This window comes from Pelobates fuscus, chromosome 1 (assembly GCF_036172605.1).
Source record: "Pelobates fuscus isolate aPelFus1 chromosome 1, aPelFus1.pri, whole genome shotgun sequence".
Classification (NCBI taxonomy): Eukaryota; Metazoa; Chordata; class Amphibia; order Anura; family Pelobatidae; genus Pelobates; species Pelobates fuscus.
The window spans coordinates 89,671,228-89,723,231 of NC_086317.1; the positions used below are offsets into that span (position 1 = coordinate 89,671,228).

Sequence of the window (52,004 nt, forward strand, 5' to 3'; positions counted from 1 at the left end):
CCACCCACCGCGCAGGGGTGGGGGCCAGGGGGGGAGGACAGTAGGTCCCCCCTCCTTTTTGTTGTATTAGGGCCCCCACCCACCGTGCAGGGGTGGGGGCCAGGGGGGAGGACAGTAGGTCCCCCCTTATTGTTTTATTAGGGCCTCCACCCACCGCTCAGGGGAGGGGGCCGGGGGGGAGGACAGTAGGTCCCCCCCCTATCTTTATTTAGGGCCCCCAACCACCGCTCAGGGGTGGGGGCCGGAGGGGAGGACAGTAGATTCCCCCTATCTTTATTTAGGGCCCCCACCCACCCCTCAGGGGTGGGGGCCAGGGGGGAGGACAGTAGGTCCCCCCCTTTTTGTTTTATTAGGGCCCCCACCCACCGCGCAGGGGTGGGGGCCAGGGGGGGAGGACAGTAGGTCCCCCCTCCTTTTTGTTGTATTAGGGCCCCCACCCACCGCGCAGGGGTGGGGGCCAGGGGGGAGGACAGTAGGTCCCCCCTATTGTTTTATTAGGACCCCCACCCACCGCACAGGGGTGGGGGCCAGGGGGGCGGACAGTAGGTCCCCCCCCTTATTGTTTTATTAGGGCCCCCACCCACCGCGCAGGGGTGGGGGCCAGGGGGGGAGGACAGTAGGTCCCCCCTCCTTTTTGTTGTATTAGGGCCCCCACCCACCGCGCAGGGGTGGGGGCCAGGGGGGAGGACAGTAGGTCCCCCCTATTGTTTTATTAGGACCCCCACCCACCGCACAGGGGTGGGGGCCAGGGGGGGCGGACAGTAGGTCCCCCCCCTTATTGTTTTATTAGGGCCCCCACCCACCGCGCAGGGGTGGGGGCCAGGGGGGGAGGACAGTAGGTCCCCCCTCCTTTTTGTTGTATTAGGGCCCCCACCCACCGCGCAGGGGTGGGGGCCAGGACAATAGGTCCCCCCCTATTGTTTTATTAGGACCCCCACCCACCGCACAGGGGTGGGGGCCAGGGGGGGCGGACAGTAGGTCCCCCCCCCTTATTGTTTTATTAGGGCCCCCACCCACCGCGCAGGGGTGGGGGCAGGACACCAGCCGCGCGCGGGGGGGTTATTAGGTTTTTCTTACAGCTATAGCCTGCTCACTGCTTGCTACACATGCCCCTACTCGCGATATATCGAGTAGGGGCATATTATTTACTAATACTAAGTAATCTTTACTTAGTATTAGTAAATTTGGCTGAAAGACCAATTTAGGTCTTTCAGCCTTTTAGTAGATAACTCCCTAATTCCCACGGTATCAGGGAGCTATCTACTAAGCGGCTGCAAGATGCAGCCGCGGCAATGAATAGGATCGGAGTTTCATTCATTAGAATGAAATTCCGATACGAACAAAGTACCGAATTGCATCCTAACACGAATGGAAAAACTCTTCTCATTCTGTTAGGATGCAATTCGGCAGTTTTGACGGCGTTCTGTGTAAGTGACAGGACGTTCGGCAATACTGACAGGAAGCATTGTGGGAACAGGGAGGAAAGCTAGGGATCATGAGAAAATTGCTCTGACCAGCGGAAATGAAGCACACTTTGCTCCTCTGCTGGTCAGAGCTGGTCAAGCGGAGGAATCCTCCATAAGGCAAAGAGTCCCTACTTTGTCTTATGATTTTAAAGAAAACTAAAGAAGACAGGAAGAAAAGAATAACAGATCCGGAGAGAGGGGGAGAAGAGGAAGAGATTGAGGAAAGTTAAGTTCGGCATGACAGTGCCGCTTTAATAAAACTGGAGTCTTGGTAGCAGTCATCTGGGCCCATCGCTTTGAGATTGCTGTCAAGGACATGCTTACAAGCTCCTCCGGTGTCAGAACTTAACTAGCGGCTTCGCCACGATCCGACACTTCCGAGTTCACGGACTATTGACACGCCTCCTCTGACGCGGCTTCCTCACGCTACTTAGAGGAACCACGCCAGACTTAAAGTGCTTGATTATTTTGAAGCTTCCTGATCAATCAGACCGGCTACAAACAAGCTCTCTCTTTCTACGAATTACGTGTACCGAACCTGGATTTTTGTAACCGCTGATCTCCATTCTCCTTCCAATTGACTCGGATTACCTTTGGATAATCTCTGCTTCGTAAAGATCATCATCATCAACGCAAGTTATATTGTTGGATCATTACCTTTCCATTGGCACTTCAGTTTTCCCTACATGTCTTCTTACTGAGATTAATTGTAAGTTATTATTGTATATACTACATGAACTTATTCACATGGATTCGTCTTATGAACTTTCTATATAAAAATAAGTCACTAAAATTATACTCGAGTTCCTTAAAGCTACAGGAACTCTCTCATCAACCTATCTCCATATTGTGTTCCTTAAAGCTACAGGAACTCTCTCATTAAACTATCTCCATATTGTGTTCCTTAAAGCTACAGGAACTCTCTCATCAAACTTTCTACATATTGTGTTCCTTAAAGCTACAGGGACTCCCTCATTAAACTATCTCCATATTGTGTTCCTTAAAGCTACAGGAACTCTCTCATCAAACTTTCTACATATTGTGTTCCTTAAAGCTACAGGGACTCCCTCATTAAACTATCTCCATATTGTGTTCCTTAAAGCTACAGGAACTCTCTCATCAAACTTTCTACATATTGTGTTCCTTAAAGCTACAGGGACTCTCTCATTAAACTATCTCCATATTGTGTTCCTTAAAGCTACAGGAACTCTCATCATCAAACTATCTTCATATTGAGTTCCTTAAAGCTACAGGAACTCATTGCATTCCTACATCTGCATGTCTCGTTCCTTAAAGCTACAGGAACTCTTCTCATCTAACTATCTTCATATTGTTCCCTTAAAGCTACAGGAACGATTCTCTTCAAACTTTATACATATCGTGTTCCTTAAGGCTACAGGAACCCTTCTCATCGAACTAAAATTATCTTAATTTTGTGTTCTTCACATTACGGAGACTGTTCTCATCAATCCACTATTAAAAAAACCTTATTTAAAAATTATTCTCTCTCTCCTAATTATTCTATTAAAACCTAAGGGTTCTCCTAATTATAATTCTACAGTTGAGTTCCACTCCAAATCCATAGGAAGTATTACATCCGGTATGCAAGCTTCGGCCCACTCCTACTACAGACACAGTTGAAGGAAGCGATAGCAGGGTTCTGGCAAGTTGGCGAGTCCTGTGAGTGCCACCTTACCTTTAGGTCACTGGCACCCTTGCCTGAGACTTTCCTTCTCTAGGTTTTAAGAATGCGGGAAAGACAACGGAATTGAGCGATACAAAGCTGGAGCACAGACTTTGGAGTTAAACCGTTTGTGAACAACACAGTAGATGGTGGCATGTTACATTTGTTACAAATTTGTTCCTTTTTCTTTATAATTGCTTGAGACACAAAATTAGTTTACATCTCTTGAAGGGAATTTATCATCTTTATCAAAAATAAAGGAATGATAGATGATACAACCAAATGAATAGTTTTGAAAATCGTCACTTCCTAAGCAAGGTGGTGAAAATTAAGAACGTGATGAGGCCTTTCCAGCTACAAAATCCACGAGGGAGGCAGACCTCCAGGAGAGATTACATTTACGAAATAGAAACTAAAATATTTTTTTATGCAGTCTTAATTTGTCTGGGAAGTAATGTAACAGCAACAAAAATATAATCCAGACAGGAAAACTAATAAAGTGGTAGGTATGCATTTAAAGGACCACTATAGTGCCAGGAAAAATACTTGTTTTCCTGGCACTATAGGGTCTCTAGGTCCCCCCACCCTTAGGGGTCCCCCTCCCGCCGGGCTCTAGGGTGAGGAAGGGGTTAAACACATACCTTTTTCTCCACCGCCGGGCTTCCTCGGCGTTGGGGACTCTCCGCCTCCTTTCCCGTCATCGGCTGAATGCGCATGCACGGCAAGAGCCACGCGCGCATTCAGCCAGCCCATAGGAAAGCATTCTCAATGCTTTCCTATGGACGCTGGCGTCTTCTCACTGTGAAAATCACAGTGAGAAGCGCGGAAGCATCTCTAGCGGCTGTCAATGAGACAGCCACTAGAGGCTGGATTAACCCATAGGTAAACATAGCAGTTTCTCTGAAACTGCTATGTTTACAGCAGAAAGGGTTAATCCTAGATGGACCAGGCACCCAGACCTCTTCATTAAGCTGAAGTGATCTGGGTGTCTATAGTGGTCCTTTAATCCTTGTAGAGTCAGAGATATGCCCAGAGAATCACTGTCCAATGTCTTTTGCACATATTTGCCACTTAACTGGTTAACTATGGCCAATCCCACTCTCCTTGTAAACACTTCTTCTGGTGTTTTTACCAGACACTGGTAATATTTTAACAAGCAAAGACTTCCAAACAATATGAAAAGAAGTCCATGGATATGAGCAGATGTTGGTACCAACGATTAAATTGATTTGACGGAAACAAAAACTAAAACTGAGAAGATATTCCAATTACAATCACTGCAGCATAAATACTTTTATTTGCACAAATCGTTACAACTGTTTTGAAAAACAACAAAAATAGAACAGCCTCAACAGGAAAGAATATATCAAATGGATTTTTGCATCCCTGTCTGATGAAACACCCTGCACCTAGACGTGTATTAAAAATATTGCCACAAATCTAGACACACAAGACTTGCTTCATTGAAGTAGTCCTCAATGTCCACTTAACACAACCACCAAAACCCCACTTTTCAATCATAACATTACTAGTCCTCCTCTTTTTCTACATATGCTTTGTTTCCAAATCTTGCCATTTGCCTTGCAAGATAACGGTCTCTGGCTGATAATACAGTCTCTTCGTTGGTACGCTTGGCAAACTTGCTGCTCATGGAGGAAGCCTGGTTTTGGGTTTCTTCCACCTTCTCGGAGTCTTCAACTTTGCGCTTGACGTCAGCAGGTTTTACATGAATTGTGTCATCATGATGCTCTGAGAGTAGTGGGCTTTTTTCCTTGTCGGATTTGTTTTTCTTATCTTTATCTGACCGGTCTCTCTTATCTGAATGTCTATGTTTTTCCTTGTCTGTCCTATCTTGCCTTCTCTCTTTTTCCTCCTTTTCTCTGTGTTTCCACCCCTGTTCCCTATACCTATCCCGATCCCTTTCCCTATCTCTGTCAGAATACTCTCGATCTCGCTCCCTTCTTGTATCCCTGTTTCCACCCTCATTCTCCTTTCTGTCTCTATCTCTTGCTCTGTAATCTTGCTCTTCCCAAGCCCTGTGTCGATCTCGGCTGTTGTAATCCCAATGCTGTTGTCTTTCTTCATATTCTCTGTCGTAATCTCTGTATTTTTGATACATGTCTCTCTCTGACCGACCCGTGCCACTAGCTTCCTTGTGTCTGCCCTTTTGTTCCTGGTACTCCTCTTCTTCGGTGGAAGAACTTGAACGTCTAGTTTTTTTCGTAGCTTTGTGGCTGTCGCCTTTTCTTTCGTCTTTATCTGGCTTGCTCTCAGGGGCTGCTTTCTTTTTATCGGGTGTGCTCTCTTCCTCACTAGACACACTTCCCAAATCACTATCAGCATCTATATTTTCTTCCATCTTCACGTTGCTTGTTTGCGCTGGTATTTCTGCACCGCTCTCTTGGTTGTGTTCATCGGAATATCCTTTTGACTTTTCCAGTTTTATTCTAAAGCAAGCAGGAAGAAACAAGACAAAAACACTTTCAAGTAACAAATGTTAATGCATATTTGCTTGATAGTGGAATAGATTACTTTAAGTTAACATTTTTAGTTTTGGACTTGAGGTAAGTAGCTCAAAATTTTCCCTTTTTACTGAACAACCTAAGACAGGAGCCAGTGCCCAATAAGTAAATAAATGAATAAAATGTGTCTGCGTTTTAGGTTTTACATATATTCAGTACAAAGGATGGTTTGTTTCTTATATGCCTCTTTAACGTGAGGCATTAGAAATCAATCGGATTTTACCAAATCTGAGGATTAATCAATAGACTTATCATCCAGGAAAACCAGCACTGAGATTTTTACTTTATTGCTTAGCTTGTATATTTGGGGTAATGATAAAATCAAGTGTTGCTCAGAAAACATCCTTAAAATTTGTGTTCATTTGAGCATCACCGGGTCATAGTTCCAGAATAATGGGTTGAATACCACCATCCACCGACTATTCATGTGAACTTGCAGCCCTATTTAATACCAAACCTGTATTTTTATTTCTATTTTTTTTTTAATTAGACCTACTGTGTTTTTAGTTACTATTTGTTATCTGTGCAGTGTGATTAACAAATTAACTAATATTTGAGTATTTTGAAGTAAACTAAGTGGTAAGTGGTAGGTAATGACTCTGTATAGATTATACATTAATGGTGGCACAGGACAACGGGAAAACATATGTAGAGCTGTAGATATCTTGGTGCCCCAGCATATTGTGTCTATGGTCTCAGCATATTGTGTCTATGGCACGCAAATATCCATCTGTGGGCTAGTCTGCATCAACTGTTTTTGTATGAATTCTGACAATATTGTTGTTTTACAGTATCTGTGGCACAGTGTACACTTTACTGGTGTTTACATGTATGAGATTTGTTACTGTTACGTTTTCACCAATTTCTGGAAATTCAGGAATGCAGGATAATCTTTATATGCTACTTTTCAGTACTCTACAATTACTGGATTTCAAGTTTAAGAACAAATATTTAGATTAAGTTGTACATGCCTACAAAACTATAATTTCTACATGTATTCTACTACTCCAATGGATATTGTATGCCGCTGCCTGAGACATATTAATAGTGTAAATGCAGCATAACCGTAAGTGCCTCAATTTAACATTTGAAAAGGAAACTGGATTTTACTGTGCCTGTATCACCCTTTTGGGACTGTCATTCCATAATAAAATGCAAATTAAGGATTACGATGTAATTATTTCATAATTTGTGGTTCCTAGTCGACAGAGCCTAATTTGTTATCGCTAGTCTAGTGTTACATCTTCAATTTTTGTTTCTTCTGACTTAAGGAATTGTTGCACTTTAGCCTGGTTTGCTGATCCTCTAATGCAGGGTTCCCCAAACTCCGGCCCTCCAGATGTTGCTGAACTAAAACTCCCATGATTCTATTTCATTCATAGAATCATGGGAGTTGTAGTTCAGCAACATCTGGAGGGCCAGAGTTTGGGGAAGCCTGCGTCTAATGTCTCACAATAACAGAAAAGGATAGGAGAAGGCTCTCTAATCATCACACAACCATAAAGAGGGTAGAAATTTAAACATCTTACCCAGGATTACGCAAGCTACACTCGGGGGTTTCCTCTTCCCCAACAGTTTGATTTAACAGATGTCTGTAGAAACCACTAAGGTCCTTTTGTTTTGTCACATCAAGAGAAGCTGTAACCAAGCAAATAATAGAAGATAAAGATATATTTAAAACACAAAGGGTCATTCAAGGCACCATAACTAGTACAGTACAGCAAATCAAAATAATAATAAATGAACGGCCAGCATGCACAGTAAAATGCTGAAGTATTTACAAAGTTCACTAGACTCAGCAGCTGAACTTGGCAGTATCCCTCGTAAGGTAATTCTCAGAAAAGGTAAATGGTGAAGTGATGGAAAGAAGAGATGTCTAGCTGCTCATTAGGAATTGTAAAAACAGCATTTCTGAAATAGGGGAAATGGGTATATAAAGCTCTGCACAAGTGTGAACCAAATTGGCTCAGATGTTGGCTCAGATTTTAGGTAGAAACAAATGGAAGGGATTCTGAAATCAAGTCTTAAATCGTTGTTTTTTTTTCACATCAGTAATTTTATGGACCTTGCACTTTTCACACATCGTGCATCACATCAAGGCTGCAGGAAAGAAGTGACGGTAGTGATTCTGTCGTACACTTAGACCTGTCAGGTAGCAATAAGTGGGATGGTGTATAATGGGAAACCAGGTATTAATAAAGGATGACGATTAAGGACATATAGGAATTAAACAATGATAGGATTGTACCCTCCATCTCTGCCTGCCTTCTCTCTTGTGCTTCTTCTTCAGCTTTCTCTTGTAATCTTTTTTTGTAAGCAGATGTGACAAAAGCTTCCTTGTCCTGGAACTCCTCTCCTTCCATTTCACGTTCCTTCTGGATCTTCTTTTCCATCCTTTTCTCCTGTTCCTTCTTCCTCACCTCCACTGCTTGTAAGATATTCTGGATATATTTAGGCTGGAAACAAAGAAGGCAAATGTGAGATTTAGAACAATCTACGGGCTATGATTGTATGATGTAACAGTTTATTCAATATGTTGTGTTGATTCATATATCATTATGTAAAATAATTGACACTTCCAAACTAGTAAAGTCAAGTGTTCTTTGTATCATTCCACAGTGGATATGTGACTTATAATGGCTGTGTTATAATGGCTTTGTAAAAATCACTGAAGTTTTGAGACAGACAATAACTCACCACATGCACAATTTGGATTATATTGCTCATTGAGATTAAGCCAAGCTGTAGCAGAGTACTTGGCTCTGCCACTATCAGTACTTATGCCATAAAGTCCTGTAAATCAGACCCCCACAGACCAGAATGAGTGGCTGCTAATTGGTGGAGCCATTTCCTGGTCAGGACGGGGCATGCCACTGAAAGGTTCTTAAAAATGGTAATTGTTTTGCTTAATGTTTTTAATACATTATCTATATATAAAAGAGGAGCTAGGAGTCAGTTTTGAATATTTAGTTTCTGCACATATGCCAGCCATTTTAAGACAAAGTAAATAGACAGTATAATTGGTTGATTTTAATGCGATGCACACTTGAGTCCTTCACCTTATAATTTTCAAATGTACTTTGTATTTCTGAGCCTGACGTGTAGACATGGGAGTTAATCTCTCTCAGATAAAAAGGAAAGTAATTCAAACCTTGCATGTAACAATATTTTTCTAAAAGTTATTATTTAAAGGGACACTCCAGGCACCCAGACCACTTCTGCCCATTGGAGTGGTCTGGGTGCCAACTCCCACCAACATTAACCTTGGAAGTGTAATTATTGCAGTTTTTATAAACTGCAATATTTACCTTGCAGGGTTAAATCCTCCTCTAGTGCCTGTCTATCAGACAGCCACTAGAGGGACTTCCGTGTTCATAGAACACGAAAAGTGTTTTAACCCCTTAAGGACCGGACTGTTTTTGCGATGTTGTACATTTGCGACCAGGCATCTTTTTACACTTTTGTGGTGTTTGTGTTTAGCTGTAATTTTCCGCTCTCTCATTTACTGTTCCCATACAAATTATATATTGTTTTTTTCAGGACAAAAGGGGCTTTCATTACATACCATTATTTATATAATCTCATGTAATTTAATTTTTTAAAAATGAAAAAATATGATGAAAAATTGAAAAAAAATACATGTTTTTTGACTTTTATGTGAAAAATCTTTTACTCATCTACAAAAGCGAATGAAAAAAACTGCTAAATAGATTCAAAATGTTGTCCTGAGTTTAAAAATACCCAGTGTTTACATGCTTTTTGCTATTTTTTTGCATGTTATAGGGCTATAAGTACAAGTAGGATATTGCGGTTTCAAAACATACATTTTTAAAATGTATCAATAGTGACATTGTAACACTATTATCTGTCATAAATCGCTGAACAACACCCCACATGTACATATTTTTTTTAAAGTAGACAACCCAGGGTATTCAATATGGGGTATGTCCAGACTTTTTTAGTAGCCAGTTAGTCGCAAACACTGGCCAAAGTTAGCGTTCATATTTGTTTGTGTGTGAAAAAAGTAAAAAACTAAATTGAACGCTAATTTTGGCCAGTGTTTGTGACTAAGTGGTTACTAAAAAAGACTGGACATACCCCATTTGCAATACCTTGGGTTGTCTTCTTTTGCAAATGGTATGCCATCATGGGGGTAATTATCATTCCTGGGCTACCATACGCTCTCAAAGGCAACGTAACCAACCTGGCCATTTTCAATGTAAAAATATTTGACCCATATATTTGACCCTGTAACTTTCAAAAACGCTATAAAACCTGTACATGGGGGGTACTGTTATACTCAGGAGACTTTGCTGAACACAAATATTAGTGTTTCAAAACTGGAAAATGTATCACAACAATTATATCATCAGTAAAAGTGCTGTTTGTGTGGGAAAAATGCAAAAAAGTCACTTTCACTGACAATATCATCACTGTGATATGTTTTACTGTTTTGAATCACTAATATTTGTGTTCAGCGAAGTCTCCCGAGTAAAACAGTACCCCCCATGTACAGGTTTTAGGGTGTCGTAGAACGTTACAGGGTAAAATACAGTGATAGCAAATTAAATTCTCTGGACTTTCGGCCTGGGTTGGCAGGTAGGTCCCTTAAATTGCAATCAATAAAATAACTTAATTATGTAAAAATATTACATAAATACGCACGTAGAATTTAAATATATATGCATAGTCTACGTGTATATTTATATAATTATTTATGTAAATTTTGTATATGGACATATGAATAGTTCGTATTCTTTTTATTTATTTATATATACAATTTCATTCTAAGTGTATTTTGATATAAATATATATATATTAATATCAAAATACAGTTAGAATAAAATTTCGTATAGATATATAATTTTTTTTTACATTTTTATTATTATTTTTACATGTTTAATTTAATTTAAATTACTTATTATTTGTATTTTATAATAATATATATATAGTTATTATATATATTATATATATACACGTGTGTAATTTAATTATAAGTGTATTTTTATATTAATATATGTACATATTAATATAAAAATACACTTAGCATGACATTATATATATGATATATAGACATATATTATATAGGTATAATATATGTCTATATATCATATATAATAATAATTTTTTTTTATTAACTATAACTTTAATATTTTTTTTTGATTTTACACATGCAGAGAGACTGCCTGTCAGCACAGACAGTCCCCCTGCAGGCAGACACATGGACACCTATTGTGACCATGTGGTCTCCCTGTTGGGCGATCACATGGCCACAGGGGTCCTAATTCGCCATGGGGAGACTGTCTGGGCTGCAGGCAGTCTCCCCACAACGGGAGCACCGCCGATCGCCGCCGGGGGAACGACGGCGATTGGGTAAGTACATTTTAAATTTAGGACGGTTCAGGACCGTCGTCGGTCGGCAATGAAAAAATGCCGATGACGGTCCTGAACCGTCCTACATCCTTAAGGGGTTAAACAGCGCTGGAATTCCTCCCGCTATGCATGAGGACCTCCAGCTTATTCGGAAGCCCCATATGAAAGCACTGCCAAGCCTCACTAGCAAACCAGTAACCAACCTCCTGCTGATGATGATTTGCATTAACAATGAAACAGCTGTTCATGAGTGGTTCACTGGCTTTGCATATTTTCCCAAGTTGTGTTTCAAAGCTGTTGTATACAGCAAACACAGACTCAAATGAATCCATGTTTAAAATGGAATGAGGCAAAAATGTGATTCATTGTTGAACTAATTTGCATATGCCCACCCAGAATCCTTTACCGTAGTAACATCACTGCAAATATATATATATATATATAAAAACATTAAGCAAAACAATTACCATTTTAATGAACCTTTCAGTGGCATGCCCCGTCCTGACCAGGAAATGGCTCCACCAAACATAAGAGCACAGCAATATGGAGTGTTGCCGTCGTAACAGTGGCAGTGCTGTGAAAGCTAAAACCGATGTGTGTTTGTGTATATATATATATTTGTATGTGCATTTATACCCAAACACACACAGGTTTTAGCTTTCACAGCACTGCCACTGTTACGACGGCAACACTCCGTACTGCTGTGCTTTTGAGAAGAGCCTTCACCCAGCAGAGGTGAAGGCTGAGAGCCTCTACAATACCATCGGACCACCGGGGAATGCTGTGTCCCCCATACCTAGATACAGGAGATACTTCCCTAGAGAAAAGGGAATAAACGTTAAAATAAATAAAAAGCTGCTACTTACCCCTCCCAAAAAAAAACTACCATATCCTAACCCACAATGCACTCCTTACACACACACACACACACACACACACACACACACTGCAACCCCTTACGGATACACACACAAATGCACAATGCAACCCCTTACAGATACATACACAAACACAGAAACACACAATGCATCCCTTACACACTACATACACAAACACAAACTGCTTCCCTTACACACTACATACACAAACACAAACTGCTTCCCTTACACACTACACACACAGAAAAATACAATGAATTTCTTACACACGCAAAGACACACACCTTAAACACTGGACACACAGAAACACACAATGGATCCCTCACACACACACACACACACAGTAACCCACAATGCAGCCCTTACACACAAACAATGAATCCACTATACGCACACACTTCATTCTTTAAAAAGACACACATTGCACAATATATACACACACATTTTATAAACACGCACATTAACTCTACAATAACACACCACACATATACTCCACTCCCTGTGAGTGGACTCAGGTGTGGGACCTGTGGGTGGGATCAGGGACGGACCCTGTGGCCCAGATACTGAACTGTGCAGGTTGCCCCCCAAATATCTTATTGAGACCTGCCTACATTAGTAAACTATCTAAACAACATCCTGGATTTAAAATCCTGCAGAATAGCTATGCCAGGGTGTTTATAAATGTAATGTCCAGCACTTTTATTGCACAGGGAAGTATTTTGGAAATGCACAGCTATACGATATGGCATTAAATACACAAAATGGCATGACATTGACCAGAATCTCACCTTTTTGTCCTTGCCAGCCAGCATTTTGGCACTACTCTCCTCCTTCTTCTTCTGCAAGTCCTCGTATACATTATCATATTCATATACAGAGGAATCTTCCTCAAGAGCTTTCTGGATTTCCAACTTGGTCTTGAATTAGGAAAAAACAGCTTATGAGCTACTCAAAATATCATTACAACTTCAATAATATAGAATGTTACATCTGAGTCCATAAACACTGTTAAAGTAAACACACTTCCTGCCTACTTTTAGACTAACTTTAGATTACTTCACTCAACATTAACTAAGGCAATGATGGCTAACCTTGACACACCAGAGACTTGGGAACTATATTTCCTAAGACGCTGTCAGGAATCACTGCTTGAAGAAATACTGGACTAGTCATCAATGTCAGGGTTTGTGTTATCCACAGGTGCCCTACACAATAAATACTAGACTATTCATCAATGTCAGGGTATGTGTTACCCAAAGGTGCCCTACAAAACAAGTAATCAGCAAATATCAGGTGGGTCAGAATCAAAGAGATTCCATAACAGGTTCCATAGTGGCACAACAAGCAGTGTACAGCAGCAGAAAGTGAGACCCAGGGGTTCAGGTCCCACCAGAGTTAGGTTTCCTGATAAGTACTGATATAGGACTCAAATATAAATCAGCGTAAATCCCAGGGACGGTTACGGTAATCACTGGAGCAGGCGAGTATTCAGTTGTGCTGAGCAGTATCAAAGGGGTAAGGGATAAGAAGAAGACAATGAAGCGGATTAATAAAATGTACAGGAGCAAAGTTACAGTTTCTTTCAAAAAGATGGCGTGCTGGAAAAATGTGTCCCAATAAGGTGCACAGATTCCTGGAGATTGAAAAAATGTACAAAGTAAACTAGGGAGAACCCAGATATACATTCTTTGCTCTTCTGTCAATAAATGTTCTGGGTTCAAAATCTATATTCTATTTGCTTTGAAGGCACCGTTTAGTTAAGAAGCAAGGCTTCGAACTTATATTCCTGTTTGAGCTTGGAATTCAAGCTGAATATGATCTACAACAAAACCAGCTGCCTTATATGGTTTGGTAACCACCTTTGCCAAATAACGCAATACACTTTTACACGAAAAAATTGAGTTTTCTACATTTTATAGCACATCTGTGAAGCTGCACTTCTTACTCAGAAACTGTAAATAATAAAAAGTCTGAAATGTGTCACTTACTTGTTTCATAACTCTCTTTTTTAAAGCTTCTTTTTGAAGGCTCTCTCCTACTGATGTCTAAAAAAAAAAAAAAAAAAGAAAAAAAAAAAAAAGAAAACGACAAAGAAGAAGAATTACATGGTGATATTGCAGTGAAATATTAAGAACAAGAGAGTACGTCTGAATACATTCCCAGTTTGAAAAGAAGGCAACAATAAACACAAGTAACCTTACTTACATTGTCTCCTTTCACTCTGTGATTGATGCAGGTCATACTGGCAACATACAAATAGATTTAGCCTATCCGTTTTTATGCATAAAGGTTTATGAAAGGCCATGGTTTACTTTTACATTTAACAGCAGCTCGTAGAGAACACACCAATAAAGAGCAAATATATTAAAAGGACACTATAGTCAGCAAAACAACTACAGCTTATTGTATTTGTTCTGGAGAGTATTATCATTCCCTTCAGGCATTTTCATGAAAAATGTTTTGTCAGAGAAAAGGCAGTGCCCTCTAGGGACACCTCCAGTGGTCACTCTTCAGATGGCCACTGGAGGTGCTTCCTGGTGCAGCACTGCCATCAAGCATCTCCACGTTCTGCATGATGACGCTGAATTTTTCACATAGAGATGCACTGATTCAATGCATCTCTATGAGGAGGTGATAATTGGCCAGGCCAGTGTTTGGCCCCATCTTTTTGAAGATTTTAGCAAATCAAATGCTTTCCCTATGGGAAAGCTTTGGATTGGCTGTAATCAGAAATTCTGATGATGTCAGCAAGGAGGTGGATCGGGGGCATGGCCAGCGCAAAATAAAGTGCATTTTATTACCTTTTACAAGGGTTAAGGGGGGTGAAAAGTCACCTAAATGGTGGTTTTAACGCTATAGGGTTCGGAATACATGTTTGTGTTTTTAAATTAGCAAACGGACAGAGAAGCTGTGGGGGTTATGGTGCTTGGAGTGTTCGTTCATCATGAATTACTCCAAAAAGGAATAGCAATGTCATCTTATGCAAATACACCCACTTTTAAAAAGATTAAACAAACCCTGGATAGCAGACGGACTTACAGACCAATGGCATGGGTTGACTGACAAAAGTATGGAATCCCTGGATGGGTGAATACACGGATATAAAGACTGAATTGATGAGTGCGAGTCTGTAGGTTGTCAGTTGAAAAAAAAAAAGGAAGAGGTCTCCTACACTCTATACATAACAAATGAAGTGAAATGTTTCTTGAGTTATCAAGATCATTTGTTATACAGAGAGGACAGCAGATTTCAACAAAGTCTAATAAAGAATTCACAGCCCATCTGTGTGCAGAGACTTGTTGCAATACATCTGGAGAGCACAACACACTTTATATAGGGCTGCCATGACAGACAAGGCTTTTCACCTAACTCTACTAATCTATATAATGCAGGTGGGATATGATGAGAAGAACCCAATTTATTTTGTATTCATTCTGCAACAGTTTCTACAGTAAGAAGTGACTAAAACAAACATTCTGGTATAACTCAAGCAGGCTTGTCTTTCATTATACCACCATTACAAACATATACACAGCTGGGTTGGATAGAATGAACTCATACAACAAAACAAATAGTAAAATAACACAGGGCCCTTATTAAAATTGGATGTTTCTACAACATAAAACAATATCCCTAGTACCAGCAGCTCTCACGTACAATGAATTAATACGTTTTAAACGTATAAATTATAGAGAGTTTAAATTATTCCCAATGCTTTCCTATGGACGCAATCGTCTTCCCACTGTGAAAATCACAGTGAGAAGCGCAGAAGCGCCTCTAGCGGCTGTTAACGAGACAGCCACTAGAGGCTGGATTAACCCTAGTGTAAACATAGCAGATTTCTCTGAAACTGATATGTTTACAGCAAAAAGGGTTAAACCTAGCTGGACCAGGCACCCAGACCACTTCATTAAGCTGAAGTGGTCTGGGTGCCTATAGTGGTCCTTTAAGTATGGCATTGTTGACTGGTTCTATAACCCCTTGCTCAAGGTGAGCTTCTTCAATGTGACATCTCCAGCAGAGCAGGTGGGCTTAGAGGACTATCCAGCTTTCATTTAAAGAATTGACCCCCCCAAAAATTACACTAAATAAAAATAAAAATAAAACAATGGACTTCACAGCTCCTTTTGCACCATACCCACAACAATCACATGTAGTATTTATGGTGCTTTGTATGTTTGTTTATTTGGGAATGTCGTGTGAGACTCAGCTCATAGTTAATACAGTGAAGGTCGGTTGAATTGAATAGGCTGAAATACTCAGATTGTGCAGTCTGGGATGAATTTCCACTTGTCAATTCTGCACTTGCTGATTTGTTTTTATCTCAATAACTGCAAATGTTTTCCTTATGTCTATAATTTCCATTGGCCACATAGATCTATCTATCAATTGGAGCACATAATCAGATCATGGAAACTTCTGTAAACAAATTGCAAAATAAAACAAGCAAGAGTTACAGAAAATTGAAGCCAGACTAGTTAAAAAAAGAAAAAGAAAAAAAACGACAATACCCTGTGAGAAATAAATATGTGTAAACATCTCCATCGATGAATTTGAGTGAGCAGATGCGAGAGTTGTAGTTATAGTCCATTACCGAGGGACTAAAAATAAATGACAGACTTTACCCTTTGCTATTGCATTACAGAATGACAATAGCGGGTGTCACCAGTAATAAAGAAGAACAAAAAAAATTGGAGTGGATTTTTTTAAACTAGTAGAGAATAACTTTATCGCCTGGCAATTTATTTATTTATATATATATTTATTTTTTTAAGAAGTATATTTAAAGTTTACTCCAAGCATCATAACCATTAAAGCCCTGTTTTCTGGCGTTACAACAGTTTGTCCTCCTACATGCACGGCGTAAGAACAGTTTAACCCCTTGAGACAACTTGGTTTAGATGTAATTGTGCCTGGAGTGTCCCTTTAAGCTAGAGTTGTTTGGGGGACTATGGTGTCCCTTCACGTTTTTCAGTAATTTCAGTTATAGCAGCTCTGGAGTGATCGGACCAGACAGGCTAGCATCTATGAGCCAGGGGCACACAACACTGATACAGGTTCACAGTAAGTGGTCCTTCCTTATGCAACTCTTGGTAGTTACTAACCACTACATACCGGGAACACCCCACAAGACTTGCCGTTTTGGAGATGCTCTGACCCAGTCGTCTAGCCATCACTATTTGGTCAAAGTCACTCAACTCTTTCAGCTTATCCATTTTTCCCGCTTCCAACACATGAAATTCAAGAACTGACTGTTAACTTGCTGCCTAATATATCCCACCCCTTGACACGTACCAATGTAATGATATAATCAATGTTATTCACTTTGCCTGTCTCATAACTACTTTACTCGTGCATAACAAGTTTTAAAAGAAATGACATACAAGATACAAGATACAAGGTACAGGTAGATTCTGATCAATAATTATATTACATTAATACAATTGAGCAGCTGTAAAATCACTAGTTCAAGATCAGACACTGAGCAAAATACTTATTTTTCTTTAATGAACTTTTAGTTGTGTGCACGGCCTTTCATAACAGATAACAAAGACTTAAACTAGCTTTATAATTATCCACATTGCTGCCCTAAGAGATTCAATAAGGATTATTACTGGCTGTAAAATGTCAGATAAGACTCAGAGTACCAGGCACCACTCATTTGTAAATAAAACAACTGCAGATGAATGTAACAGGGTTGAGATTAAGCTAAACAAAGACCAATGTTGCCAAAAATGCAGAGAATCTGCCAATATGTACGTCAACCTCAACGCAGCTTCGTCACAAAGGGAGGATTGGGATGCCTGGACAATCCAACATTTTCTCTCTTGTATGTCTGTAAATATTTAAGCATCTATTAAAAAAAAAGTTAGCTATATCTGCACAACGAAGATTGTGTTTTTAAGGAGCAATGCTGAAAACATTTCAGATGGGGTATTATTGCATCACTGCATTTTTCTACAACATTGAAACAGCAGCTGTTTAATACATTATTTTAAAAGGGTTAAAGGGACACTCCAGGCACCCAGACCACTTCTGCCCATTGGAGTGGCCTGGGTGCCAACTCCCACTACTCTTAACCCTGCAAGTGTAATTATTGCAGTTTTTTTATAAACTGCAATAATTACCTTGCAGGGTTAACTCCACCTCTAGTGGCTGTCTACTAGACAGCCACTAGAGGGCACTAACTGGTTCCTAGCAGCGTCGCTCATTTCCCCATAGGAAAGCATTTCAATGCTTTCCTATGGGGAGCGCTAATGCGCATGCGCTACCGCGCATGCGCATTAGGTCTCCCCGGCTGGTGGGTAGGATCAGTCTCGCCCACTGGCCGACGCAGTCAGAATGAGGAACGGCGTGGAGGGAGAAGCAGCGACGTGGGACATCGTCGCTGCCTCTGGTAAGTTACTGATGGGGTTTTCACCCCTTCAGTAACCAGGGATTCGGGGGTGGGAGGGAGAGGGGACCTGCAGTGCCATTGTTTTCCTGGCACTGGAGTTTCCCTTTAATAGCATATAATGTGAGTCACTATATAAACTATACATCTACACAGTGAATAGGGCAACACAGTATGGAAGCAAATTTCAGCAGCGCTATTTCAACATCTTACAGAAAAACCATTTGCCGTTATAGAAGAAGAGAAGCTTTTAGAGCAGATCTAAAGTTAGGGGTACACATATTAATAAACAGGATTTTATAATTAGATACTCGATGATGAGATTATTACATGTCTATGGTAAGCTAGAATGTATTCACTGTGTAGTAATGGAAACGACACATTAGAAAATAATGGAATCCAAGTGTTACCAGTCCGGTAACCAAATGGAATAAAAGAAGAGAAGAAAAAACAGGCACTAGATTGGACAAACTCCATTCCCAGGCAGCATATCAGCTACATAGAGTATTTCTTAAGAAAGGCTTTGGGTAGAATGTATAAGACCATGGTAAAGCCATGAAAATAGAAAGGCCGGATCTGATGCCAAGAATGAGGCCTTCTGCTAGTGAGAAAAGGCCAAAAGATCTTTCTTTTTATGCATAAACAAATATAATAAGGTAAATATTGGCTTAGTATAAAATGTGCTTTTCTGTTATTATTTCATTATATTGTATTAGACCAACTTTGTTGCCTAGTATGCACAGATTACATATATTGGACATTACACAAACATTAAGGAACAGTGTTGTACATAATGAAAAAAAAAGAAAAAGAAAAAAGAAATACATATATAAATAATAGTACATTTTCTCTTGAATGAGAGATAAGAAAGAGAGGAGGGAGGTGAAACCTGCGTGTCCATAGACTTCCGTTAGATTTGCACTTTTTACTTCTACAATGTCTCCAATAATCTTATTAATTCATCCCAAAAACCTGTATATCTGAGCCTTTTATTGCTGGGAGTTGGAATATATTTTTCCATAAGTAGTTGAGAACGTAATTGGTGTTTTATCAGACACCAATCAGGTTTAGATGGGTTTTTCCAATTCGTTGCAATAATTAGCTTCGTCCAAATATCTCTTTTTTTTTTTTTTTAATACAAGGTATATTAAGATGTAAAAGCATCAAGTCTGGTTTTAGGAGTATTGTACGTTTTAAGATTTTATGTAATTTTACTCAAACGTCCTGCCATAGTTCTTTAGTAATATGGAGAAAATCTGCCACCTTTGCCCCGCATCTCCAGCTATTCGAGAATTGAGTGAGACACATTGTTAATCTTTTTGGGGACTAGATGCCATCTATTTAAAATCTTAAAATGTAAGTCACTTCGATTTAGACAGTGAAGATTTTAAGTGTATAGTATAGTAGAAAGTTGGATTTTTAAATCAAATTTTTTGTGTCCTTAATGTTAATAATTTGTTCCTTTTCATGAAGCAATCTGAGATTTTTCACTATATAGGATCTGAAAAAAATCCTTATTAGGGAGTACTGATTTTGATTTTAAGTCTAAAAAGGTTTGGATTATTTCTGATTTGATTAGGTCAAAAGATCTTTCTTAACAGGTATCCAGGGTGCCATGGAGTGACCTGTATATGCTTTAGTGTAAGCAGCTAACTAACAACCATGCACTCCTGTACGGACTTGGAGCGACAAGAAGATGTGACATTAACTTTTGTGCAGCTTCAAAGTCAAGGCATTACACGATAAAGGTTGTCTAATGTAGCATGGTTATTGATATACACAGCTCAAATCAGAAGAATAGGAGTGCAATCATTAATAGGACGTTCTTCCTGTATATACCGCATAACTATAGTTTGGAAAAATCAATAAAGAACATTTCTGTAATCTCCTAATAGCCCGTTTAAAAGAACACTACTCCCAGCACCATAACCACTAGTACGTGCTGTAATGGCTATAATGTCAATAGTGGCCTGGCACCCCACCATTGTAAGCAGTCAAACTGGATTACATCATCTGGGTGCACCATAGTACCCTAAGTAAGCATTTACAAATTTGTCTGTCTGATTTAGGAGTTAGAGGGGAAGGAGGGGAAGAGTGGTCTTGCCCCATAGTAACGGAATTCTGGCAAAAAATGTATTGATCTCAGTTCTCAGATGCTACAGCGTAGAATGGATCTAGATCCTTGGGCCTGCCTCCGATCTAAACCCACGGAAGGCTTGACTACAAATGAACAAAAACACCTGAATATGACATACTTAGCTGCCCGCAGGGCTTTGGCACAGAAGTGCTCTGAGGCACCTCGGTTTTCCTTGGTAATTCAAAAAAATTGAAGATCACACCTGATGAAGTTAACAGCACTAGTTCGCAATTCGATATCTACATCAAGATCTTGAGAAAGACCCAAATGAGTCGAGATGCCGATCAAGCACTTTTGTAATGTAATACTAGAATAAACACTACTATTAAAATGCCTGAGTGCACCATTCCTTCATATATATATATATATATGAAGGAATGGTGCACTCAGGCATTTTAATAGTAGTGTTTATTCTAGTATTACATTACAAAAGTGCTTGATCTATATATATAATATACTTGAATAAACACTACTATTACTGTTAAAAGACCTGAGTGCACCATTCCTTCAATTCTATAATATATATATATATATACACACACATTATTATTATTATTATTATTATTATAGGTATAAATATATAGCCCTAACTAATTCCGCAGTGCTTTACAATATTATAAAAGGGGGGCAAATTTACAATAAATGAGACAATTACACAGTGAAACAGGAACAATAGGTAGAGGAGGACCCCGCTCAAACAACCTTACAGTCTAGATGAGGTGGGGTACAAATACACAACAAGGCAGCAAGTGTGACAGCCACCAAACAAGGTGGGAAAGTAGCAGAGCTGGAGGTGAGAGTGGCTCTTTAGGAGAGCAAGACACAGATTTGGATAAGTATAGATAAGTTACTCTGGGAGTCCATAAGACAGACAGACACACACACACACTACAGAGTAAGAAAAAACAGAGAGGGGAGAGAGACACAAGGGGTGGTAAGAGACAAAAGAGATAAGATACATTAAGGAGGGTGGGGGGAGACATAAGGGGGTTAGAAGGCCACATAAGGTGTGATTAAGACTCAAAAGCATGAAAATAATGACAAACAGGGGGTACAATATGCAAAAAGGAAAAAGAGAAACAAAAAGATGGCAATATGTACAAAGAAGGTGAAAGGATAAGTAACATGGGCAAAAAGTGGGTTAATAGACAGAGGTGTAGATGCGTTTTGGGGGAGGCAAAATGCTTCTTCACCTGTGTAGACAAAATTCCTTGCACTGGCCCTATATTTAACACATTACCTCACTGCTGTCATATTTACCAATATATTTAAAACAGTAAGAAATGTATACAATAAAATATTTTGAAAATAATTAGCATGTATTACCTTTTCTTAGCTTTAAGACATACATACATACACACAAACCTATATACTGAGATTAATTATACATCAAATAAAAATAATTATACATCAATATCCTAAATAATACATATTACATAAGCAAATTGAAATGTGTTATTCTTGTTGCTTCACATGGCTGCATTTTGCCAAAGGATTAACACACTATAGTAGAGCACAGGTAGCAGGTTTAAGAGCGCACCTGTCCTTTTATAAGCAGGAGTGTCAGTCTATAGAAAAACAAGTCTTGACAATACAAACACTCCACTGTCACGAGTTTATAGTGACAATTTCCTGTTATACAGGGACAGATATCAATTTCCTGTACCATTTATATTACTCTCACTTATCAACAGGTCTTTTATTAAAGGTTTTCGAGCCTGACAACAATTATGCCAGGTCTATTTGTTCACATAAAAGCTTTTCTTTTTCTTCTACAAAGCGTTCCTAGCTCTGTTATTTCAAGGTAGCAGCATTTTCACCTTCAATGTTTGTCTCATGACTGGTTTCTTTGTATACAAGCAGAATGGAGTTAAAATAATATACTGATGCCAATAACTGTACATGATTAGCAATGTCATTAATTTTGGTTTGTTGCATTCATGGAACAAGACAAAGTGATAGCATATTGCTTCTGGCAGAAAAGCAAAATGTTTATAAACTTTAAAACCCCAAAGGGCTTATCAAGTTGTATAGTGAGATTACATACACTGAAACCATAACCACTGCAGCAAGCTGCTTGGAGTGTTACTTTAAAAAGATGAATGGCTGATGGAGTCATTTACCTTTTAAAGGAACACTCCAAGCACCATGCTGTAGTGGTTATGGTGCCAGGAGAGCCCTAGCACTGGCTGAGAGTGTCAGATGGCTCTATCCATCAGAAGCAGTGCCGAGCAGAAGACCCCAAGTAAGAAGTCAAACTGTTCTAAAAGAGTGTGTTGTATTGGTTATGGAATTTTTGCCAACATGTAACAGACTGTTTATTTTGTATGTTTTTAAGCATTGGCAATTTATTATAGATATGAATGAAAAAAAAAAAAAGGGAACACTCTGGTAACCATAACAACTTAGTCTAAATTACATTGTTATGGTGTTAGGAGTCCCCTGGCCGCACTCTTACCCTAAGGGGTTAAACCATTCTCAAAAAAATCTAAGAGGTATGTTTCTTTTTCCCAATGGGAAGCCACTGATTGAAACGGAGCGTCAGCTGATCGCCAGCGTTTATGGTGACTGGAGTGTCTATTTAATGTTCTTGATGATTACTTCACTGTTACAGCTATGCTCAAATGTTCTGTTTGCAGAACATTTATAAATCTTTCGCATCATGCAGTAGTATGATTATTTGAGTGACAGCCATCAAAGACACGAGGCTCACTAGCATACCTTAATAATATGAGTGATTTAGAACCCCACAGATTTCCTCCTTAATTTTCTTACAATTCTATGTTCCATGTAAAGGAACACTCTAAGGTCAAAAACTGTATGTATGCATGTAGTGCTGCTATAACAATGATTTATTACTAGCCATTGTTCTAAAGCAGGCCTATGAAGCTTTCAGACTTGTCACAAACTATTGCTTGTTTGTTTATATTGCCTTTTAATGAAACATAGCTGGCACGGTTTACTAAGGTTTTTTGTCGTTTTTTTTTTTTACTATGTTGACACACTGTATCAACAAACAATTCCCTTGTTTGAATGAAAGAAACTAGTACAAAAAGACTGCAGATAAAATAATATAAACTGAATTATACTGCAATTTTGCAGTTTAAACCTGCTTGGCAGTGGGTATCTTTTATAAATGTGTTATAACCAAGATCTACTTTTCACTATTAAAGGGACACTATAGTCACCCAGACCACTTCAGCTCAATAAAGTGGTCTGGGTGCCAGGTCCCCCAGGTTTTAACACTTCAGATGTAAACATAGCAGCTTCAGAGATTGCAGGGTTAACCCCTTAACGCCGTTACGGCGTGCTATGCCGTCACGGGTTAAGTGGGCTTTAACGCCGTTATGACGGCATAGCACGCCGTAACGGCTTGCAGCCCCAGGAGGTAAGTTATACTTACCTCCGCCGCGATCCGCTTCGGGAGGACTGCCTCACAGCCCAGGCAGCCCTCCCACGGCAAATCAGGCCCCCGGGGGCCATGTGATCGCTCTCAAAGAGCGATCACATGGCCCCCTATAGCTGGCTGTGGATATGCCAGCAGGGGGACTGTTTGAAATATCAGACAGTCCCCCTGCTGGTGGGAAGAATTAAAAAAAATAATTAGACATGTGTAAAAATAAAATAAATGCATTTTTATATATATATAATATGTATATATATTATATATATAATATATATACATATTATATATATGTAACGTCATACAAAGTGTATTTTAATATTAATATAAGTATATATATTAATATTAAAATACACTTAGAATGACATTACATATATATAATATGTATATATATTATATATATAATAGATGTACATATATATATTATATATAAATACGTATAATTAAAATAATAAATAAATTAAATAATAAAATAAATAAAAAAAAATATTGAAACAAAATTTAATATAAATTATATATGCATATGTAATTTCATTCTAACTGTATTTTGTTATTAATATATATATATCGGTAACAAAATACACTTAGAATGACATTCTATATATATCTATCTATATATAAAATGCAAATAACCGCAAATATATATATATAGATAAATACATATAATTACATAAAAGATTACATCAGTATACACGTAGAATTTAAATACCTATAAATGCATATATATTAAAATTCTACATGTATATTTAAATAATCTTTTAACGTAATTATGTGATTTGATTAATTAAAATTTGATTGACATGCATGACAACACAGGGAGAAAGTGCAGAGAAATTAATTTGCAAGCACTATATTTGACCCTGTAACTCTCCAAGACACCATAAAACCTGTACATAGGGGGTACTGTTTTACCCGGGAGACTTCGCTGAACTCAAATATTCGTGTTTCAAACTGGTAAATTGTATTACAACGATGATATTTTAAGTAAAAGTGACGTTTTTTGCATTTTTTACAAGCGAACTGCACTTTTATGGTCTATATTATTGTTGTAATATGTTTTACTGTTTTAAAACACTAATATTTGTGTTTAGTGAAGTCTCCCGAGAATAACAGTACCCCCCATGTACAGGTTTTATGGTGTTTTGGAACGTTAGAGAGTCACATATAAGGCTTGCATTTCATTTTTTTCACATTGAAATTTGCCAGATTGGTTATGTTGCCTTTGAGAGCGTATGGTAGCCCAGGAATGAGAATTACCCCCATGATGGCATACCATTTGCAAAAGTAGACAACCCGAGGTATTGCAAGTGGGGTATGTCCAGTCTTTCTTAGTAGCCACTTAGTCACAAACACTGGCCAAATATTCGTTTTTTGCTTTTTTCACACAAAAACAAATATGAACGCTAACTTTGGCCAGTGTTTGTGACTAAGTGGCTACTAAAAAAGACTAAACATACCCCACTTTCAATACCTTGGCTTGTCTACTTTTTCAAATGGTATGCCATTATGGGGTAATTCTCATTCCTGGGCTACCACACCGTCTCAAAGGTAACATTACCAATCTGGCAAATTTCAATTTGAAAATGTAATGTTCTATATTTGACCCTGTAACTTTCCAAAACAACATAAAACCTGTTAATGGGGGGTACTGTTGTACTCGTGAGACATCGCTGATTACAAATATGTGCATTTTTTTTGCAGTAAAACCTAACAGTATTATGACATTCACAGTTAAAATGTCAGACGGAAATGCAAATTTAAAAAAAAATCTTATTTTCTCACATTTTTTTTACTTTTATTCATAATAAATGATGTTCCATATATGAATAGTTAATGATAGATTAAAGCCCTGTTTCTCCTGAACAAAATGATATATAATAAGTGTGGGTGCATATAATTTGAAAGAGGGGAACTACGGGTGAACAGACACATAGCGCAAATTCCAGTTTTTGTTTACGTTTTGTTTTGATCAGAACGTGCACTATTGACTCCGTCCTGAAGGGGTTAATCCAACCTCTAGTGGCTGTCTTCCTGAGAGCCGCTACTGCGACGCTGGACGCGAAATTCACATCCAGCATGCAGAACATCCATAGGAAAGCATTGAGAAATGCTTTCCTATGGACTGTTTGAATGAGCGCGCGGCACTTGTGAGCCGACATCGGCGGGGGAGTAGAGGTCACCAGCGCCGAGGGAGCCCGGCGCTGGTTTAAAGTAAGTAACTGAAAGGGTTTTAACCCCAGCGCCAAGGGAGGGGGGGACCTAAGGATGCTATAGTGTCAGGAAAACGAGTTTGTTTTCCTGACACTATAGTGTTCCTTTAAAGGGACACTATAGTCACCAGAACAACTACATCTTATTGCAATTGTTCTGGTGAGTAGAATCATTACCCTCAGACATTCAGTGTCTCAATCCTCTACATGCAGACACTGAACTTTCCTCATAGAGATACACTGATTCAATGCAACTCTACTAATTTGTAGTTTTTATTTAGACTCAAGAGTGGTACAACAACAGTTTGACATGGTTTGGTTGTCCAAATACAAGTTCAGTGACAATACTTTGTATCCATACATAGGAAGTGGTACAGAAGAGGTTCGTTATAAAGCATCACTGTTCAATAAGGAGAAAACATAACCCAAAGATATCAGAGTGTTAATAAGGTTTATGGACGATTTTCCCCACAAACCTCCTGAGTAGATGGTGGTTTTAACACTATAGAGTCAGGAATATGTTTGTGTTCCTGACCCTATAGTGTTCCTTTAAGGCATGGTAGTCAACCTTGTATTGCACAAATCACACTTGATATAGTCTAAATATGTCAAATAAGGCTAGAATACTGATATAACTATATTGTATTGTAACTATTTTACCATAGTAGCCAAGACTAGCTTCTTATTTCCATTTAAATAACAAACCTTAAAAAGGGACATTATACACAACATAACCATTACAATTCAATGTAATAAGTATGCTGCCAAAGTGTCTGTGTGTGCCATCACCCATATATTTTGTGAGTGGTTAAACAAAAAACAGGGTTTTATACTGCACACATAGAGCACCCCTGCCCTGCCACATCAGTAATGCATAATCTACACTTTTTTTTTTTTTAAATCAACATTGACTGCCCTGGACGGTAATGATAGAGTCTTGCGTTGATCGCAGCTGGAACATATATGTGTTCTAAGACACAACGCATACCATCTGTAAATGGTTTATACAGTATGTTGAAGAGTGATAAATTAGAAAATGATGGTCTAAGCAGAAAACATATACTGAATGTTTCTCGCTTTTTCAAGTATGAGGTAAGGTGTCAGTATTACCCAACTTAATGTTACTCAATATATTGACACTAAGAATCTGTGGTGAAATCTAATAGTTTAAATTGTATCATTCGGTGATTTATGATTTCACTAACTTCCACTGTAAAACTTAAGCTAACCTTTTTTTTTTCTTGTATATTTGAACTATATACTCAAAGCAATCTTTAAAGTTTATTGATCTATGTACTTTTTATTTTTTTGGCTTCTGTTATATCACATATTTGTTCAGCTATCAATCTATTCCATATAACAGACAAGGTAACAAATCGTATTGAAAATGTTACAACCAGCCCTCTAGGTACCCCTATATCTGTTTGTGAGTACGAGTGAATCAATCAGGTGCTCAATCATTCTGATTGACTCTCATTCGTTTTAGCAGAGACTGCCTAAAGTCCTGGCCTCTTAGGGGTTCCTTGAGCATTGGTCTAATAGCCATTGACCTAGAAATTCTTATCTTTAATGTCCTACGCCTGTCTGCTTCTCATCAGATCTCCACTTTGATATTTCAGCATAATATGATTTTTACCTCCTACACTCTGAGCAAGATTTCCTCAAGGGACATTCTTATGAAGGGGGTTTGCCTAACCTTACAAAACCTGTTTCTTACTCAAATCATGATAGCTACTACATTTGTATTGCTGTAAATATAAATGGTCTGAGATACATTCCTTGCATCTATACAAGCCACATTTATAACTCAGGATTTATATCAGTGATAGCTAAAGTGGCGCACAAGATGTTTTTCAACTACATTTCAAATTATGTCCCATCTGTCTAAAGCAGAGCTTTCACTTCTCTGGAAGTGCCAGTTTCTTGCACCTACAACTCCGTAAAAAAAAACAAAAAAAACAAAAACATAATTGTGTCCTGGGTGAAATAAGTGTCCCATGATGTTGCAGGCATGATCATGCATGCTAGCGCATCTACAGAGACATGTCATCCTAGCAGCTGCATGTTAAGGCATACTTTCAATAGTGCTGCACCCATGTATATGCTACTGCAGGAAGGTAGTTAATTTAAAACGGCATGCCCTGGCTGAAACCTACCTAGATTAGCTGGCACACGGGTCAGAACTGTAATATATAGCCCACCACCTCCCTGGACAGTAGAATTTGTTTGTTATTGTTGTCTCTCTGTTAATGAAATTACAAATTTACATACACACATGCTCACATTCACATACACACGTTCCCTTTGCTATACATATACACACGCACACAGACATTTGATGTGTATTTAGCTCTTTATTCCTGGTGTCTAGATTGGGACTGGGATCAGTCTATGCACTGCAGCTCTGTACTCAAACCAGGACTGATGTGATGCTACTTCCCGATTCTTGGCATTAGTTCTGGGAGGTGAAGGATTTGTGCATCCAGAGCACAGACTGATTCCAGCAGCTCTCTCATCACCTGTGTGGTCTGACTGCAGAGCAGGCACTAGCTGTACGGCAAATGCCATGGGCATGCAGGTGCCTTCTCTGAGGAGAGGGAGGTGCTCTGTGATCGGAAAATTATGGAAAATGCACTTCAGAAATATATGGAGATTAGTCAGAGGCACAGTTTCTGTATTTGTTAGACTTGTATAAAAGTGTATAAGTAAAATCTACAGATAATAACAAAGTATAGTTCTAAAAATTAAAAATACTCAGGATTCTTGCAACTTAATGCCCAGACAATCAAATCAAAAACAGTGCAAATTGCTTTGTTTTTTAAATCAGATATTAAATAACAGTAACCCTACGTATCTAAAGCCCAGGTTTATTAGTGTAGCTGAAATTGTGTGAAGAATGCAACAAAGGACTCAATTTATATTGCATGTCAGAAATACATGCAAAATGTTCACAACTTTTGAAAATTGTTTCTAGTTGGCTCCAAGTATCCACTGGACTGTAAAACAATACTCCAAATTGCAGCAGTTGTTTCCAGTAAGGGGATATTTACTACGTAAATAAATGGGGGAAAAAGGCACTGCATGGTGTTTTACCCTTTATTAAAAGTACATTAATATAGACAAATGAATACCCTTAACATTGGTTCGAAGTGAACTTAGGGTTAGATGCTCACAAAAGTGCACAGTGTGTGTAAAGCTGCGGTCTGTGTAAAATGCTGAGTACTGCTTTCATCAATAGACTTCACATTTACTTCCCAGACAATCAATTCGCCCAGGTATGGATTAAAGGGACTCTCCAGTGCCAGGAAAACATATCAGCTTTCCTGGCACTTCAGGACCCTGCAGTGCCCCTCTCCCTCCCAGCCCCCATCCCATGTTGCTGAAGGTACCGATACCAACAACGGGCAGTTTGACAGCCGGGTGCCCTGATCCACCTACTGAGGCCTGCTGACACACCGCACGGCACCAACATGCGGCCTGCTCACACAGGCAGCGAGGGAGAGACGGCCGCTCTCCCGCCGCTTTCATATCCGGCTGATTTACTGCTTAGCCCACGTCCCCCCCCTACGGACCGGTGGGGGTCATCCCGGTCCACAAGCTCCCACAAACTCCTGGGAACGCAAGCAACCCGCAACTGGCAACCAAAATGGCGGCCGCCACCCATGCTCCGGGGCCTACACTCACCAAGTCTCCACAAGCGGAACCAAAAGGTGGGATCCCCCGTGAGGACAGGATAAAAGCGGCATTTGACCGATTTTGGGAGCAGCTTGGGGCCACGCTGGCACAGACCCAAACAGCCGAAACAGCCGTGCGACAGCCCAGCACCCCCCCTGCACATAAACCAGCTCTGAAAAGCACCACGGAGCCACTAAACGAGAAAAAGCTTGTGAGCAGAGCAGGGGTTGCCCCCCGACCCTTAGGCGGCAGACCACGCATCAGACACCACCTACCCGGGCCTCGACGCGGGCGGAAGACCCACACGCAGGGCCCACCGCTGCTTAAACCAAAGAGACACACCTGGAGGGGCAACCTTCGGCCAGCTAGTGCACCACAAGCGAGGGAACAGAGGCGAAAGCCTCGTAAAGCGTCCAGACGCAACTCTGACCAGGGGTCGCACTCAGCTCCTGACAAGCGACGGAGACCACCAACAGCTCCCAAAGCGGCACCTACATCGGCAAACCTGTTGACGCAGCAGAACCACTTGAAGGTGACCTCCAACCACAATCCGCTGAACGCCCGCTATGAGAATAGCACACAACAAAGAGATCGGGAGCCAAGACAGGGAATGGGGTGAACTGCTAACAAGGTTTGCCTGGGCATATCAGTGACTACCCTGCTTTTACCACACTGACCGATCTGCCCCGGCCCGAGCCAGAATTGTCTGTGCCAAATCACCTGCTAATTCGACCTCATTGGACTTCCTTCACAACCCTGATGGTACCAAGTTCTACCAGACCTGAACAGTAAAGCTTAATGTTTAAATGTTAAATGTTTATGTTTCACTACACTCACCCTTTAATCTACCAGGCAAGCCTGCCTACGCTACCGTACCCCTAGCTTAAGCCACCCGGTGGAGCGGAGCTTAGCCTTAACACTCGACACACTAGCCCAACAAAATACAAGCAGTGGACACCATCAACCAACACTACACATCTCAGAAAACTCACTCTACCATTGTAAAACCTGACAGCTGACCAGTTCTCACCTCAAGCTTTTGAACCAGCAACGTTACACACACAAAACTTACACATAAGCTACTGGTAACAGAGTCGATCCCTCATATAAATATAAAAAAGTACTAGCATCAACATGTACCCCACTGTAATACTTGTTATTGATAGTATGTGGAATGCCGTTGGGGTACCACATACACGTTGTGATATCTTTATGCACTGAAAAATAAAGAATTATAAAAAAAATAAAAAAATAAAGAAGATATCCATGTCTCACATTCCTTAGGATTTGCCGATTCTCAACAGAACAGGAACACCAGGGTGCAATTAGTTTGATTCACCAAAATAATTAATTAAGCTATGACATTTGGCATACCTATTTAATGAAAGAAAATAATTGTGGTCTGACATTAAAATGCATGCTATATAGTGTTACAGTATATAGTTATTAATGTTGCAGCTATTAAAGGAAAAGGCCAGCCAGAGTCCACATATTTTTGGGTATAAATTGTGTGTTAATAGTTTGTTTTCAATTTGCACCAATTGATCAAATGTATTTCTGACATTAACGTCAAACTGTTATGTTATTTTAACTTGTGCCTTTTTAAAAGAGCTTGAAATTCCATCTATACATTGTGCTGATGGTTTTAAAAATAGGTTTTTCTAAGCATTTCCAATAAGAAAAAGGAATTCAACTGTACAGAAAGCTAACGGAAGCAATGCCACGGCATCTGTTAGTTTGTCACATTGGTTTGTGTCACGTCTTTTCAAGAATGAAACTACTGCCAATTTCTGAACTGCTTAACCCCAGAGTTAGAAAGGTTTTTGTCATATGATCAGTATCCTCAGCAAAAAAAAAAAAAAAAAAGGGCCAGAATTCTTAGCAATTTCCTGGTCCTTGCAGATTTGCAGCAAGTTAGACAAATTCAGTAGGTAACGGTTTCCCTGTGTCTTTCTTCTTAATGCGTTATCACACAAATTAAAAAGGGGATGTCAGAGAGCGGGCTAAGCTTCAGCTGGTATGTCCCTTAATGTAATAGGAAGTCTATAAACTATTTTGAACAAAGGGAAACCAGTGACGGCAGTGTTAAAACAAAACTATATATATATATATAAAATTGATTTTTTATTTAAACTTTAATTTATGCCTTGAGCAACCTTGTTAAAGATTTAAAAAATGTCTAACTGCCTTATTTCTCTCACATGTAGCCAACTAAATCATATTCACGGTGGAAGAATATCTGGCTTGCTAGATCGAATAATAGACTTTGTTCATACGGAAAACCTGGACTACATATCAGCTTTGAAATCATCTTGAAGTGTGAGGGTCCCTTGGATGGACTTTATTAGAGTTCAGTTATAAATATACCGCCCCGAAGCAGCGATGCTCTTCTCTCTGATAAGTCTCAGGAAATGAATCTCTCCCCAAGCGCTGCCCCTTATCTTCTAAAATCCTGAAATTAATACCTACCTAATAAAGAATGTGATATTGTGTAAGCAAAAAGGGAAAAAAAAAATAGATGGATGATAACATCAGGTTTTTCATCTATTAGAGGTATGGAGGGCAGTAGGGCTTATTACCTTGTATTTTATCCTGTTGCTTCACACATTTTATTAAAAAATATAGACTCTGCGTGTTCAAGATATTTTACTGAGATTGGAACAAAGTAGGTGAGCTAGACAGTATTTTAAGCTGAGTTGTGTGGCAAGAGATATTTCACCTGTACTTTCCCATATTTGTATTTAAAAATCTATATCTGTTTTAATAAGTGTTATTAGTAGGATTAGTAATAATTGGCAAAATACAAATTCAGCTGCAGTGTACAACTGTCTAGTAATCATTAAATTATTTTACCGTATATCAACTGTATTAAAACATTACATGTATACGATTGTTTTCCTTCCTGGACGTGAAGGCTTTATATATATATTTTTTTACTCCTGTAGACAAGAGTATGTCCGCCACATTAGTGGAGTCTCTTCTCAATAATGATGTACTTTTTTTTAATTTATTTTTTTAAACCAAACGGGTTTTAATGTGATACTATGTAAATTATTAGTGACCAATCATCTGGCATCAATAAAATATCTAAAATGATGAAAATTGGGACGACCCCATCCCCCCTCTCCCACACACACATTTCACTCAGTTTTATCTAAATTATTTTTATACTACTTAGCAAAACAATACCTACCGTACTTCATATTTGGATTTAATCTCCTAAATACTGCACAACAAATGAGATATCTCCAGAAACAGATGTCCTAATAATCAGATTGTCTCTTGAAACCTTTATATAGAAAGACTATGTACACTTGTATTACATACAAGAAGGATCACACCATCCACTCATCTATTCAGCCACAGGTAAATGGAAATAAATGGAAATTTGGGGAATTGGGTATACAGTACAGTACTGGGTGTAAATGAATGCTCCGGAGTAAGCTAGACCCACCGCCTTTTAAAAGGTGCTCCAGCAACCTATACAAGCACTGCCAAAGTTTTCCTGACTATCCACAATACTACCACTGCCCATTTCTCTCTGAAAGCAATCCCAGCTACTTCTCAATCTTTGCCGACTGCCTCTCCCACTACCTACTAAACCACTACTGCCCTCAACACTCACTGTGCAACTCTCACTTTTCTCACACTACTTCTCCCTGACCCTATAACATGAAATTAAACACAGAATTCAGTAAGCAAAGGTTTGTAGTAGCAAGTAACATTTAGGTCTGGCTAGTAGCGTAGGACTTGAAAATGAGACATGCCAATACAGCATTCATGGACTCACATGTAGATACACAGACAGAAAAAGCTCAAAAGCTCCCTCTGCTGGCAAACAAGTTGCCTCTGAATGACCCTTAGTTTATGTGGTGGAGTTTGATCTCTTTAATTCTAAGACTGGATTTATTTGATATTATTCTATTTGGCCCTGGAACCTGGACATACAATTAGTTTCCATCAGATACAGACCCAATTTAGTGAACATTGATCAGAGAAAGGGGAGGTTGCTATTAAAGTGCAGGTAGTTTCATAGATACCAGAGTCAATTCTGGTTAAGAATATTATCAAAGAAAATCATATCTTTAATGTGCCCTTGTTCATGTACTTGCTCTTCTTTACACATCGAAAACAGGCCATCGCTGGGGCAAATGTGCAGGACTGCACTTAAAGGGACACTCCACTGCCCAAATACAAAATAAATAAAAATAGCTGTTTAGTTGATATACCCCAAATGAAAACTTGCATGCATTTAATTGGGGGGGGGGGGGGGGGGGGGGGAGAGAAACTAAAATGAGCTTGCAAAACCTGTATCTCTTGTCTGCTGCCTTTGCAAGCTCTCCCCTTCTAACCACTCCTAGACTTACTGTGTCTGTCCAATCACAGACTTCCCAATGCAGCTTAATGGGAAGTCTTTGAAAGTCAGGTGCTCTGGGAAATTTCTGCCACTTGAGGTCATCTGCATTGAGCCAACGACACCAGGAAGTAACATTATCTGTTGTCTGCTTGAAAGCCAAGGGGGTGTAACCAAATTAGTTTATAATAGTATTCATTTTTATTGACACTCTTCACACAAAGCTTTTTTTAGCCAGCTAAATTTGTTTAGGGTTCTGGAGTGTCCCTTTAAAGAGAAATGCCTGGTTGAGCCCACATTTTAATGTCAAAAGAATTATATGGAACACATGCCATTTATTTTATTCCGGCATTTTCAAAAGGCATTAGTGGAGGTTTACGTGATATGTAGTTCAGAAGTCACAAACTGAATCATTTATGAGAAAACATGAATTAAGCTGACTGCTATGTACACACAATCCCATAGAAAGAGAAGATAGCTCATATGCAGCTTGGGATTTGTGCAGTGTGTGAATACTAAGACATTATTCAAGTGGAAGCTTAACATTGCAAAATGTTGTAAATTGCTGTAGCTGCTAGTAGGAAGAAGTCAACTATGGACAATGAACTTCTAAAACCACAACATATGCAGGAAACATAGGTAGTTATGGTGCTTGAAGAGTCCTTTTAACTGGCCAGTAGCAACAATGTCCTTGTCTTTGATTGCATGTTTAAGCAGTGGTCCGCCAAAAGATAAGAGAATTTAGCAATGCTGCTTGAAACTGAATGTAGTTTATTCAAACGTCCAAATGGGCTGACCTAAATATGTGGGAATTTATAATGTATTTATTTTATATGCTTTATGGAGCCCTTTTCTAAGAGGCTTTGCAAAGACTACAGATTCCAGTGCTTGGGAAAAAAAATAACTTTACAAAACTAGTGTCTGGGAGCCATAATTTTATTTATTTATTTTTTAAACAAAATGTATTTTTTTTGCATTTCTATCATATGTGAGTCTGTCAAGGAACAGCCTGCTATATATGCAAACCATCCTCAATCCCATGATTCCATGTATGCCAACCTATGAGGGTATAAAGTGACGGATGCCTAACTGTACTGTATTATAAAGACGACCAGGCGAGAACATTTTTGGAAGCAAAGGAAGGTGTTTGTAATATACTACCTCCTATGCACTCAACACATCAGAAAAATGAATAATCAAATCAAAGGTCTTTATGGGACGTTGCTCACGGATTAGTGCGCTTCGACATACTTGAAAGAAAATTTGTATGCCTGTACCATGAGCTGCTTCAATTATTTTTTTACAAGGAAATCCTGCGTATTATTACTACTTTTACTTATAAAGCAGTCCCAATTTTCCTCTAAGCTGTAAAAAGGGTGAATTAATATCAAGTACATGTCTAGAATGTCCCATTAACTTGATTTCCGAGATCACTAGAATTAAATAATCTTTGCCAACATGGTAATTTAATTTGTTCCAACTCTGAGAAATAGTTGTAATAGCACTGCACTAGACAGATATAAATCTACTAAGTACTCTGAATCCTGAGTTTGCCCTGTCATTTCACTGCCATTGCGGGACACACCAATTGGAAGATTCAAAGATTTGCGGTGACAATATGCTCTAAAATGAACAGACTTCGTAATCTGAAAACATTAGCACCTGCTACTCCACTAATTTCAAAATAAAAAAAAAAATACCCATAAAAGGACTTTATTATGAATTATAGCGTGTCAGATAAAGTGCATGTTCTGTACTGTTACTTCACCCACTCATCTTCTAGATTCTCAGACTATAAAAGAAAATGTTTAAATATAGCATCAAGGTGTATCTGACAATGCACAGGGCTACATTAGCTGTCACAAGTATGTAACCATTAGCTGTTACAGTAATCACTACACGTTTCTTAGAAATATGTGCTTAGAACGTCATATGTTCGGTTTTCTTCTGAAACAAACATTACAATTTGGCTTTGCAGTTTTAAGAAACTTCTCAATTTTGGGAAAAAAAACAACAAATTCATCACATTTGTTATGACAAAGAGATATCCTTCGCAGCTCAGGGGCCCTAGAAATTGCCATCATCTCCCCCTTCAGAAGTGAATAAATGATATTGCATAAGTCAGTTAATAGCACTGTGCCTTTTTTCCCTACTGCCAGAAAGTAACAGTGTGAAATTAGTACAGATCTAATTTGCAGATAGCCAGAAAGCATTTTCCCAGTAACACATTTAAATGAAACCTTAGCATAAAGAAGCTTTTTAAAATATAATATATTAAATGAACGCTATTGCGTTAGAAATATAAACCTGTATTCCTAAAGCTATAGTGCCCTGTTCCTACTACAGGCAGATTTAACCCAGCAATGTAAACATTGCCATTTCTAAAGAAGGTTAAAGGGACACTACAGTCACCCAGACCACTTCAGCTCAATGAAGTGGTCTGGGTGCCAGGTTCCTCAGGTTTTAACCCTGCAGATGCAAACATAGCAGTTTCAGAGAAACTGCTGTTTACATGGCAGGGTTAAGCCAGCCTCTAGTGGCTGTCTTCTGGTCTTCTGGACAGCCACTAGAGGCGCATCTGCGACGCTGGAGACATATTATGCCTCCATTAAAAAATGCTTTCCTATTGATAGCTTTAATGCGCGCGTGACACTTGCCGTGCATGCGCATTCGGCTCCGCTGACGTCGGCGGGGGAGGAGAGGTCACCCGCGTCGAGGGAGCCCGGCGCTGGAATAAGGTAAGTAACTGAAGGGGTTTTAACCCCTTCAGCGCCACGGGATGGGACCCTGAGGGTAGGGGCACCCTCAGGGCACTATAAAGTCAGGAAAACCACTTTGTTTTCCTGACACTATAGTGATCCTTTAACAATACATCTTCACTGCACTCAGACAACTTCATTGAAACCAAGTTATCTGGGTGGTTTTAGTATCCCATTAATCTGCAAGGATCTTCCCTGAACACCATGTAGACTAAATTTTTTGTGCCATGTCCCACTGCTATGTTGCCATGGAGCTATGGATTCTAGAGAAGCACAGGTGCTAAATATAGATTTATATCAGATTTGAACTATATTGTTTTTATTTGAATTTGTGTTTGCACTTTCCAGACTTCGGGAACATTCTTCCGAGATCTAGCTGCTGCATCTTGATACCACTACTTGTGGAGATATGCTGCTATTTCGTCTATATATTTTTATTCTCGGTTTATCTGAGTGGGCAAGAAGAAATACTCAGGGAGATCATCATTACCATATATTTCATCCACCACCCTACACAAGGGAGATATGCCTGATTTTCCAGCCTTCTAGTGAGTTCTCTACCACCTCTCCCCCCCCCCATTTATATATATAACGAAAAACAGAGAAAAAGGTGGCGCTTAAAATAAGTGAAATATCCCAGGTAAACCCAGTGCAGCATACAGAGAAATCACCAAAGTGACACTTACATACAAGAGTTTAAAAATGAAGATATGGCGCACACATTGTCTTACATTAAGTAAATGATCCCTAGATTCTGTGGGTGTAAAAAAAAACAAAAAAAAAACAACATAGGGTAATATATCTTAACACAAATGAAACTTGGAAAACTCACAATATTTAGAGCCTTTATGAGTTGGCTCTAAACTATGACAGCAGATACATCAATCAGATGTGGATATGTGGGTTCAGGTCCCTCAGAAGTCCTCTGTTTGGAAAATCAGGAACCAGGTTACCAAATAAATAAAAGGTAAGTGCTTTTACTTAGACAAATATAAAATAAATTTAAAAAGGCACCTGGATTGGATTGTTATCTTGTTGCAGTTTCAGGCCTCGTGATGTAGAGGTGATTTGCAGGTGTGTGCCTCCTGGCATTTTGGTTCCAATTCCTGACAGTATGTTACATATAAAATTAAAGGAATACTCCAAGAACCATAACCACAAAAGCAAACAATGGTGGTTATGGTGTCATCCTGCCCTGGCGCCTTCACCAATGTAAGCAGTCAAACCTTTTGCCAACAGTTTGCCTTCTTAACGGAGGTCGGCCAGTACCATTCTCAGTCTCCATGGCTGGAGCTCCATGGCGGATTTAAACGCCAGGCTTAGTTTGGTGAAGAGAGCTTCTGACTATAGAGGAGGCTGAGACGGAGATCCAGCAGACACCAGGCAAAAGAGGGAAGAGGGGAGGGGTTAGGAGTGGTTATTCTATCCAAAACCAGTGTGTTCTTAAAACATAATTTTTTGGTTGGAGTAACCTATTAAAGAGCACTCTGAGCTCCATAACCACTACAAACAGTGCCATTCTCCCATACTCTGCTTAACCAATTTGGAGCAGCTTAAGCAGTGGTTCCTAAACCAGTCCTCATGGTCCAGCAACAGTCCAGGATTTGTGTATTTCCGCTTTTCTGTTGCTAGGACATGAGGCCTGGTTTGGAAACCACTAAGTTAAAGGGTTACTCCAAGCACCATAATCACTTCAGTGTTTTAAATGGTCATGGTGCCTGGAGTCTGTGTGTGCAGCGTTTCACTGAAAACATGCATCACCTACAGAATTAAAGCACATAGCTGCTGGCAGCATTATTAACCAGCTCAGAAAGCTAATGTCAAGTCTGTGTATATTTGGTGAACATTGTCAGTACACATACTAAGCTAGTGAAGGTCGCCCAATGGTGGCATGCCCCCCATCCTCCGTGCTGCCCATCCATCTCCCCTCAGCCATCCATTCTAGCATCCCTTCACATTGGCATTATGAGCTGTCAGAATGAATGCAGCGGAAGCGCCTTTAAATAATAGCTATGTTTTATAAATACACTTCTAACGCTAATATTTTAACAGTTTTGCAGAATATCTCAGAAGAGTATCTATTAAACATGTGAAGTCAGAAGTAAGAAAAGTGACATGAATGGGAAATAAATTACATTTAGAAAATGGATCACTTCAAGGAAAATGGAAAAAAAGAAGGATTCCAAGGATAAATGTTTCCCCTCTTGTAATTGTTGTAATCACATATTTAACTGTAGAGTGGCAGAGAAAATATAAAACATGACAAGTTTGTATTTCCTGTATTATTTAGGATCACAACCCAGCCAAAAGTAGACGTGAATATAACTCCACCAAGTGGCCAAAAGGAGAATGCTCAGAATTGCTTTTGTGAAAATAAAGTCTTATTTGTAAATCTTTCATGGAGACATGTCCTTACATGTTCTTTTATCTGAATACTTATCAGGAACCGCCAAAAAATGTGCAGGACTGAAAATGTTAGAACAATATTACTGGTAAATTCACACAACAATGAATAACTTAATTGAATTCGAAGTCAATTTTACATTTGGTCTGAATTCATAACAATTCACCTTGAGAGCTGTTAGTAGCTGTGCTGGGGAATTTTTTTAATTCAGCCATTTCAGCTTACGGCAATACGTTAGGGTTGGAAGGGGGGCAATTGCTCCCTGGCCACTAGAAAGGAGAGGACTGTGAGCTCATGCCTCACATCGAATTACTAAAATATACTATGTAATATTTGTTTACTACGGTTTTCAAGTTCATGGAACACTTAGTAGGACATAAGAAAACCACTATTTGGGGTAAATTGTATTTTTATTTGTTAGCCCCGTGGCTTTGTTTGGCTGTTTAGATTTCAGCCCCCTTAATTTTTGTTGCAAAAGCAGTTTAGTTAACCCTTTAGCTCAGGGCTTGACAAATCCTAGACGCCAGGTCACCTAAATATTTTGCCCATGCACCTGGGATTTGTCAGCTTTTTATCTAACCCGGCTGGGCAAATAATGGAGCCGACCGTCCACCCGCGGGAGCATGTAGGCGGCCGGCTCAGTGAGTTTTGTAGCCGGCCGCCCTGAGCTTCTGGCTTACAGCTCATGAAAACCCCAAATCCATAATCTCAGTAAATTAGAATATTGTGAAAAGGTGCAATATTCTAGGCTCACAGTGTCCTTTAAATGGTCTCTCAGTCTGGTTCAGTAGGAATCACAATCATTGGGAAGACTGCTGACCTGACAGTTGTGCAGAAAACCATCATTGACATGAGCCTCAAAAGGTAATTGCGAAGGAAGTTGGATGTTCCCAAAGTGCTGTTTCAAAGCAAGAGCACCAAAGCCTGGTTCAATGACCGTGGGATTACTGTGCTTGATTGGCCAGAAAACTCGCCTGACCTGAACCCCATAGAGAATCAATCGGGCATTGCCAAGAGAAAGATGAGAAACATGAGACCGAACAATGCAGAATAGCTAAAGGCCGCTATTGAAGCATCCTGGTCTTCCATAACACCTCAGCAGTGCCACAGGCTGATAGCTTCCATGCCACGCTGCATTGAGGCAGTAATTGCTGCAAAAGTGTCCCAAACCAAGTACTGAGTCCATATGCATGCTTATACTTTTCAGAGGTCCGATATTGTTCTATGTACACTCCTTGTTTTATTGATTGCATATAATATTCTAATTTACTGAGATTTTGGATTTTCGGGTTTTCATGAGCTGTAAGCCATAATCATCGCACTTATGACAAAATCACGGCTTGAACCATCTTGCTTTGCATGTAATGCGTCTATCTCATATATTAGCTTCCCCTTTTACATTGCATTTACATAACATTCAGCACGTCCATGCAGAACACTGACACAGGACTCTCTAGTGGCCGTCTGAGTGACAGCCACTAGAGGTCTTAGTAGGCAGCAATGTAAACACTGCCTTTTCTCTGAAATTGCAGCATTTACATTGAAAAGACTACAGGGACAGGCTATAGGCTCCATAACCACTACATTAAGCTGTAGTGGTTCTGGTGACTATAGAGTCCCTTTAAAAAAATAAATAAATAAATAGGCTCCTAGATTCCAAACAAATTTGTCAAGCCCTGTCCTGCAACCCAGAGACAAGACAGCCTCTTCTAAGCAGCCTACTCCGCCTCCGTTGAGGTCAGCAGACTTAATGACCATTTTATCCAATCAAATATTTCTCATAGAAAGCTATTATGGACTAAATGCACAAGTGAGGCAATCACCGCAATGTATCAATAAAATACTTCTATCACTCAAGAACTGACTCAGACTCATTGAGATGAAGTGGTCTAGGTGATTATAGTGATTCTTTAAATGGTTACTCCAGACATCACAACCAATACAGCCTGCTGCAGTGGTTATGATGCTAGGAATACCCTGGCATCCTTCCCCTGAAAATAGGAATAAATCAATTTGCAATTTCCGCACTGGGCATCGAGACTCCTGTGTACAGCATCGACGTTCAGCAGAGCTATTGAACCTGGATGCCTATGAAGAGAACCATTTATTGGCTTCTCAGCTGATAGCTCTCATCCAATGAATGACTCTCTGCACAGAATTGATATTAGCCAGCCCAGAAAAGTTGGGTAATGACACCCCTTAGGACACTGCCAGATTTGAGTTATGCTTCGGGCAGCAGTCCAGAGAGTGCTGGAGAACTCTAGGGGCACACTACCTACCAGCTCTCGGCCTATACCATTCCCCAGGAGACATGCAGCCAGAGGGTGTATCCCTCTGCACTGCCAACACTCCTGCAGCAGTTATAGGAAGAAGGCAGGACATCGACCCAGGCGTCTTTAGTGTGCTTGCCTTTATTTTTAATGAAGAACCTGCTACCCTATGTGCCTTGCACCATTTCATGCCATTCACACATTCTTTTCTGGATAATGGACTTCTGTTTCTACATCCTTACCAACTCGAACGACATACTTATGAGAGAAAATGAGTACAACACAGCCAAAGAACCTTAGACCAGTGTTTCCCAACCCAGTCCTCAAGGCACACCTACCAGTCCAGGATTTAAGGATTACCCAGTTTTGTCTAAGGTGTTTTTTCTTTTTTTTTCTAAAAACACCTTAGACAAAACTGGGTAATCCTTAAATCCTGGACTGGTAGGTGTGCCTTGAGGAATGGGTTGGGAAACACTGCCTTAGACAACTATTCTCCTGTAAAAGGGAAAACAAAATAATTAAATTGCTACCTATACCTCATCATCAGAATCATCAGCAAATGCTGCATGTTTTGGTACAAATGCATTTTTCTGGAATGCTTTTTTCGGCAAGATAAGTCCATACCTGAAATAAAGAAGAATAGTAAAAAAAAAATTACCCAGTTTAGAACACATGCAAATAAATAAACACGTCGGAAATTTTAACAATTGAAATTAATTGCATAAACAATATGGCTGCAAGTGTCCAAGGTGTGACAGCAGTCCAGGATTTTTTTTTTTTATAACTAACCAGTCTACTGTGAATACATTGTTTATAAATCCAATGATACACAGGTTTGGGCCACCAAATTACTTAATGTGTTAAATTGATTTTATACCAAAGTTGCTCACTGGGTACCCATCCACTACATAGCAGTTACTAGCACTATACAGGCAATTCACATTGCATTTTGTTTCTCCTTTCTTTGCGTTTTTTTCTTGTCTATTTCGTCTCTGATAAAGTCTGGAATGAATGCTCTCCCACTGTGTGCTCTCCCAGACTCTCCCACTGTCTGTGTACTTCTTACAAATTCCTTCCCCTTTCCAAGGCTTCCTTTCCTTGGTGTATCACTTCCTTGAGACTTGTAGCCATCTTGCATTTTCCCTATGTAAATCATGAATTTAAAAAGAGAGGACTTACCTCCCCCCTTTTAAGCCCATTAGGATTAATGGAGTACTATTACAACTTGAGGGAAAAAGCTGGGGTAGAGCCATATTCTTGGTACACTAAGTAACAGGGGGTAACCCCAAATAGAAAACTGACAAACGAGGGAAGTGTACCACTAAGGACTGGGAAGAGTCAAAAAATTTCAAAATATGCTCAAATGCGAGTACCAGACAGCCAAAAATGTGCTGCCAGACTAGGTATTAAATGGTAATAAAAACAAAAATGAAATACATTTTATTGAATATAATAGAAAAAAATACATAAAAAAGGTGCTCGTGTACATACACCAGTGGTACATCTTGAAATTGTCTCAGTATCAATAGGGACACTCCTAGTTAATGTTACTGGTGAGAGTACTTATTTTGTTCACGAGCACCGTTTTAATATATTTTTTCTATTATATTCAATAAAATGTATTTATTTTTATTACCATTTAGTACGTACTATTACAAAACTTAAACCACAATCCCTAATGATCATGAGGAAGCTACAGCACTATGCTATATGCATGTTTTCCCAACAGAGGCTAGAATTCTAATGTTGCTTGGGTGATCCCTGTATCTTAGGCCTTCTCAGTTATTTTGAAAGGAGAGCAAATGTTATACAAAAAGCCACAGGTGCCACATGGACAAGAGCAGACTGTCACTCTGGGCTAAATATATACGTGAAAGCCTAGCCTCCGGTGATGACTAGTGTATATAGTTAAAACAAACAACTCTTTCACAACTTGTGTTGCACACACATCATATTTTAAAACTGTGCCAATTTCTTGTTTATCAAGAACAGATTTGTTATGAACTACGCCGTGACTTGAACAGTTAGTATTTTACCTTCCACTTGATATTTATATGCAACTGATTACTTTACTAGTAACAGTTTATCATATCAGTGCAGTTATGAGTGATTCCTAAGAGTGACTTAACACCGAAAACTATGCAGAATATCTGTATAATGTTTTCATAAGCAAAATCGCTAGTGCTTATCTTTGCATTGTGAAAGTTGACAAACCAGACAACAGATTGCTGATCATGGAGATATAATCAAAATCCCTGTTTTCCTCCACACAAAAACAGGAAAACAATCAAGATGACTAGTCTTACACTGGTGATAGTCAACCACTGCCACTCAAGCGGTTGTGCACTGGTTGGGTATCAAGCATAGCTAACAACATTTCCAATAGGGACACTTTCATTTTAGGGGTGTTCATTAGCAGAGATGTTCTGAGAAATATTAGTTGACGTACTAATACCAATGTATGCTACTAAAATGTGTATTACTTTTTATTTATCTCTTACTTACACATACTGATGTCTAAACACATTCATTGTAGTTTAAAGACATTACTGCGAGTATTATTGCTTTGAAGTTCAATTTTACACTCAAGACACATGAGCAATATGGAGCTCCTAGAAAAGAGGGCCATTAAGAACTATATATTTCTCATTCCCAATCTAGTCCACAGCAACTTAGCAGTTGCCAACTTGGGCTGCAAGATGTACTATGGTTTTCACTGCCAATGGCTGCAACTGGGAACTGATATCTTACATATAATGTTCAACATCTCCAGAAGGCAATTCAATTATTTCCTCAAGAATGGATACCCAAGAAATGACTTAACATATCCTTGCTCCAGCTAAGGTCACCACATCCACTATATTTTCCTGGACACATACATATTGATGAGCGGAACATAAAAAAAAAACACTAGCCTGTACTAGGACTATGTGCCATTAAAATACTGTATGATTTCTCACTGATTATTAACTTAATCCCCTACCTGGAAACTTTAAATTCTACATACAGAGAATAGCCCTTTCTATTTGATGCCAACCAATACAATATTGTCCCAGGGAACTTGGTGGGCCAGGTAACCCTAGCAGCAGCATACACACAATGCTACACACTAATAGCACTGTCCATGCACTGCCCATGCTCTGTCCCTGCACTGCCCATGCTCTGTCCCTGCACTGCCCATGCTCTGTCCCTGCACTGCCCATGCTCTAATGTCATGTCTCCAGGACACCATATTGGATACTGGAACCATAGCTATACATTTTGAAGCCAGCACGTGTCTTGCTGCTACTGGGCACATTCTGCGTATTAAAACCCTCTGCGAACCCTAAGTAACCGCAGAGGGGGGTTTTAATGTAATGGAGACCCATCATGCACTGCTACTACTGGATGTGCTGTGCACCTCTTTAAAGCACTTACTGTTTCCCGGGTGCCGCCATCTTGTTTTCACCCTGCGCGTGCGCACTGCCAATAGCTGACGGCCGCAGATTCGACACGCCCGGCAAGGCTTTAATATTAATCTTGCTCAGCCCCCACAATGTCTGAGACGACGAGTAATGTCAAGCTACGGAGTTTTATTATATATAGGTATATTAAATAATTAATTTATGGGTAACGAAAGTGAACGTGGCGAATCTGCCGGAGCCGATCACGTGCTAGCGGCTGTTGCTATGGTAACTTTGGATGTTGTTTTTTTTTTTTTTTTTACTTGTTCTAGATTCTAGAATCTCACAGCCAGGCTGATATGGGATGCCAGGGACATTTTATACTCATACACATGATGGGGGGTTCATTCACTAAGCAGCAACTTGTAGGGAAATGGAATTTACAGAATTTAGGCTAAAATAGTTTGGCTGTGACAATAGCTGAGCTGGAGATTTTGTTTTCTAAATAAACTATTTGATTTTTTAAATTTTATTTTCGTCTAAATTTAGCAAATTCGTTTTCAATTAACTATGATTTTCAACTGCATGGATGCCATACATTAGGGTACATGAACTGATACCTTTAACAAAATATTGTCCCTGTTAACGTTACTATTTTAATCCTGTAGCGGAGGGCAGGTATTAACCCCTTAAGGACCAAACTTCTGGAATAAAAGGGAATCATGACATGTCACACATGTCATGTGTCCTTAAGGGGTTAAAGACCACGATCTCCGCTGGTTCCACGAGTAAATCCACAGTCAGCGCTGAAAAGTAAGGCAAGTCCCCAAATCCTCCCAATAACCGGACGAAACACAGTTTGGGAGTCAACTAACTCAGTTTATTCACAAGCTGGCATATTTAAGCAGTTCCCCATGCAAGGGGTTTCCTTACAGATAATTCAGGGGATTTCTCCCAACATGCATTGTTCTTTTCCCAACAGGCATTGCTGCACGAGAAGGATACTCCCACTAAAATGGACGATTAAGTGGATTATCCCCTCGTGCAGCAGAACTGACAATTTACTTTAAAATACATATTTTCCACAATATTCGGTACTTTGAGATGACCGAACGTTCGGTAGATAGCTGGGGTCGGAGCGCACCTTTCGTGAGAATACCGCTCTGATCCCAGCTGAATTGACCGAACGCCGCACAAATCTAGCTTCACATAGAAGTTCCCCTCAATCTGTCGAACATATCTAGGGGAACGATTCTACCGAAAACCGGGTTCCCGAATGGCTTGGAAGTGCAGCGGTGTTCGCATCATCGAGTAGCCGTTTTTAGTTCCAGGCACTCGACGACCAAACACCGCTGCCAAATAGACGAATCCAAGATGGCCGACCACCGCATGGTCGGTAGTCGAACGACGGCCACCCAGAATAGTCTATAATTACCGATTGCAACATTGTTGCAATCGGTTAACAAGCGCCACACGACCATAAATGTGTGATCTACCAGGGGGGCCCTTATTCGTTCGGCGAACGGCTTAGATCGTCGCTGTTCGCCGAACAAAGTACCTGTATGCTGGTAGCTTACGGCTGCCAGCATGCGAATCAACATAACATAACACATACACAGCAAATATACATGGCACATATTACAGCCTCCAGACAACCTTCCCATATTATAGTTCACCAGTGGCTAGGTTTGCCACAAATCCCTTTAGTAATTTTCATTGATTGTGTAACCAGAAAACAGAAATACAATAATAATAAAAATAATGTGCTCAACTCCAGACACAATGTCATAGATAAAGAGTATTGTTACCTAGCATCTCCATACTTTATTATTTTGTGTGTGTGTGTAGATTTTTCACTGCATGTTAGAGCAGGTCCAACAGATTATGGCCTTTTTCGCCAATAACAGCAAATATCTTAATCCTCCTGGGTCAGAAATCTAAGGCAAACAATGTAATCGACTTCTGATGCTGCTCCTTTGCCCTAAAACAGGGATCTCTGGAACCCTGAACGTGATCCAAAGCTTCTGTGTTTGCAGTCTTCCGGGACACTCTGCCTTCACGACATCACGTATAGCATAGAAACATAGAATGTGATGGCAGATAAGAACCATTCAGCCCATCTAGTTTGACCAATTTTCTAAATACTTTCATTAGTCCCTTATCTTATAGCTAGGATAGCCTTATGCCTATCCCACGCATGCTTAAACTCCTTCACTGTGTTAACCTCTACCACTTCAGCTGGAAGGCTATTCCATGCATCCACTACCCTCTCAGTAAAGTAATACTTCCTGATATTATTTTCAAACCTTTGCCCCTCTAATTTTAGACTATGTCCTCTTGTTGTGGTAGTTTTTCTTCTTTTACATATAGTCTCCTCCTTTACTGTGTTGATAGCAGGTCCCCCCTCCCCCCCCTTCCTTTGGACTGGCGGGGTTATCCTGGTCCCCACTGAAGACTAACCTGCTGTTGAGGGAGACCAGTGGAAAGGTGGTACCAATCTACGGTGGATACAGCCACAGTTAAAAATCTCCGACTGCCATCTTTGCCCCAACCTGCATGGCTGGATTCCTTTAATGAAGCATTTGACAAGATCTGCTCCTGATTCTAGACGCTCAGCGCTCACGAGATTCGCCTCCTGACAAGCCTTTGCATCAAACATATTACCTGAGGCGAGGCACCTTATGGCAGCTTCTTACCTGGGCTGTGGGCTTTGGAGGACCCCCCCCCCACCAAGGACTTGACTTGCCCATCAAAACTGGCATGATCCATGGGTGTGGGCTCATGTAAAGGCCTGGGTCGAACGAGCATGCTTTCCTTGATGCATCCTGAGAGATCCATTGGGACTGGGAGTGTAGGCCGGTGGACTTTGCTGGGGAACGTTTTTTTGCATGTTTTTTTTTTTTCTTTTGTCATATTTCCTTTTTTAGGTTTATTTTGATGTGCCTCAGATGCTCCATAAGTGGTTTTCAGTTGGTGGCTCTAGTGGCCGAGCTTCTGTCTGTCTACACAGAGATCACTTATTTAAACACAGTATTTGTGTCAGGACGAACCAGTGGCCCAACACGCAGAATTAAGTAAAACACGTAACAAATACAAACAATAACAACGTATTACCAGGCCTTAGAATGGCTGGAATTAACGTAATAGAATAAACAGTAACGCGCCGAGGTCAGGAATACAGAAAGGGACAAATACGTAAAGAACAAAGCCAAAGGGTCAGGGATACCAGAAATGCGGGAAGTCAAGCCAAGCCAAGATCAAAAACCAAATATCAGAATCAGGAACACGCTCTCGGATAACCAACAGGATGGAAACCACGACAGAGCATTGAACAACTGCAGGTTTGGGTTTAAATAACCCAGTAAATCCTGCTATTGGCTGATTTGGGTCCCATGACCCCAGAACATGCATGCACAGTTAAAATGTGACACCGCACGCGCGTTCACGTCACTTATGATGGCATTGTGGGCGGCGTCATTATATAGCGCCATCTTGCAGCGGCCGGCGTCCTTCCTAACACTGGACCCGGCCACTGAATTACAAACTGCACGGAGGGAGAGGCTCTGGAGGTGAGGTGAGTAACCTCTCCCCTCCTTTAGTGTGACCACACCGATCAGATGCGATCACATCGTGGTGTCGATCGGGCACTGTGATAGTGTGACCTCACTGATCTGGTGCGGTCACACGGAGGTGCTAATCAGGCACCGTGACAATTTAGCATGTCATATAATTGGTCATTCATGACTTCAGCCTAAGAATTCTGCTATCAGTGCATATGGTAAGCTGTTTTCTTATTTTCTTTAACTATAATCTTGTGATATCTTCGATTTACCATTACCTAAAATTTTAATTTTTCTATGTATATGTTATTTGATGGATACGTCTACATTAACTTTTTTTTTTGTGCTTCAAAAATAAAAATAAAATAATTAAACAAAATAGGCGGACCTGGCTAAGGATCCCCCTACGTACCTTACATTGTGGTTGGAGTAGTTCCTACAACCACAATGACCTGTTCTGATTTTAGAAGTGGTCATGGTAGTAGGAGTCTGGATGTGTAGTGTTTCAGCTGGAGTAATTAGCACTTGTGTGCTGAGAGCTAGTTACACCCCAGCACACGTGACAGCGGCAGCCCGGAACTCTATTATATAATAAATAACGCTTTCGCAAGAGGGCCCTGAACTGGAACTCAAAGGCAATACCAACCTTTGCAACCCTGACAGTATTGCTACTGTCTTCAAATGCACATCTCTTTCCCTACAACTGGGTACATCCATCTTTGCACCCTGTTCATCATTATTATAAGCTCTGTCCTTTGCACCTGGCAGTCAGCATAGAGAAATCATAGAACGAAGAGAAGAAATTAAACAATGTTTCTATTTCTCTGATTCATTTGCATTGTTCGCCGTTTCTTTGTTTGAACTGGATTATATCATTTGCTATATCTTTAATATAAAATGAAAATAAGAAAAAAAACATCTCATGAAAAAAGGTTAAACAAGTTATTGCTGATTTTCAAATGTTTTACTCAATAGTATACATTTCAGACAAGTGGCAATTTTGTTTTCCCTTCATCTCACATAAAAGTGAAATGAGGTATGGAACAAGCTGGCACACTCATGGCACTCAAGGGGTAACTATTACTGGACATAAATCAAAACAATAGTTAGGAGTAAAGTAAATGCAAACATAGTATTTCCTCCGGTCACTTTGAGTCGAAAAACAAAGAAATTGAGTGTGTAGCTGAATGTATGGGGTCTGCTGCATGAGTCTTGGACAAATATCACTTCTACCTGCGTGCATTGGAGAAAATAATCAACGTTCGAATTTTGCTCACCGTAAGGCCGCACTATTCATGAACCAACCTACAGCATGCAGGTGGGATAAATGTCCTGGTAAAAATGGTGGATTTGGGGGGCGGGGCCTGACTGCCATGGAGGGAAGACGTGCCTAGCTAGAGCTCCTCACTGGCAATAGCTAAAACGGCATTTCTCACCCACAAAATCCACTAAAGATGATTTTGAACGACCCACCTGCTATCAATCCCCACGGGGAACCGGTAATGCGGCCCGTGAGCGGACATCGGACAGTCAGCACTATCCACGAGGGCAAAAGGCCCGGTGAGCACCGGAGGGGAGAAGCGGCCGACCTCCCAGCCTGGGGCCCCCTGGAGACCGGCTGCTACAAATGGGTAACCCGTAACCCCCCCCCTTGGACCGGTGGGGGTGATCCCGGTCCACCTCGGAAGACCCGCCATAGCACGGCAGTACCCTTAGGGGGGCGAGCCGGGGAGCCGCAGGGCCTACCCAAGATGACGGAGACCACGCAGGGCTCAAACAGCCACGAGACGCAACACGACCCAAAGTCCAGCCTGGACCAAATTTTTGCAGACTTTTGGCGCAAACTTGAAAGCAAACTGCACCAAGGGGCCCTAAAAGCAACGGAAAACCATTTACCTCGACAACCTCCACATGCCCCGCAGCACAAGTCAGCTACTCCAGCAACCGAAGTCACAAGATGGCGGCGCAGAGCTCCACACTCACCTCAAGTACGCAAAGCAGCACAGCGGAGGGGCCTGCTGAAACCAGGAATAAAACCCACACAAGCACCCACCACATCGGGGGTGACCCTGCCCCAGCAACCCGATCCAGCTATCCGACCCCACCAGCACCCGTCGGTGAGCGGCACCACAACGAGGCAACAAGACCACTCGCAGCAGAGACCAACGACCAAAGCAGCTCCCAGCCAGCCTCAGGGTCCCTCGGTGCCAGCCTGGCGACAGGGTATCGGCTAAAGGAACTGCCACGCACGGAGCTCTCTGCATCCACATCCTCTCAAGGGACTGTCATACCCAGCAAAGGGACTTCACCACAGCGATGCCAAACCAGCGTTGATCGGTACAACAGAACTCACACTATATGTACCTCTTTCATCAAAGCCACACTGATTAAGCATGACTATTATTTAGTTGTCCAGTTGATTCTATGTTGACTAGTTTGCACTGTGAGTTATTTGCCTAATACAACATACTGATCCCAGCCTTGTGTTTCGCACGTTAGGTGGTAGCATCTCACCACATGTTGAATATGTATGTATTACCTGCTAGCCCCATAGCCCATAGGCTTCCCCATGTTACCAAGTAGGGAAACAGGGAACTACTTCCAACTCAGAAGCCAACTACCAGCACCCAGTAGGCTAACAACAGCATTGTTTAACATTTTATTCAAACAACCACAGGCAGGATCCACTTATGCATACTCACTGTAAACTACCTGTGCAGTTTCTGTTAATTTACAGGTCCTTATTACCTCACAGACGAGCATAGCCTAATAATCAATATGTTACACACTTTTAGAACACAGCGTGCAACTCACTATACATTCGCAATGAGTACTATTATACTGTTCAGCTTATTTTATTAACACTTAATAATCTGTATACATTCTCATGCACAAACTATGCTTTCCTCATATGTCTCTTCTCTAACCAGGTCTCCATGACACGTGCAGCATGTTACCATATTTCAAACCAAACGTGAACCTTAACTGTTGTATTAGAGATCATTTAAATATTATAAAAAATGTGCCTGAATATTAGATGTCATAACGTGTAATACCATTGTTTACCTAATCTACCGGATGTCGCTGTTGTGGCACATGCCGGCTGTCTGTTCATTCCGTGCACAACCAAAATAAAGAATTAAAAAAAAAAAAAATGGTGGATTTGACAATGCATGGTTGTGTGAGTGCTTACATTTAGGTCTAGGGTAGTACTACAAACCCAAATACACCACTAAGCAAAGGTCGCAGATTACTTGGTTTTGGTTAATGAATACTTGTTAGAAGACATGGATTTGTGAAAACAAATGGTCATCTCAAGAGAGTGTTTTGAGATAAAAAAAAAAAAAGTATTATAAGTTTTAGAGCAAATGAAATTAGGAACTACCGTAATTTGCTAGATGATTTAATAAATAATCACCATGACTTCAGTCTTCTGCAATGTTAGCATTTGAATGCACACATTTAGCCTTTGCTTTTATAAATACAAGCCCTACAAATAAGAGGGGGTTGGGGGTTAGAGAGCATTTGGGAA

At 40.1% G+C, this 52,004-nt stretch overlaps 1 protein-coding gene across 3 annotated transcripts; it reads right to left on the reverse strand.

Annotated features, from left to right (window-relative positions):
* Positions 1 to 4,428: 4,428 nt before the first annotated feature.
* Positions 4,429 to 44,993, reverse strand: NSRP1 (nuclear speckle splicing regulatory protein 1). 3 transcript variants are annotated; one of them, XM_063450037.1, is made up of 7 exons: positions 44,947 to 44,993; positions 42,066 to 42,153; positions 13,912 to 13,968; positions 12,712 to 12,840; positions 7,921 to 8,128; positions 7,202 to 7,310; positions 4,429 to 5,597 (listed from the first exon to the last, which is right to left on the reverse strand). In XM_063450037.1, the coding sequence occupies exons 1-7, from the start codon at positions 44,964 to 44,966 to the stop codon at positions 4,679 to 4,681; spliced, it is 1,530 nt and encodes a 509-aa protein (XP_063306107.1). In that variant the 5' UTR covers positions 44,967 to 44,993; the 3' UTR covers positions 4,429 to 4,678. The 3 variants fall into 3 exon arrangements, with proteins under 3 accessions (XP_063306107.1, XP_063306109.1, XP_063306108.1); XM_063450039.1 differs by lacking the exons at positions 42,066 to 42,153; positions 44,947 to 44,993 and adding an exon at positions 13,015 to 13,128; XM_063450038.1 differs by lacking the exons at positions 13,912 to 13,968; positions 42,066 to 42,153; positions 44,947 to 44,993 and adding an exon at positions 13,015 to 13,326.
* Positions 44,994 to 52,004: the final 7,011 nt, after the last annotated feature.

What these genes read in the sequence shown, in the direction of transcription:
- NSRP1 (XM_063450037.1), bottom strand. Translation starts at nt 44,966, where the DNA reads ATGGCGGCACCCGGGAAACA. An exon ending in AAAAGAGAGTTATGAAACAA is followed by an intron (nt 12,841 to 13,911) that starts GTAAGTGACACA and finishes TCCTAATTCAAG; the next exon opens with ACCAAGTTGGAAATCCAGAA. An exon ending in AAGGCAGGCAGAGATGGAGG is followed by an intron (nt 7,311 to 7,920) that starts GTACAATCCTAT and finishes GCTTGGTTACAG; the next exon opens with CTTCTCTTGATGTGACAAAA.